The 72,089-nt window shown below is 43.4% G+C and overlaps 1 protein-coding gene across 2 annotated transcripts; it reads left to right on the plus strand.

The window, feature by feature from the left end:
• Window positions 1–25,537: 25,537 nt before the first annotated feature.
• On the plus strand, window positions 25,538–42,795 carry HS3ST1 (heparan sulfate-glucosamine 3-sulfotransferase 1). 2 transcript variants are annotated; one of them, XM_039539146.1, is made up of 2 exons: window positions 25,538–26,031; window positions 39,731–42,795. In XM_039539146.1, exon 2 carries the CDS (start codon window positions 39,859–39,861, stop codon window positions 40,804–40,806), a length of 948 nt encoding a protein of 315 aa, XP_039395080.1. In that variant the 5' UTR covers window positions 25,538–26,031; window positions 39,731–39,858; the 3' UTR covers window positions 40,807–42,795. The 2 variants fall into 2 exon arrangements, with proteins under 2 accessions (XP_039395080.1, XP_039395081.1); XM_039539147.1 differs by lacking the exon at window positions 25,538–26,031 and adding an exon at window positions 27,170–27,289.
• The last annotated feature ends 29,294 nt before the right edge of the window (window positions 42,796–72,089 follow it).

A 72,089-nucleotide genomic window follows, 5' to 3' on the forward strand; every position in this document is an offset into this window, starting at 1 on the left:
ATTTGCCACAGGACTCTTTGTTGCTTTTTAAGATCTACAAGGCCCTTAAAGATGCAGGACACCTAATGCAATTTTCAAAAGGGCCTAAGTAAGTAAATGGGGGTGAAGCACCTAACCTTATTAGGCACTTTTATAATCCCACTGCGCAAATATCTTCATCTTTAAGTGTCTAATTTTTTTTTTTTGTAAATTTGGCTCTAGTATGCAGTGTGTAATAAATTAAATGACTGAGGAGCTGTTGGCTTCATCTGATGGGGCAACCACATCTGCATGCAGTATTCAAGATGTGGGTGTACCATGGATTTATATAGAGGCAATATGATATTTTCTGTCTTATTATCTATCCCTTTCATAATGATTCCCAACATTCTGTTTGCTATATTCTTATTATTCAAACATGGAATTACTGTCCAAAGAGATTCTATAGTACAGTTTAGTTCATTTAAGATTTTTACTTCATTTGATTCTACGCTTTCTTTCACATATAGTGCCAATCCCCCACCAGCACAACCTGTTCTGTCTTTTGGATATATTTTGTACCCTGGTATTACTGTGCCCATTTACTATCCTCATTCCACCAAATTTCTGTGATGCCTATTATATCAATATCCTCATTTAATACAAGGAACTCTAGTTCACCCATCTTATTATTTAGATTTCTAGCATTGGTATATAAGCACTTTAAAAACTTGTCACTGTTTAGCTGCCTGCCATTACATGAGGTAATTGAATGGGACTTTTGTTCATTTGACTGTTTCTCATAAGATCCTACCTATATTTTATCATCTTCCATCCTCACCTCCTTATTAGGACATAGGGAATCTCCATTTATAGTTCCTCCCCTAAGGGATGTGTCTGTCCGAACCACGTGCTCCTCTGCACCTGTCGGCTTTCCCCCAGCCCTTAGTTTAAAAACTGCTCTACAATCTTTTTAATTTTAAGAGCCAGCAATCTGGTTCCATTTTGGTTTAGGTGGAGCCCCTCCTTCCTGTATAGGCTCCCTCCTTCCCAGAAGTTTCCCCAGTTCCTAATAAATCTAAACCCTCCTCCCTACACTATCATCTCATCCACACATTGAGACCCTGCAGTTCTGCCTGTCTAATTGGACCTGCACGTGGAACTGGAAGCATTTCAGAGAATGCTACCATGGAGGTCCTTGACTTCAATCTCTTACCTAGAAGCCTAAATTTGGCCTCCAGGACCTCTGTCCTATCCTTCCCTATGTCATTGGTACCTACATGTACAACCTTTTATATACTTGAAAACTCTTATCATGTCCCCTCAGTCTTCTCTTTTCCAGACTAAACAAACCCAATTTTTTTCAATCTTCCCTCATAGGTCATGTTTTCTAGACCTTTAATCATTTGTGTTGCTCTTCTCTCTTAATTAATTGCTCTGAACCATAAAAGTAGTTCCCCCTATCTGTGACAGATATATGAAGAATATTATAGTCTTCATTTTACTTAGTTGTTTTAGAGCACTCTTTTGGGGAAGTTTTATGGCCTGTGTTATGCAGGTGGTCAGACTAGATGATCACAATGGTCGTTTCTGGCCTTGGAATCCATGTATCAAAGTGTTGGAGAATAATGGAGAAAGGTTAAACAAAGCTCAGAGGATTTTGTAGTATTTTGTGGCACACTTCTCAGTGAAGTGAAAGGCATCTCCTATCCCAGCTTTCCACACACTAACATTTTTGCATGCCACTATCAAAGAGGCAGTGAGGCATGAACCTTTGGAACAAATTCACATTAATATGAAACACCAGCACATACTCATTCACCTACCGGCAGCACTTTCTACAGAAATAGCAGCAAGAATTTACACTGGATTGACCCCTGGAAAAAGGCATGTGGTCAAATAGCTGGGAGCAAGGCTTGGTGATCTGCAGGCCATTCAAGCTCATTCACTGACTTGTCTTCATTGCTAAAAAAAAGTGCATTTTTTACCTCAGGGTAACTAGCACATATGCACTATCCCATGGTAAAAACACAGGAACTTTAGTTTTACTACAGAGGTGAAAAGCCAAGGGTTCACCTCACAGTAAAAGCAGTGAAGACTAACAATATGAAAGTGCTAGAAAATGCTTTCAGGCAGCATACTGTTTGCTGAGAGGAACCGTTTTGGCAGGGACACTGCCTGGGGAACTGTCTGAGAAATAGATGCCGACTTTTAAATTTGCCAGGGGGTGCTCCCTCCGGCTCCGCCCCATAGCCCGCCTCACTCCACCCTTTCTCCCAAGGCCCCACCCCCACCCTACCTCTTCCCGCCCCCGCACCCCCCCGCCCCACCTCTTCCCGCTCCGTTCCACCCCCTTCCCCAAGTGCACTCCACCCTCATTCCTCCCCCGTCGCCTCCAGTGCCTCCTGCACACCATGGAACAGCTGATCTGCAGTGAATGGGAGGAAGGTGGTGGGAGGAAGGGGGAGGTGCTGATTGGTGGTGCCGCCGGTGGGCAGGAAGTGCTGAGGGGAGAGGGAGGTGCTGATAGGGGGACTGTGGGTGGGAAGCACCCATGGAGTCAGTGCCTATGGTCTCTGAGAAGACATGAAGCTGGAGAAGCCATGTTTAAGGAAAGGGACCAGGAAGGGTAGGGGCTAGTTGAGGAGCCCACCCTCTTTGCTGAATTGGTAGTGGAACACTAAAGAATCAGTTTTTGAGGCAGACAACAAAGGGGAACAGAACAAGGGGCTTTTTGTCCTTTTTACAATGAGATGGGAGTATTAAGGGGGTTGGATCAATCCGGGGTTTGGAGAATGGGGTAAAGGGGAGCGCTCGATCTGGTGGTGGGAGAGGAGGCTTTTAATAAAGCTTTTAACTTATTATTTGAATATTTGAGAGAGGCGAGTTTTGATTTTCTCCACCTACGATTTGCCTCTTCCCACCACTGAATGAAACAATTAACCTCTTCTTTAGCCAATTTAGTTTTAGGTTGGCCGAGTTTGTCCTTTAAGACGTCCACTCGGTCTTTGTTCCAAGATTTTAACAGTGGCCACTGAGTTTTGGGATCCCCCTGAGTTAGCCTAGACCATTTTTCCAGAAGTCCAGACCATTTTACAGGAGTCCGGACCCTTCTTACAGGAGTCTGGAACCATCCTAAATACATAAAATGAGCCGGCGTTCGTTTAGGGAACTGTCCCGACTTAGACGTCTGGTTACCCATACAGGAGGACTTCACACACCAATCGCACAAGAAGGAAATTCGGGTTCGTCAGAGCGATGCCCGGTGCAACACACAAAAGGAGCCCACAGGCTACTGCCTCAATCGCCCTTGCTTTCACACCAAGGGTTTTACCCAAAGTGTGGTGCGGCTGCGATTGTGCAGATTCCACTTACTCAGACCGCGGGGACAGAAACCCCTTGGTTGGCCGATCCCCGGACGGAGATGGCACCCAGACTCAAACATTCCACAGGAGGATGGATAGACACAGAGACAGGACAGTCCTCAGTCCAGACAAAACACAGAAATAATTACCTGACCAGATTCCTGATGTCAGATCCTGGGATCCCTACCAGAACAGAGTGGGAACCAACAGGTTCGATGGCGTAGACTTCACTGTGGTCGTGCGCCTTTCCGTTCTGGTGGAGGACCGCTCGGGCCAAATGCCCAGGTGCCAGCTGCCACGGTCGTCCTACAAAAACGGTCAGGAATCACACAGTCCCAGTGAAGACGGTTGCCATCTCGATGGAACCTCCAAATTGTCAAAGTTAGACTCAGGACTCACAGTTTGTCAGACCACTCTGTTTTATTAGCACAGCGCTCTGCTAATAACACCCAGATAATGTGAGCACCATGCAAGACACAAACTATTTTATTTATACAGATAAAAGGGCGAGAACTTAACAAGAGAACAAAGGAAGCAGAATCTGATAAGTTTACCTGGGCTAGGCATGCATATCTTATTTCCTTACTAACTATTACCGATCTTCTGTTAATGTTTTGCCATTAGCACCATTGTTTATGCCTAATGTTTCTTTTCCTGGCACCTGTATTTCAACATTTCTTATATCTGCTTAAAGGTACATACAACATTTCTTTAATCCATTCTTATTTTTACAATATAATTTATTCTACTTTCACACTTCCTCAGCCTTCTTTGTTTTGTGATTTTTTTTAACCCAACCTCCAGCAACCCTTGATTCTCAGAAGATTTTTTTCCCCCATTTTGTGCAACTCTTTTGAAAACAGGTCATTTGTCTAGAAAAATCAATCTTTAGTTTACCAACAGTAACCAGTGTGCATTATGTGTCTTATTAATGAGAGCTACACAATGTAACTGAACAATTCCTTTTTTAAAAAGACATCTTTCTGCTGCTCTTCTGATGAAAGTGAAAACAGACAATGATTTTAAAGTGACTTCCTTTAATCAGACTGCACCTCATTAATGGAGGTTACATTGCTATTTGCAATAGGTTTTTAAGTAAGATCATTTTAAAATACATTTTAATGAGCTTCAGCTCATTTTTGTTTACTCTTTTCCCCTTTTGCTCTTTATTTGATTTGGAGCAAAGAACGTGTATCATCATATCTAGCTGAAACTCATTAATAGGAGGAATTGTTTCACTGTAGTACCTTTGTGATAGATGGTCCCTTACACCAAAGATCACAGCAGTATTCAGGTTGCTCCGGGTTACTTACCCCAAGTCAATTGCACCTTACATCTCATACCAAAGACAATGCTTGTAGCCGGTCTTCTAATTAACTATATACAGATTTGGATATTAGGAAAAGGAAATGAAAATTATTTACAAGGTTAAAGCAGGGAAACATTTATATACACACAAATGAGTTCCAATCTTCAGTTTCAAAAAGTAATAGATGTTTCTATGATAAGCAAGCTCTATATGTTCTTTAGGGCTAACCCAGGCCAAATACTGGGGATCTTTTGCTTATGCTTAGTAATCCTTTCCCCTCAATGTCCAAACAGCATAAAAGATACAGTTCCTCTTTGTTAAGGCTTTTTATTCCTTCCCCACTTCTGCTTTGAGTTGCAAATTCAGATGTTTGAGAGGAATTCTCTTGCATATCTCCTCTTCATGAGGGCGGAGGAGAGGAATCAAAGTATTTTGTCCACTGATGTTCCACAATAGTTCTTGTAGTGCTGATGGGCCTCTTTTGTAGGCCAGGAGATAACAGCTTCTGTTGGAAATGAATGTTTCACACTCGCTAATGCTTCTCTGCTGGCTGGTGATGTACAGTTACAGCGCAAAAACTTAAATATCAGAGGGGTAGCCATGTTAGTCTGGATCTGTAAAAGTAGCAAAGAGTCTTGTGGCACCTTATAGACTAACAGACGTTTTGGAGCATGAGCTTTCGTGGGTGAATACCCACTTCGTCGGATTACATGCATCTGACACGCGTCTGTTAGTCTATAAGGTGCCACAAGACTCTTTGCTGCTTTAACAAAAACTTAAATGTTACCTTATAATATAGGATACAGATATTATAAGTGAGATTGATGCATGCAACAACTTACAATCATTTCATAAACACTAAACACATTCTTATAATTCTAATACCTATATTAACACACAGGTTGGTTCCAGCTATGTATTTGTCGGTGTTCAGTTTAGACCTAGAGGCTTTGGCATGAGTTGGCACCTGGTCTGCCAAAATCACAAGCGGAGCAAATCTTCATAGCTGACCAAAGCCCTCTATTCAGTAATATGTAGAGGGATGACCATCAGCAGAAACATCTCTCTAGCATAAATTGCTGGATCTCAACCACAGGACTGGAAAGCCACTTTTCTTCCATTCTGGTACCTTGAAAATTCCTATGTTCTCCAAATGTTGGCCAGCCTTTAAAGCAGGTCTAATTTTGGTTGTTGGGTTTAGTGTGTGGATGCCAGGTGGGGTTGGTGGCCTGTGATAGACAGGAGGCCAGACTAGATGATCTGGCAGTCCCGTCTGGCCTTAAACTCTATGATTCTAAGAAATTGCAAAGTGGTGACATAGCCCCCCTACAAGGAACTCCTCCCTCACATTGCCCTTCCCCTGAGACACTAGGAACATTTTGCATTTTTAAAAATATTAGTATGATTAGTGGCCTCTGCTCTTTCCTCATCGGCTGCAAAAGTTGTCTAAGAACCAAGGATTCACATTCCTGGAGTGTTGAAAAGTTGTGGCCTTCTACAAAATTGTGGCCTTCTACAGTAAAGGTTTGTTATGGAGGTTGGGGGCGGGATTTCTAAGCTTCTCCAAAGGAGAAAATATTATAAATAAAATGCTACTCTTGTCTCTGAATTGGCAGGACCTTTGCCATTCCACCAAGAAGGAAGGAGAAGCACCCAGAGATTGCAGAGGCAGATGAAGAAGGGCCGTGGAGGAAATGCTCATTGGCATACACAGGAGGTCTCAGGAGCAGTTTGAGTTGCTCAAGGCATGGAAAGAGTGAATCTTCCACCGAAAGAGACAATGATGAATCAGTCCTTGGAGCAAGAGGGACCCCCTAGGGAACAGGAGCATTCGCTAATGGAGAGGCTGATAGAATGGTGGCTGAATGAGTTTAGGGGCCGCCTGCTGCCGTGGGCACTTGGCACTGCACCTGTCTATGAACTGCCAGCTTCTCCTCCTCCAGCTGCCACGCAGGTTGTTGTTGAGGTGGAGGCTCCTCCCTAAGTGACTGGGAGGAGCCTCCAGGACTCCAGGACTCCTGGGATGACACCCTCTACTCGCACCTAAATCCCTCTGGGACTTCCCCTGAGTGTTCAGAACTGGAACAATGAGCCCTGAACTCTCCCAAGTGCCCCCCACTCTGGGCAGGAGCCATCCCTGTTTGTCTTCAAGACCAGTTTTCCCCTGTGGTTCCACACTTGTCAAGGGGAGGGCAAGGAGATAGGTGCAGAGACATTAACATTTAGCCACTGTTCATGGATTCAGTCCCATTATGTTTTGTTGATTTCCATCTTTTAAAAAAATATTTTACTTACATGTCCAATATAGTACTTTCATAACTGTTAAAGAGTCCTTGACTGGTGTGTGGACCCTCCTTCCTAAGTCTGATGAACATAAGATGTTTTCACCTTTGGGATTGGGCCCCTGATTCACAGTACATGAATTGGAATGGTGTAACTGTCTGGTGCCATCATACTGTACTTAGGGCCTGTCTACACTGGCAAGTTTTGTTGTCAAAAACTGCCTTTTGGCGACAAAACAGCAAGAGCGTCCACACTACAATAGGACTTTTGTCATGAAAAATGCCCAGTTTTGGCGAAAAAAAATTTCCACCCCTATGAGAGACACTTGTCTTTTCCCCTCCCTTTACCGTCGTCAAAGAGACAGTGTAGACAGTTCTGATTGTTTTGTCGACAGAACTGGCTTCCACCAGTATCCCACAATGCCCTGCCCTGATTGCTCTGCTCAGTGTTTTGATCTCTGGTGCCCTGCAGGCATGCACTCCTCAACTTTCAAAACTCTGGGAAGTATCTGTGTGCTGCTCCATTTGGGGAACAAACAAAGAGCAAATCATTGGAATGCTCCTGTTCTGCCCGGCACTAGGAACACAGCGGCAGGCAGACTGCTGCTGCAGGGGGAGGGGGACAGACTGCTGCGCTGCTTTGCCATTCCTCAGCAGGGAGAGCTCAGAGCTATTCATGGTGTTGGTCTCGGCAGCTGATGGGGCTGTGGGAGAACTCAGAGAGAATCCCAAGATGCACAGCGATCAGCTCTTCCTTTCCACAACACTGCAGTGTAGGATACATACTCATGGTGCATTGCTCACCCTGTCGATGATGGCGTCCCCAATGTGGACATGATCTGTCGACACAGGGAGCAAGTGTGAACACCCTTTAGCGATTTTTGTTTTGTCAACTTTTGGGTGTGGACATAAGATTTGTCAGCAAAACTTGGTAGTGTAGACAAGCCTTCAGAGAAAGCACTGCTAGTTGTAAATACAGCAGAATTCACAATGGGGTGAAAAACCTCTTTACAGCTTGGTTCACAATACAGCCATCCTCACTACCTAGTGATTAAATGGCCCCTCCTTCCCCCTTCAAACCTTGACCAGTTTCAACCTTAGTAGCAATTAGTGCTCCATACCAGCATCGAAGTGTAGTTAGTGTTGCTGACAATGAATGGTTAGAAAAGAAAACAAATGTAGGTAAGTTCGTTAAGAGAGACTGAGTGCTCCCGATAGTAAAGGTGAACAGTTAAGACAAAATCATTGCATGATAATTGTTTTACATTTACTCAGTTGCCACCCTTCACAGCACAAACCCAATCCTAAGGTGTTAACCCAGAGCAGGTGCCCTGTTAGAATTGTCTGTAATGTATGAATTGTCACAGGAACCAATGGATAAGAATCTTCAGCTACAGGGGAACACAACCTTCACAAAGCTATGGAGCCTCACAAGTATGTGTCAATGCTCCTTCCTGCGCTTTTCCAGGTTTTCCTCAGCACAGGCAGGTGTCATCCTCAGTCTCCCTGCTGTGTACACATTTCCCTGATGTGTGCACATATTTCCCTGATTTCCCTTGCCCATTGGGCCAGTGTGCCAGGGTGGGATCTGGCTGTCTGCATGTGGGTGGGATCCAGCTGTCTGTACAGTTGGTAAATCAGACTCGTCCTGAGACCATTCAGGATGGAAGCACTCCACTTCACCTTCGCAAACATGGAGTGTGAAAGACAATGATTGTACAAAAAGCATTTGCCATATTTGCATCCAGATGAGAACAGGCACTGCCAATGAGATTTCAGCCTACCAAATGTGTGCTCCGCCTCCATGACCACTGAGTCACTGAGTTTGGCTATGTCTACACTATGCTCCTTTTAGCGACACAGCTGTGCGTCTACAGCCATGCAGCTAAAAGGAGAGCAGTGTAGCCACTGTTTGTCAGCCGGAGAGAGCTCTGCAGCTGACAAAAAACTTCCACCCCAATAAGCAGTGGCATCTTTTTCAGCAGGAGACCTCTCCTGCCAACAAAATGCTGTTCACAACGGTGCTTTTTGTTGGCAAAAATTTTGTCGTTTGGGGGGGTGTTTTTTTCACACTCCCGAATGACAAAAGTTTTGTCTTTCAGGTTCCAGTGTAGACAAAGCCTCAATAACTGAATTTTCTTTCTCCGGGGTCACTGATGATGGGGTGTGGTTTCATGTGCCAAGTTAGGAATGGGTAAGTGGGGGTCTCACAAAGTAAGAGCTGGCACAGACACACCATGTAGTTTCTGGGGAATAACGTCCATTCTTCCCCCTTTAAGTATAACATTGATCTCCTCAGCACACTGGTGTGATGGATGTTATCAGAGCGTCCCATGCTGGAATAAATGAATTTGCCTCTGGGGTCCACTAAGCCTTGCAGAACAAGTGAATTTCACACACTCGCTCACCCCTTTTGGTGGGCAAAGTATTGGGATGTGATAGCCATTGATAGCCACTGCACAGTTCAGAAACCCCATCCTCTGAAATCCAGATATTATTTCTAGAACTTTCCTTATGGCAACCACCCATGGGTAGATAACAGTGTTAATTGCCTCACAAACCCACACAATCATAACCCCAAAGTGGTTTTCAACAGACCAATAGCTGTCTAATGTTGCCAGCTTCCACAGGGTAATAGCCACCTTCTTCTGCACAAGTATGGCTTCCCTGAATTGAGTGTTCTGGTGCTGGAGGTCTGTTTTCTCATTCATAAGTTCTGAAGCCACTGCTAGTCACCTCTAGTTTCCAAAATAATATGACCCCACCACATTGTGCTGGTCGTCCTGCACCAGAAGTGACAGATGGGCATACTGTGGCAATACCAGCATCCATCATATCTGTACCATGGGAGCTGAATGGATTGTCTATGACCCCTCAAATGTCAGCCATCTTTCAGGTGCCAGAATATTGGCCCAAATTCCATCCAGCATCTTGCCAATCACCTCCTCCCTGCATAAACATTTGTCCCATGATAAGGACAAGGAGGAGAACTGCATCATCATCCCATTTCTCCATGTCTTCCACTCAATTTGGCAGGGGGGAGATGTGGTCAGGAACCACCATCAGCAAATGTATGAAGACAGGGGACAGTACCAACAACACATGGCAAAGAAGCTCCTAGAGTGTCTCCCTGGGATACTGCCCCTGAAACACCACCCTGCTAACATCACATAACAGAAGCAGTGTGGACGCAGGTATACTACTGTACATAGCATTATACCATGTCCAACACAGCGTATGTGGACACTGGGTGTGGGTATAGGGAACATGTGCAAGCATGTACTTGGTCAAATAACCAAGCATGTGCACCATTGTAGACAGAGTCATAGAGGTTGTTAATATTTCAAAATTCCCTTCAAAAGGGAATAGAACTGTGGTTCCAGGGCTGTCTGCATGAATGGCTGTCCTAGAGTTGTGGACCTTGGAAGACCTCAGATCATCAGATGCATTAACCTTGGAAGCTGAGCCAGGAAGGCAAAGTAGCAGGAAATTAGGTAGATTTCTGATAAAACCTGGTAGTTTCAAAACCTGGGATCCATCGGAATGTAGGCAAAATTGGGCTTTCTCAGTGAAACATTCCAAACTGGAAAATTGGTTCATCAGAATTTTTCCTGTCAGCTTTACCTAGTACCCTCTGAATACGTCCCCTTTACCATCGCTGCAGAGCTAGTCACAATTTACCCCTCAAACTCTAAGCAACCTGATAGTTTTCATTTTCACACAAGTCAACCAGCCTGCATAGGAGAAGTAAATAGTCTCATTACAGCTGTATTTTCTAGTAAATAGATAAAAGATTTTCTTTTCATTCTTTGTAACGTGAAATAGGGAAATAAATGCTTTGCTCATGTAGCTAAGGAAATTTGAAACAAGTCCAAACAGCTTCTCTCTGTTGAATTTATACAACAAGAGCTCTGAGCTCATAAAAGTATATCACTGTGGAACTTACAAATATGGCTTCATATTTATTACTCTTGCAAAGATAATTTGCAGCTATAAATAATTTACACTCATCTTTTCTGTCTATCCAAAACATGGGTCATATAATCCCTTCGGATTTGCCTGAGTATTTATAACATGGGTTTCATAGTCCCTTTGCTCTGTGTGTGGAAATCCCAGTGATATCAATGAGATCTAATGTGCATGCAACAAAGAGAGTACATAGTCTATGCATATTGCTCTCATTAGTTATATTTAATTACATCCCAGATAGAGCACCCTTTTTATGTTGAGTAGTACCTTACTGCATGAGTAATTCAATTTATTTCATAGAATCATAGGACTGGAAGGGACTTCGAAAGGTCATCTAGTTCAGTCCCCTGGACTCATGCCCACTGACAGAAATTCTGGGCCCCAGGGCCAGGGCCAGCGCTGTCCCTTGGAGGGGGGGGGCAGGGCATGGGGCGGAAGTGACAAATCTGTCACTTCTGGGACTGCACATGCTGGCCTGTGGAGCCCCCCAAAACGCGGAGCCCGGAGCAGTCTCAAGTGCCTAGGCACCCTGCAGCCCGCTTGGGAGGCAGCGGCGGCAGCCTCCGGGCCCTTTTAAATTTCCCAGGCCCTGAACAATTTCCCCTTTTGCCCCCCCCCCCCATGTTGGCGGGCCTGCCTGCGCTCGTGGCAGGACTAAGTATTAGACCATCCCTGACAGGTGTTTGTCTAACCTGCTCCTAAAATCTCCAGTGATGGAGACACCACAACCTCCCTAGGCTATTTATTCCGGTGCTTAACCATCCTGACAGGTAGGAATTTTTGCCTAATGTACAACCTAAACCTCCCTTGCTGTAATTTAAGCCCATTGTTTTGTGTCCTATCTCCAGAGGTTAAGAAGGACAATTTTTCTCCCTCCTTGTAACAACCTTGCATGTACTTGAAAACTGTTATCATGTCCCCTCTCAGTCTTCTCTTGTCCAGACTAAACAAAGCCATTTTTTTCCCAATCTTCCCTCATAGGTCATGTTTTCTAGACCTTTAATCATTTTTGTTGCTCTTCTCTGGATTTTCTCCAATTTGTTCACATCTTTCCTGAAATGTGGTGCACAGAACTGGACACAATACTCCAGTTGAGGCCTAATCAATGTGGAGTACAGTGGAAGAATTACTTCTTGTGTCTTGCTTATAACACTCCTGATAATACATCCCAGAATGATGTTCATTGTTTTTTTTTAAAAGTGTTACATCGTTGACTCATATTTAGTTTGTGGTTCACTATGACCCCCAGATTCCTTTCCGCAGTACTCCTTCCTAGGCAGTCATTTCCCATTTTGTATGTGTGCAACTGATTGTTCCTTCCTGAGTGGAGTACTTTGCATTTGTCCTTATTGAATTTCATCCTATTTACTTCAGACCATTTCTCCAGTTTGTCCAGATCATTTTGAATGATAATACTATCCTCCAAAGCACTTGCAACCTCTCCCAGATTGGTATCATCTGCAACCTTTATAAGTGTACTCTCTATACCATTATGTAAATCATTGATGAAGCTATTGAACAGAACCGGACCCAGAACTGATCCCTGCGGGACCCCATTCATTAAAGTGTATCCAGTAAGGTCTTTTATGAAAGCTTGTAATGTTCTGAACTTGATGGTCATTATGAGATATATATACAGACTGGTTGTGAATCTATGTATTTTTTGTGTATATAGAAAACTGTGTTCTTCATCTGTTCTACAACTTCAACTGCACCTCACAGCAAGGGTTAACACTCAAGTAGCCAGGGGACACCTCTCTAGCCAGGTGTTTACACAACACTGGCTTCAAATAACTATCTATTGTCCAGCTCAGGAAAAGACAATGATGGACCACTAGAATTAATGGGAAGACATTGAGCTATCAAGTCAAGAGGGAATTTCCCTATGCCCAAAGAAAAAGCTTTTTAAATATAGGCTTGGGAGTGACTTTTTTATCCAAAATTGCAGGGACAGTCTGGTGTCTGGAGGCTGCCCTTGACCACTGGATCCTTCCCACAGGTAGAGGGAATGCTGAGAAACTGTCTTAAGTCATTAGGTGACTTGCATTAGTGAATGGATTTTGTCTAATATGAAAGAGTAAAACCTGAGGTTGCACATCTGTGTTTCTTTTCTGTGTAACTTGTATGTATTTGCTTTCCCATACTATTTCCCCTTTGAATCTGTGCTTTATCTATTAAATAAACTATTGTTTATTTTCAACCCAAGCAGGTCTCTGGTGTGCAAACTGTATGGAGTATGTGCGCTAAAATAAGCTGGCATTTGAGGGGCTGGTGTCACACTTTCAGGGGTGGTGAATCAGAGGAGAACAGTCTGAAGAGCACTTTCATCAGTAAAACTTATGTCATTCGGAATGTGAAAAAACCACACACCCCGAATGACAAAAGTTTTACTGACAAAAAGAGCTGGCGTGAACCTCTCATTGGGGGTGGATTAATTTTGTGGGCAGGAGAGAGCAGCTACACTGCACACCTTTTAACAGCATGTTGGAGTGGCACAGCTGTGTCGCTAAAATGTGTGTAGTGTAGATATAGCCTGAGTGTCTGGTAGTTCAGAACTCAAGGAGGACAGATTTGGGGAGACTCAGGCCTGGAAGGGCTGTAGGTGTCATCCAGCAAGAAGTAACTACTCTGGTGGGAGCCAAGGTGAGACCTTGTGCTTGTGGGCAGGCTACTGGTGTCAGAGAACTGAACCATAGTTTCACAGCACAGAGTTACAGGGCAGGTGATGAATAGCCCTCAAAATGTCATAGTACCAATCACACCAGGGGGGTTAATTAGGGAGCAGTCCTTGCACCCCTCTGGCTGCAGTACTCTCTGGCCTATACATGAACTGTACGAGGAGAGGCTTCCTACTCCTTGTCCCCCCACTCCCGCAGACACAGCTTGCTCATGTAAGGGCTACACAGTACGTACCCAATATCAATTTACCGAGGTGCTGGAAGAATCAAAGGTATGTTTATTGCTTTGTGCAGGTCTCCACTTGTGTGGCCATAATCTTCTATCAATTACACAGTACAAATCGAACTTAAAATGTATGTGTCACCTAAATAAGGAAGCCAATAATTTGACTATTTCAATTAGAATATGCAAATTGCTTCTCACCTGCCATTACTAAGTTATTCACAGATCATTCATGATGGGAATGTGATTCTATAAAAAGGAGTGAGGATAACAGAAAAGTGGATTAATAAATGAAAACTAGTAACTCACACATATTCTCCACCTGGGTGGGGGGGGGGGAAAGAATAAATGCAAAACATCACTCTCACCCACAATAATGCATAATATAAATTTCAGATGTAAGCATTCAAGATATTTAAATCCAAACAAAACCTTTCTTCTATGATGGTTTGTGGCAGGACATTTCCAACTTTCAGGTGCTGGATTGCTGAGCAAAGAATTAACTGATCCTGCTATGAAATTCGACTAGACTGGTGTGATCAGTGGGTATTTTAAAAAAACCACAATAGTTGGTTATTAAAGGAACCCAGCTGATAAAGATTCTATTTAAATAAAGCAGGAAGCCTATTGATTTTGGCAGGTCCATGAGTAACAGTTTAGAAACATGGATTTGCTAGAATTGGAAAGAGACCCCTAATAAATGATCAGCTCTATCCCCTTTCATCATCAGGATTTTTTTCAGGATTCTAGACTCACCTCTAATCTGTCTGCAGTAGGGCTCAAATCTGGAGACCATCATCACCTACCTTGAGTAGCCAAGCTGGGTGCTAGGCAGATACACCTATGTAAATGAAGCAATACTCCCGCAGACTGTGGAGCAATATAAGAGTCACCAAAGGAGACTACTATAGCCAATGGCTGAAGTAGCCTCTGCACCTCTCTAAATGCTTGCCCAGTTGGTGGGGGTTAGAACAGGAAGATCTGCAAAGAAGCAGATCTTCTGGGTCTACCCCTCTCCAAGCCCATCCCTGACTGGCCCCCACCTGCACTCCTCTCTTCTCCCACATAGTAGTGCTGCCATGCAGGGAGATTGTACTGTGCCAATTGTCACCCCATATCTAGCCCTTCCCCCTTATACAGCAATATCACATAAATTCCCCTGAAAAGGGGCACCTCTGCATCCACAGAAGAGGAGGTTCTGTTTGGCCTAGTTCCTTGACAAGCCATAGCATGAAGTTTTGATTGCATCACAACTTTGGGGAGCTGGATCCATTCCTTAGTCTATTTTACTGGGGTTTTTTTTCTGTTAAACTAAATATTCCTTAGGTCAAGTGAAAGCCATTCTCTCTAGTGTTGTATTGTTATAAGTTCAATTTCTGATTGCAATCAGCCCAGCAGCTAGGGAAAATAACAGACAAACCCTCAGATATTTATACTGAAATATTTGAACTCTCCTTTAACTTATACCAGTGCAAATTGATTTCAGCTGAGTTACTGCTGGAGTTACATAAGTGCAAAACTGGTGCAAGCCAGGAGAGAATTTTTCTGTGAGAAAATGCTGGTAGGCGACTTGCATGTACTGCACATGTTCCAAAGAGATCCCTTTAATAAGTATCTAGAAATTGTGCTAGGAGCTAGGGCTATGCGGAATCTCAAAACTCACCTCTTTTCTGTGTCTTTGTATAAGTTCAAAGTACCCTTACTATTACTGAATTACCCATCCTCTCTCTGCACTTTCATTGTGAGGATTTGTTGTTGTTTTTTCCCAGGCCTTCACAACCTCACTTAATAGACAATTTCTCATTTAGATTTTCCTCATTCCTTATATTCCTATATTAAACTTCTGTTACCTCAGGTGGTCGCTTTTCATCTGCTAAATTTTGCTTGCCTTGTCTGCATTTTATTATGTAATTTCATTCCTCCATCTGACAGTTTGGTTAGTTGTTTATACTGTGTTTGTATGTATATATTATTTCAAAGAGAATACGGACACTCAAGTTTGAAAATGTTGGAGCACATGACTTGTCACAGGCAGAGACAGAGTCCGTTAGTTAGGAGTAGACCTCAGGATGACTAGAGCTGGATGAAATGTTTTAGTCCAAACTTTTGTTTCAAAGAAAAAGGCAGATTTGATTACATCAAAATGTTTCCCGAATTCACGTTTGCTTTACTGAATTATCCATTTAGAAAACAAGAGACAGCCCCAAAGCCAAAATGTTTCATTTCAACATTTCAGAAGCCAAACACAGTGATTTTTTAAATTTGAAATTGATACTAGATCTGTTGCTTCACCTAAAGCCTGAGAGCCTCTATGTAATCTTATTCATCACCAGTGGTATGTGTCCAGAAAAGGTATTGCAGTCTAAAACTCTGGGTATACTATCAGGAATTTAATAGAAAAACCATACCAGACAGGCAACCCATCCCTCAAAACCAAGAGTTCTGAATGGATTAGGATGTAGATGTTGGTTCTCAGCCATAGATCAAGGGAAGGCCTACCATCAAGGTCTGATGGGTTAGACCTCTTGGGAAGCCACCTGATGTGCTGATATACCATTGAGTCTACCTGTTCTGCCAGCATGGGCCCCCTTTAACCTGTCTTGATGAGCTAGGCTCTTAAAACCTCCTCTAACACTCACACACAGGCAGGGCCACACCCAACTGCAGATCAGCTCTGGGAAGACTTAGCTTAAGGAACTTGCTCCAGCACTCAGATGTCCAACTCCCTTGGAGTGAAGACCCAAAGATATAATATGAAATTCACCTCCTTCCTCAATGTGAGGAGAGGTGTGCACACTTCTTGCCCTCCCAGTTACAAATTACAGAAACTGGGTTTAATAATAAACAAAACAAATTTGATTAACTATAAAAGGCAGATTTTAAGTAGTAAAATGGGAAATAAGCAGAACAAAGCACATTACTAAGCAAATGAAATCAAACACGCAAACTAAGCTAGTTTCACTAAAGAAATTGGTTACAAATAGTATTTCTCACCCTAGATACTGTTGCAGGCAGTTTGCAAAGTTTCTGTGGTTCGGAGTTCCAGTCATATTCCTTTTCAGATTGGACTTGTCTCAGTCTGGACTCCCCCATTGCCTTCCCTTTTGCAGTCTTTCTTCTTGGTCAGCCAGGCCATGGAGAGGAGGAGTCCTGTTTGCCTTCCTTCCCACCCTTAAATAGGATTTACATTAGGTGGGAATCCTTTGTTTCCCAAACTTGACACAAACACCCTCCTTCCCTTACAGTGTAAAGTTACAAGAAGTCCCAGGTAATGTTTTAGTATCAGGTGACAAGACCATCTGACTCTGTAGAATCACAGTGCCCATGAGTCAATGGGAGTATGGAGCATCCACAGGAAGGCCAAGCTTTTCAGTTCATTGTCCTTGCTGATGTATCATCTGCCCTGTCTGTCTTTTCCATTGTTGTACCTGAAGTGTTAGCAGTGGGCGTCACCCAAAGTAGCATAGTTGAAATACAGATACATAGTCAATATTCCTAACTTCAGATCCAGAAAATATACAGGCATACAAATTGGATAATTGCATTCAGTAAATCATAACCTTACCAATGATACCTCACATGAGCATAAAGTATATCTCAGTTATGTCATATTAATATCATACGCATATTTTCATAAAGAATATGGAATGACACATCACACAGGGTTTCATGGCTGAATAAAGCCATCACCTTATAGCCTTCATTATTCCATGGGGCCTGTGTGAATGGGTTAGAATTCCATTTGGTGTAAACACATGTACCTATTGCCTTCCAGTGGTGTGTGATACATAGATTCATAGATTGCAGTGCTAGAAGGGACAATTATGATCACCTAATTTGACCTTCTGTACAACACCTGCCATAGAATTTCCTCAAAATAATTTCTAGAGCACATCTTTTAGAAAAAACTTCCAGTCTTGATTTAAAAATGGTCAGTGATTTTCCCACCATGACCCTCAGTAAGTTGTTCCAGTGGTTAATTACCCTCACTGATAAATTTACACTTTATTTCCAGTCTGAATTTGTCTAGTTTCAACTTGGATTGTATATACTCCCCCAATTTTATGTCATCTGCAAACTGTATAAGTGATGATTTTATGTTTTCCTCCAGATCATTACTATGTTAATGAGAGTAGGGGCAAGAACTGATTCCTGTGGGACCCCATGAGAAACACACCCATTTGATGATGTATGGAAGAGTGTCTTGCGAAAATTAAGGATGAGGTGTGTTTTCCACATCTGGATGATATCCTTGCGTACAGTGGCACTTTTGAAGAGCATCTGAAGAATTTATGGAGAGTACAGTGACAATTAGAGATCCCTAGGTTAATTGGAAATGTTGGTGTCTGCTGAAAGTTATAAAATGGATCCTGCTAACCTCCTGGTGGTTCGTGCACTTGCAGAGAAACTATGAAGAACTACAGGGAAACTTCATACCCCTGTATGACTTGTTGACTGTTCCAATGGAATCTGACACACACCACCATCAAAAGTGGAGTCAGAAAAAGAAGGCAAAAGGCAAGGAAAGGGGTCTGGACAGATACCCTTCAAACAGCCAGTTACCTGGACTGAGTAACATCAAAGTGTCTTAAACCACCTGATTGACTGCCTGGTTATAGCCACCAATAATAATTTTGTCTTTTTCTTTTTCCTTCATGTAGATGCTTTCAATAAGGAATGAAATACAGCCTTGTACCTATGTCAGTAAGGTAAACTAAAAGTCATTGGTTATAGGTCAAGAACACTGTCTGAACTCAGAAGAATTATCACCTTCACTCAGGAAAGCTGGAGTTTCCAGCTTTGAAACGGGACATAACCAACAAATTTTGTGACTGTATTATGCAATTCTTTGTGGTTTGCAGTGAAAACAACCTGCTAACCTAACTCTTCACCTCTGTCAGGCTGAGGGCCACAGCAAACTGGTGGGTTGCAGAATTAGCTGACAAACTTCAAAGTTAGATATCATCCACGAAAATCTAATGTGGAGGCAGATGCTTTAGCCACCCTGCCCCTTTATATGGAAAAATATATGACAGAATTCACAGAAGAGACAAGTAAGATGTTGTTAGTGTTGTCTTACAGTCCTTGGATGTGCTTTGCCATTTCTTTGTACCTTGGTTAGCAGCTATTACTGCCAATTCTTTTGCAGTAGAACACTTCTCCCTGGGCATTAAATCCACTAAAGCCTATTCCACAAGAAGACCTTTTGGCAGCTCTGAAGGAAGAGCCAGCTATTGCTAAAATTCTTTGCTTTAAGTCCTTGGGGCACAAATTGAATAGCTGAGAAAAAACAGGAGGATGTGGTAAAATTGCTGCCTTGATGCATAAGTGGTATGTGTTGCATTTGGATACAACTGAAATATTTTTTATCAGAAAACCAAGTTACAAAATGAACTGATAGTACGTGAAAAAGACGAAAAGGCAGGTATGTCAATAACTACGTGAATAGAGAGGACATTTAGGAGCAGAGCAAGTAATCAGTCTTGCAAAGCATCAAACATTATGTCACTAGATTCTGTACATATGTCAAGTAAAAGAAACCTCACTTCTATCATTTTGATTGCATTCTAGATTTGAGTTAATAAAATTGTTGTTCCCTGAATTCAGAATAATGTTGAAATATATGAGTTTACAATCTTACACCTCTCATACTAAGGAATTCTCTAGGTTGAATTGATCACAAAACATATTTGCCACCACCTACGGGCCCCTCTCTCCCCCCATCTTTAACATTTCCACAGTCATAAAACAAGAAATCTGTGAGCTTGGATTGTCATGAATTGCTTAAGGGTTTACTATGTTACTGCAACCTGACAAATTCCAACTTTGTTATGTAACATAGTTTCAATGCAGCCCATACAAAGAAACCTTTTTAACGTTTTCACAATTATGTTACTTTCAGTTTTGTGCTTTAGCTATCTTCCACTTCTGCATTTTAGAAACAGATCAATCATGAGAAAAGGAGTACTGGGACAAAAGCAGAGGGAAGTTTTTAAATAACTCATTGTAAAATGAGTTCCACACTGCTACTGCACAATGAATCCAACACCCTACGCATAGTAAACTCAATAGAATAGTATGACATTAAGGAGTCATGCACTCCTATGGAGTCTTTTTTCAAGAAAGATCCTATTTAACTTACCAAACAGAGTGCATTCACACAACAAAGCTTCTCCCTTTAGAATGTCTGTAATACAGTAGTCATCCAGGATGTACTGGAACAGTGGCAACATCAGGCAATGTCTTTTCCATATCCTTCTTTTAAAATCCATGAAGGAAGTATGATTGAATACCTAAAATATTGCATAGGTGGTTCTGACATCCTTTCCCATTCTAGTTTTGGGAATTCTAGTTTCCTTTTCCTAATTCATTATTACTTCCTTGACAAAACTTAAATTTAGTAAATGTACAGTGATGGTAGCACTCTTCTCTCTCAACCTAATTTTCCCAGATTGAAAGAAAAACTATCACTGTCTTGTCAAACAAACCTGATTTCATTTTTTGAGGACCCCATAAAACAAAATGTGTTTTAATATAGTCAAATGCAAAGTTATACATCTAGGAAGAATGATTGCATCCAATACAGAACATTTAGCCTACATGTACACCTACATGTACATCTAGGAACATGTCAGACCTATAGAATGGGAAACTATACCCTGGAAAGTAGGTATTCTGAAAAGAATTTAGGGATTATAGCGGACAAGCAACTCAACATGAGCAATGCAGGTGATACTGTGGCTAAAAGAGCTAATGGGATCCTTGGATGCATACACCAGGGAGTAGTGAGTAGGAGTTAGGAGGTGATTTTACCTGTATATAGCATTGGTGAGAGTACTGAAATACTGCATCCAGTTCTGGTTTCCAGAGATTGAAAGGATGTTGAAAATGGAAGAGGGTGAAGAAAAGAGCCACAGCAATTATTTGAGGGCTGGAAAAAATGCCTTGGAGTGAGACTTAAAGAGCTCAATCTGTTTAGCCTATCAAAAAGAAGATTGAGAGGTGACTTGATTATAGTGTACAAGTACCTTCATGGGAGAAAATATTGGGTACTAAAGTGCTCTTTAATCTAGCTGAAAGAAGCATAACAAGGACCAACGGCTGGAAGATGAAGCCAGACAAACTTAAGTTAGAAATTACACATTAAAAAAAAAGTGAGGCATGACTAGTCATTGGAGGAAGCTATCAAGGGAAATGATGAATTCTCCAGATGGCTTCACAAGGGCTGGATGCCTTTAGGAACACATGCTTTAGTCAAACACAAATTATTGTGCTTAATGCAGAGGTAACTGGGTGAAATTTAACAGCCTGTGATATACAGGAGGTCAGACTAGATTACTGAATGGTCTCTTTTGGTTTTGAACTCTATGAATCTATGAAGGTTGGTATCTTCAGCCTCTGAGCTACCTTCTTCTTATATATTTGCAGACGATATCATGCTATAAACAGCAAGATAAAGAATGTTGATAAGAAAAGAAAGTAACTCCATGTCATGCTTCCAGGGTTACTATAAACAGTGAGAGGGAGATATAAACAAATCAACCAAGTAAAAGGACACTATCACTGTAATATTCTTTCTTTTGTTTCACTACATATATTTATAGAATGTTATTTCATTTTTTCTTAAAAGTCAGAAGTACAATTGTGGCATCAATACTATGGATAAAGGAATTACTATACTTAAATGCTTTTATACATACAAAGACAAATACTGGATGCAGAGGTGTTCCTTTGGTAGAGCAAATTGGGGTGACCGCTCTGGGCCCCGTGCTTTGGGCAGCCCTGCGGGCCAGTGTGAGTGGCTGGCACCCAGCAGAGCCCCGAGCACGTGGGCCGGCAGCCGGGACCCCGGGCACAGGGACCCCAACTGAGACCCGGGAGGCAGGGCTGGCATCTGGGAGCCCAAGGGTACTGCAGCACCCCCCACACCCCTAATTCCCACACCAATGGGGGGGCTGATTTATCCCAGGCCCCGCACCCCTCTAGGGACGGCCCTGACTGGATGTTAAATACTACAGACTAACAATAAAACAAAAGCAAAGGAATTCACAGTTAAACTATCCTGTCTTTTCTTAAAGTGTTGCATTTGCGTCATAGCAAACTTTGAAAAATGTTCTGTTAGCAATGATGCTCTTTATAGACTGCAAATTATGTAATTTTCTTCTTCAACTTTAGTATTCTATATTTATTTTATTAATTGATGTATATGTACAAAAAATATGTCTGGTCTATGCTCTATGCACACAAAGAGTTGCAAACAAAAATGTGCAAATAATTACAGACAATGCCCAAAAAATCATTCCCAACCCACCCAGCCCATCCATAATAACTCCCTCCATACACACCCCTTAATCTATTTGAAATTAGTAACAAACGCTCCTTGTTCCTCATCCCTCAACTGAAGTCATAATTATCTGCTTGTGATATTATAATTAGTTGCTATGACTATGATTTTGATGTCAGTACAAGACATATACTCTCCTTTTGCAGAAAAAAAGGGGAGAAGGAAATGTACATATATATACACATGTCAGGATCCCAACAAAGGCAGTTAGGACCAAGGGTCAGAGAAGGGGCAAATCTGAGGCTGGGAGGAGTGGAGAAATTAGGGTTGCCAACTTTCTGACAGCAGAAAACAGAACTCCTTTGCCCCACCCCTGACCCGAGGCCCCACCCCCACTCACTCCACCCCACCTCCCTCTGTGGCTCTCTTTCCCCCACCCTCACTCACTCATTTTCACCAGGCTGGGGCTCAGGGTTGGAGTGGAGGGGGTGAGGGTGAGGACTTGAGGTGCAGAGGGCTGGGGCGTTCAGAGTGGGGCTCAGGGCTGGAGCAGGGGTTTGGAGTGTGGGAGTGGGCAGGCTTTGGAAGGGAGTTAGAGTGCAGGAGGGGGCTCAGGGCTGGGGGAGGGGTGCGGGCTCTGGTGGGGAGTTTAGGTGTGGGAGAGGGTGCAGGCTCCCAGAATTGGCCAGCATGTCCCTCTGGCTCCTAGGTGCAGGGGAGGCCAGGGGGTTCTACGCATTGCCCCCGTCTGCAGGCGCCGCTCACGCAGCACCCACTGGCCGCCCCCTGCGCCTAGGAGTTGGAGGGACATGCTGGCCACTTCTGGGAGCCGTGTGGAGCCAGCCGCTGAAGCCAACCAGACTTTTAGCAGCCCAGTCAGCAGTTGTCACAGGAGCCAATGGGGTCCCCTTTTGACCAGGCATTCCAGTCAAAAATCAGACACCTGGCAACCCTAGGAGGAGTTCATACTTGGGTTCCAGAACAGCATCAAAACCAAAGGTCAGACTCTGAGTCAGTTTTCAGGGTCTGAGGCAGGAGGTGAAGACACAAATCAAGCTGAGGTCAAAGCCAAGAGCTGGAATAGTCATAGCAGCTACAGGAGACCCACATTGTTGCCTGAATTTTTCCTGGAATGACCCTTGGGTTTATATAGAACAGAGAGCCAATCAGGAGCTATGAGGCTGTTGCCTATGTCAGACCCCTTGAGTGAGATATCCCATGATCTATGTCTACAGCAGGTCATTGGTAGTGGAGTGCAAGCTAGTTACAGCAGCTGCTGGGTAAAAGCATGAAGATTCCAGCGACCTGGCAGCTCTGCATAGATCATGGGTCCTTGCATATATGCACCACTGGATATTCCTAGATGTCATCTCTGTTTCAGTGCACCTAGCTGTTTGCTGGAGCAGGCAGTGAGTATGACCTGAAATTCACACACAGACCAAAGGTCCAAGGGTGAAGGCCTCACAAACCTGCCTAATGCTCACAACACCCTGCCCCCTACCCTCCAGTACTGGCAGCACAGTTTACCTAATTGAAATTAGCTCATCCCCTGTGACTATCCAAACCATCTCTAGTTAGAGGTATAGGGGGTAAATTAGAGACTTCCCGGATCTCTTCTTCTTTAGAGGGACCACTCTTGGATACTTAGCCCAATGGCATCATCTCCCAACCTCCACACAGAAAACATCAGCAGCAGTAGGTGGAGCTTGCATGGAAAAAGTAGATTTAAAATGCCTCAGTGTCTGTATATTTTTACTGTGGACTCAGTCCTGAAATATTTATCTAAATAGCCCCACAGACATGGATGGGACTGCACACTTGTGTAAGGGGTTGCAGAATCAAGTTCTAAATCAGCATAGGAAAATGCCTTATTAACATTTGTTTTCAGAACAAGTTACTGGCAATGTAAATCAGCTAATTTTCAAAACAAAATACTGTACCAGAATGTTTTGATTTTTTCATCTCATCTGTAAAAGTAAAGCATGACTGATAAGCTTGGTTTTGGGAACAAAGATGCCTATGTGGAAGTGAAAAAACATGAAAATAAAGGTTTATGCTGGAATTTTAAAACCCTTCACTATAGAGCTGTTATTTGGTCCCCTGTAACATAGCTTGGGAAGTTCCTCCTGATAAATCGATTATTGTAACTAGTGATTAATTATCTTTCCAGGCAAATATATATTAGTAGAAACAGTGCAAATACAGACTTCCCCAATCTTGCTCTTCATAGCAGACTCCTGCTTTCATATTTTGGACCAGTTTGGACACTGGTGTAAATTAGCATAGCTCCATAGACTGCAGTAATGCTCTGCTCATTGACCCCAACTGACTGACTCCAAATTATTTTTGTGTTGAATGGGTCTGCTTTTCTCCTTTTGAAATCAGTGAAAGTCTGACCATTATTTCAGTGGGAGGAGGAGGATGTCCTATGTTTGTGCTATTTCTAACACATTTTGCCTTGAAGAACCATGTATCACTTTTGGCAAATGCAGATCACTTTCGATAAACATTGACAGAACTTCTTAAAATGAATCCCCGTACAGCCTCCTTCCCCATCTCTTTTTAGTACATCATGCTGTAAAATCAAGCAAACAAACATGAAATGAAACAAGTAATGCCGAAAGGGTTGTTAAAAGGTAACACTATACGCTGATTTGCCAAGTCTCACTCATTAGCTTCCCTCATGTAAAATTATTTTAGACAGGGTAGGAAGAGTCTTTGTGTTATTTCAATTGTTCTACTTTAAAGTATATATTGAGATTATTTCTTCCCATTAGTTTTTTTTTACTCATCACATTTATACACGCCTCAGCTACCTGTATTTTTCATCTTTGCAGCATAAGTGAAAAACTTTTATTAACAAAAGTGATGTTATTATACTAATTATTATTTACATTGCACTGATACCTATTATTACTATTATAGATCCCGATCACAACAGAGGCCCCATTGTGCTAGTAGTCACTGTGCAAACCCATAGGAAGAGAGAGCCCCTGCTGCAAGCAGTTTTACAAGCTCGGAACCCCAACCCTGCACACGCTTTGGGGAGTAATTTTACAGCTCAGTAGTTGCAATGCCCAGGTGTTGCCAGGATCAGGGCTTACGGCACTTGCAGGAGTCCACTCCGGAAAGGTGGTTTTGGGGATTTTGAGGGGCGGGGATCTGAGACCTAACCGGATCCGGACTCCAATTTCATGGTTGGGCTCTCTGTAAAATAGGTCAAGAGAGGGGGCAGATCAGCTGGAGCTGCAGATTGAGTTTCTACTGCTAGGGCCGCGGCCCTGTTCCCGGAGACTTTACACCTCACTCCTCCCAGGGCCCGATCCAGTTCTCAGTTAAATCAGTACCAGCCTTTCAACCAGCTTGCCCGGCGGTTGGATCCGGCCCCAGCGAGCGCCCCGCAGCTTTCTGGCGCCGAACAGGCGTGGGGTGAAACCGAGTTAGCGCCAGCCCCCGAGTCCCGTGCCGGGGCATGGGGAGGAGCGTGCAGCTGTCCAGGTGTCACGCCCCAGAGCTGAGCTCGCCCCGAGCTCCGCCCTCCCGGTGGCTTTGCCGTCTGCACAGGGCAGGGCAGGGCGGCCGGTAGGGGCTCCCCGTCCCCTCCCACTGTGCTGAGCCGCAGAGACCGGCCCCGCCTCCCCTTCCCGCAGGGCTCGGACTTGGCGCTCGGAGCCGGCGGCGGGGAGCCGAGTTCTAGGTTTGCACCTGAGCCAGGCTGGCAGCAGCGGGCGCTCGCTCCCAGGCTTCCCTCCTCCGCGGGGATCGGCGCAGCCTCTCGCCTGCTCTGCCTGTCACGCTGGGGCTGCAGCGGCGGCAGCCAGCGCGCCCAGTCCCTCGCTCCGCTCTGCAGCCAGCCGGGCGCCTCCTGCCCGCGCAGCTGCTTCCTACCCCGGCGTCTCTGTTCATGGCACAGCGGGGCGGCCCCAGCTGCAGGAGCCCGGCCGACGGCTCGGCGACAGGCGGGTGAGCGAGGGGCTCCTCTGCGGGGCGGATCGGGGCTTGTTGCTTGGGTGGTGCACGGGGAGTGAGGTTGGGGGGCAGGCGGGGTGTATTGGGTTGGTTTGGGGTGGCAGGTGGGAGTGAGGATGGGGGACACGCGGGATGTATTGGGGTGTGTTTGGGGCGGCAGGTGGGAGTGAGGATGGGGGACACGCGAGATGTATTGGGGTGTGTTTGGGGCGGTACACGGGGATGAGGTTGGGGACAGGCGGGGTGTATTATGTTGGTTTGGGGTGGCAGGTGGGAGTTAGGTTGGGGGGCAGGCGGGGTGTATTGGGGTTTGGGGTAGCAGGCGAGAGAGAGGTTGGGGCACGCAGGGTGTATTGGGGTTTGTTTGGGGTAGCAGGCGAGAGTGAGGTTGGGGGCACGCGGGGTGTATTGGGGTTGGTTTGGGGCGGCAGGTGGGAGTTAGGATGGGGGACACGCAGGGTGAATTGAGGTTGGTTTGGGGCGGTACACGGGGAGTGAGGCTGGGGAACACGCGGGGTGTATTGGGGTTGGTTTGGGGCGGCAGGTGGGAGTTAGGATGGGGGACACGCAGGGTGAATTGAGGTTGGTGTGGGGCGGTACACGGGGAGTGAGGCTGGGGGGCACGCAGGGTGAATTGAGGTTGGTTTGGGGCGGTACACGGGGAGTGAGGCTGGGGGGCTCGCTTGCAGGAGGAGGTTTAGGAGCACGTTGGTGGCTATAGTGGGAATTGCTATTTGGGGAGTGAAGTTGGGGGGTCGCTGGAGAGGGCGGGTGGGGCACATGGGTGCGTAGGGGGTGAAGTCTGGGTGGTGAGTTGAAGCTGGGGTTCGGTGGGCTGATAGTGTGGGGCAGGGCATGAAGGATGCACTAGAGGTTCGTGGTTGAGTTGGAAACGGGGGTGCGGGGAGAGGGGGTGACGGTTGAGGAGTGCGCGGCGAGGCGCCTTAGCGCGGAGGTTTTGGGGTAACGTGGGCGGGGTTGAGGCGCAGGGGCCGCGCACTGGGCGGCAGGGGTCCGATGTCGGCTCTGACTCAGGCAGACTTTGCCCAGGTGAGCGAGTGCGATCAGGCTCTGCAGCGCTCCCGGGGGGCGGCCGGGACCGGGCACGGGGCGGGGACTCGCCCTTTGGTAGGTGTCTGAGCGGCGGGATTTCAGTCCCGCACCTGGCACCAGCAGGTTCGCTGAGCGCAGCTCCCCCGCCACGCAGGACGCCCTGGGGGCGAGCCCGGCCCTGCACGGAGACTGGATCCAGGTATGCGCTGCGCTGGGCAGGGGAGGGGGTGAGCACCGGAGCGGCGGCTGGTTTTTATCTGGGTCTCCTCCGGCCATGCGGGTCCCTTCGGGAGGCTCCAGGCTCTCCCACCCCAGCTGGCCACGCTGCGCCCGTCCTCTTTCCCAGCGGGGAACGGGGAAGAAAGGAGGAAGCGCTTGGCCGGCTGGGGTTTGCAAGTCACGCTAGGTTTTGGCCGGGGCTGTTTGTGGGAAGGCGGCAGGTGTTTTCCCTTGTGGCCAGCTTAGTGACACCGGGGTACAAAGCCGGACCCTCGCCATCGGGCGCCGGGGAGCTACACGGGTGGAGAAAGCAGAATAACTGAGCGCGGCGTTGTAGTGAGCAGCAGAATAGTTTCCTGTTCCTCCTCGCATCGACTCACCTGCTGAGCGTCATATAACCGAAATGGATCCACGTAGTACAGAGCAAGCTACAGATCTGATCGCCCAGGATTGGATGAGAGTTTGCGGGGATTGAAGGGGCAGCTAATTATTATTAAATCTGGCCTTGGCTTTTTGGGAAGGAGGTGAATTGTTGCCTTCTAGTATATAGGGGACAGAATTAAGCTGCCACAAAATGCCTGGATGCAACTTCAAAATTGAGGGACTATAAAGGTCTTAGGGAGAGATACTGCACAAAACAATCACTCAGAGGAAGATGCTTTTATAAGCCTTCTCTAAAGGTGTGCTGCACACACCCCTTACCACTCACCCAGACAAGAAATCCACTCCTGAGCAGGGTGCAACTTGGCAAATCTTTGTGCCATTAGAAACAGTAGTAGACACTTAGCTGAGAAATATAACCAAGCTGATCTCTCTCTCTCTCTCTTTTTTTTTTTACTTACACACTCTCTCTCCCCCTGCTCTCCCTGTAGTGGAATAGTTTGAGGTTATCTTTATCCAAACCTTGTGCCCCTTTCTTTTTAGGAAACACAGGGAGAGAGAACTATGAAGTCCTATTAATTTAATCCTCCCAGACTTTGTATATACCAGCTTTGAAGCATTTGAGATCGCTGCAGTGGTCAGCAGGAATCCAGCTGTGCTCCTCATTATTCCTACGTAAAGACAGCAGAAATTGCTCAGTTCATTGCACAAATCCAGTGAGATCGCTTGCAGTGTATGCTCCCCAGTTATTTCACAGCGTAGCCTAATGGAAAGGAAATGTGCCATTTGGGGGTAATGTTTAATGCAGTGCATATAAATAAATTGCGCTAGTGCTTTTACCAGCGTTAGGAGCTCCTAAGCTTAGTGGAATAAGATCTACTTTTCTTGAATAGATCTTATTCCTGCTTTTCTTAAACTTTTAAAACAAGAATGTGTTCTACTTCCCTTGAAATTATACAGCATTTTGGGTAAATGCAGTTAGTATTCCTGACTTCAGATTCAATGTTGCACCCCCTGTATTTAGAACACTGTTGTATCTGTTCTTTTGACATTAATATGCCTGCAGCTGTAGAATTAATTTTTCTTTTCAGGTAGGTCAGTGCCAAACAACGGTGTGTTACACAAATGTAAATTTGGAGTAATTCCATTGACTGCAGTGGATTTGCACCAACTTAACATAGCAATATTTGTCTCTAAAGTTGCCATGATTCAGATACTGGAAAAAAGCTCCTTATAGTTTACCCAACTATCTATACAAAGAGGGCATCTCACTGGTTGTACTCTTACCCCCTGCATTAGTCATACTTCCAGAGAGTGAGAGATGGAAGATACCTGCTGGCTCATCTTGTCTTCTTTCAAGAGCCAATGCAGGATTGTTCCTTCCAGAAGCCAGTGCCTAGTGTACTGACTGGTTTAGCCAAGTATGGCAGATCATTCTGCTCTGATCTTGAAGCAAAGCCCTTAGTTACCACAGGGCCAGGCATGAAGGAGTAGAAGTCAGCTTGGAAGATGAATTGAAAGAAGGTTGGATTTTTCTATATAATAGACTATTAGCAGAAACAGGGCCTGCAATTACAAATCAAGGTGAGAAACTACATGATGGGAGGGAATGCAAAAAAGGATAGTTTTATTTAAAGTTTATTTCAAAATACAAAATGAGGGTGGGATTTTGGAACAGGGAAGGCTTGTAACTGTCTTGCAGTTGTTTCTGATGCAATAGCAAGTAATGGACAGTTAAAGCTCTGACATTTGTGAGCCTGTTTTGTGTTTTTCTCCTCTTTTTTGTTTCTGCATTAGAAAACCAACTATTTTACTTAAGGGGAAAAATCATGTTGTCTTGTACACTCTGAGATAGACGTTTGTGTGTTTTTGAAGGCTAGATGATGCAGTGGATTAACTCTTCCTCTTTAGGAAAAAAATTAAATGTTGGCTTGAGACACAATATAGATTATTTTGGGATGCGTGGGATATTTAATCTTAGCACATAATGTAAAAAAGCTCCATCTCCAGTGTCCTATTTTCCTTCAAGCCACATGAAGTGTTTGCCATCTCTTTACCACTGTAAAGATTTGGCTTATTCCTTTGCATGAAAGATCAGACTGATCTCTTCTGGCCTTAAAGGGAAGAAGGGGGAAGGAAATCTACAAAAGGATGTTATATCACTAATCTATTTTAACTTCTCCTACTTCATTGCTCACACTGAAACTAAGCCATTCTTTAGAAAAGTATAGACTAATGTTCATCATGATCAAACTAATTTGTACAAATTGTATTTAGCATTGTGAGTGCAGAAATATAGTAAAACTTCAGCCAAACACCAAGTCAGGATTCCTTAACATGCAAATTTACATACATGTTTAGAGATTTCTGTAATTGTGAAGTCAAATATATATTTAAATTAAGCTCATAACTCTCAAGGCTTTCTGACAAAAGGCATTTTCCTGCTCAACTTTATTCCATTCCAACCATACTGAAAACTAGACTAGACTAGACTTCCCATTGTATCACATTAGCTATAGGAGTTAGAGACTCTTTTTTGTTCTAATACAAAAGTAGTGCCATTAGTGGTGCAGTAGTTTTCAAAAAATCATAGATTTTGGCAAGTACCCAATATAGTAGAGGATTAAGAGAATTTATTTTGCTCCAAGTTTTCCCCTCTCCTACTGAGACACAGATGGGCATTTGTCTTGTATTACAAGAGGTAATCAATAGTTTATGCCCCAGAGATTTCTCAGTAGCTCAAGCAGTGTACAGTACTGTTTCTTTTAATATACTCTCATCTTTGTACAATTTATTGCAAACACAGACACTTCCAGGTAATTACAGTAGAAAACTAGAATTTGAATGTTTTATTGCCATGTATTACTTAAAAGCTATATTACATTGTTTTTCAAGTAAAAAAATTCAGAGAAAATATTCTTATGGATTTAGAACCAGCAAAGAGAGAAGGCATGGGATGAATCTCTTCCTGAGGAGGGCATGGAAAAAGTTTTCCTGTAGCGGGAACTATTACAGGAAAAGTGTTTCCTATGAAGAAACAAAAATGTTTTATAAGACAGCTATTAGCCAACTTAAAATATTTGCTTCTTTGCACTTTAAGAGCTCCCATTTCAGTACTCATGGCAGTTTCTGCTAGAAGTCCTGCAGATATATTGGGGAGTTTTCTTATAACTAGTCCCAAAATGCTAGCTAAAGTGTTTTGAATCCAGCATATAACAAACAAAATAGAGAGAACATATAAAGTCAGACATTCATTTTCTTTGTAGAAGAGATGTGTTCATACTGTAGAGAACTTATCCTTGAAATTCTTCAAAAATACTCAGACAAGTCTAGCTCATTTTTAACCAGAACTATCTTACACAATCTGTTTGTAAAGGCTACTTTTAATTGGTTTAAAAAAATTGCTTGTGTTCCAGAGAACTAGTACTGCAAAGTTTACATTGGTTCAGCTGGACATAGTCTCAGTACAAATAAGCCAGTCTATTACATTTAAGGATTGTGCAGCCTGGATAGTTTCAAACCTTTTTAAATGACAATGCCAGGTGATATACTCCACAGTAGAGTTCAAGAGCACAATTCATTACAAGAAGTCTGGCATCCAGGGTGCGTTGAAGTCTAAGTTCTGGTCAGCTTACTGTGTGCAAATATCCAGCTGCTTTGGAAAGCCTGAGACTCTCCTGGGGGGTGCCAGCTCTGGTCTCCTTCTGGAGGTAAGGAATTTGCATTAGAGATGAGCCTAACCTCTAGAAGAAGCATTCAAATCTGGCATTTTCATTCAGGCCCATCTCTTGCACCAGATTGTGCCCCTTTAGTTGGCTGCACTGAGAGGTCCCTCAGGTGCAACTCTCCCTACAAGGAAGAATGTGGGGGAGAATAGGAGACTCAGATGCCTTTGCAGCATCATATATTCTTCACTGCAGGACCTAGAGCTGTGTGTGTTTGTGGGTTAAGGATGGGAGAGGCAGGTGAGTCACAGAAGGAATTCATCTCTCTGGCCACATGAAAGATATGTGAAGGAGTTAATATAGCAGTTCCCCCTTCCTATCAGCATCTTTGCAGCAGCCATAGTTGGTCAGGTGGCTCCAATGGAGCTCTTCATGGAGATTTCCTCACAAAAATGTCTTGCCCCACTCCTTTGGATTTTCATACAAGAGAAGACCATCTGGGACCTAGGTTGTACAAGTGTAATAAAGGGCAGAATGTAATTAAGAGACTGATCTTATATGGTGCTGAGAACATCTCAGGCTGGGGAACTGAAGATACTGAGCACCCTGAGGGGTAAGGCCCAGATACCTTGTCTGCACTAGTCTTTTTTTTCCCTTTGTTTCCTTCCAACCACCTAGCACAGGCAATGTTCTGGCAGCTGTTGGCCTTTTAGCCACAGCATCATCTAGACCTGTTCAGAGCAGCGTTGGGATAAACTGTTGTTTAAATATCAGAGGCTGGCCTACAGAAAGGCTGCCGCTGGCATAGATGCAGAAGCGGGATATGTCAGGGGAAAAAGTCTAGTATAGACAGAACCACAGGGAGTTCATAATTTTTGCACCACTACAAATTATGTCATCTGTATAAGACTACTATGGTGCAACAATGAGTCTTTCTCTTGCAGTTTCTATTGGTGAGGTCTGAGAAGCATTTTTGGATTCACATAATTATTAAAATCTTATTATATTTAGAATTGTGTATGTGCCTAGTTTAAGAATGGTCTTCTATGTTCTTAAGGGGGCATGGTTCTAAGTACAGATACTGAATCGTTGGTGTGTTTTGTTTTGTTTTATTAAAAGAATTGCATAGAACTGGGAGTCAGGAGACCTGACTTCTGTTTCAAGCTCTGCTACTGACTTACAAGTCACTGTGGTAGGATTTTCAAGAGTTAAACTGCTGACTCATTGAATTTAAATTGAGCTGGACACCTAAATTTCTTAGGCTTCTTTCAAAGTCCCAGCCTATATCTTCTCAGTTTCTCATTTTCCCACATGAGAAGTGAAGTGACTGATACTGACCAAAATTTTGTCTTAAACAGTATTTAATATCTACATTAAAATGAAGTTAGTTCAAATCAGGTCTTGTTAAAATTGCCCCTTGAGTTATTAAAGATTGTGAAGCACTCAGATACTCTGGTAATGAGACCATATAAGTACCATAGATAGAGACAGATGTGCTTTAAAAAAAACCTCAATGCAATTCAGTGATTATGACAGCTCTCACTTCTTTCCTAGTTACATTTACAATGAAAAAAAGTTGTCCATTTATTTCTGAGCTAAAATCTTTTTCAAAGTTAATGATAACTGTGAAGACTGATTTGATTGTTCCACAATGAATCTTATTGAATAAATAATGTGACCACTGTTTTGCTAATTAATCTGAGAAAATTGCAGAAGAGATTAAGAAAAAGCAATTCAAAATTTAAAACATCTAGGTATAATCCTCAGAGCACCATTTAACAGTAACTGTATTTCTCGCACCAACTCACTGATTTACATGGAGCAGATACAATACTAATGATACTGTCAGTTAAATTTTTGTATTAATCTGGAATGCATAGTCATTCTGTGAAGTCATGTGTGCTCTAAATGACTTGTGGAAACAGTGAAAGAAATTCTTGAAGCAGGAAAGTAATTTGGCAGAGTAGCTGTTAAGCTTACCTTCAAGAGCTTATTCTTGCCAAAACATTTCTCAGGTTTGCAAATTGCAAAGCTATATAGTGTATGTTAACATCCTTATTTTTATATAAACTGCTGCAATCCTAATATACACATTAGTAATTTGGCTGATATCCACCTGAGGAGGGCATAAGAGAAGAAAGCTGAAGTAACAAACAAATGTATATGCAGTTTTTTTTATGGATATCACTTTGCCCATACAACAAAGGTGCATAATATTCCATCTAAATTTAATAAAACAAGTGCTACTGTCCATCATTGATATAAGATTCCAAGATTGACACTGAAGCTTGGAATGTCTGTAGAGCTAGTGTGAAGTGATGGAAACAGTTACAAGAATGGCTGAGAGCTCTTTTTGTTTAGAATATCAGCAGGTTCAATCATCACTGGGATTCCTGGTTTGTTACTGTCCAATTTTTAAATTCTCAGCAATTTTCAGCTTTTTTTTTTTTACACTTTACGAATTACACCCATATGACAGCATGAACTTTCACCTAATATTGTGGTGTTACTGCAGCACAACAAAAATAAGTGACCCAATAACGGTCAAATCATAAAGTATTAACATAATGAGTGCATTTAAAAAACAGAAACACAAATTACACCTCTACCCTGATATAACGCAGTCCTTGGGAGACAAAAAAATCTCACCACGTTATAGGTGAGACCACGTTATATCAAACTTGCTTTGCCCCCCCCCCCTCGTTCCCTGACCTCCCCCTCCAGAGACCCCCATCCCTAATCACCCCCAGGACACCACCCTCTACCCAAACCCCCGTCCCCTAACTGCTGCGAAGCCTATCCACCCCCGCCCCCCGACAGGCACTCACCGGCAGTGGCAGGAAGCGGAGCAGCCCGGCCCCAGCCCGCTCCACTCTGCCAGCTCCCAGCTGTGGTGCTCCGCTTCCCACTGTCGATAAGTGCGGGGAGGTTGGGGAAAGGATGCCCCTGCGGAGGGAAGTGGAGCGACGCGGCCCCAGCCCGCTCCGCTTTCCTTGCCCTGGCCCCAGCCGTGTCGCTGGGGAGCGGCTGGGGAAAGGTCCTGCACTCACCTGCGGCGGGAAGCGGAGCACCATGGCTGGGAGCTGGCTGGGGCTGGGCTGCTCCGCTTCCCGCCGCCAGTGAGTGCGGGGAGGTTGGGGAAAGGACGCCCTCCGCACTCACTGGCAGTGGGAAGCAGAGCGACGCGGACCTAGTCCACTCCACTCTGCCACCTCCCAGCCACGGTGCTCCGCTTCCCACGACAGGTGAGTGCAGGGAGCTTGGGGAAAGGATGCCCCCCGTACTCACCTGCGGCGGAAAGCGGAGTGCTGCGGAAAGCGGGAGCTGGTGGAATGGAGCGGGCTGGGGCCGGGCTGCTCTGCTTCCGCCGCTGCTGGTGAGTGCGGGGGGGGGGGGAGGGGGGATCCTTTACCCCAAGCCCCCTTCCCTGAGCAACACGGCTGGGGCCGGGATGAGGGAAGCAGAGCGGGCTGCTTCTGACCCCCCCGCTAATCCCCCGGGCCACTCTGGGACTGCAGGCCCCCCAGACCCAAGGGGGGAGTCCCTGACCGCCCCCGAGACCCTCTGCCCCTTATCGAACCCCTCAGCCCCTGCCTGGCCTGGCACCCTTAACACACTGCTCAGAGCAGCATGTCAGAGCTTTACCGTGTTGTATGCGAACCCGCCTTATATCGGGTCACGTTATATCGGGGTAGAGGTGTATTCAGTAATCAAAAAGGAATATATTTTGAACTGCACAGCTGAGGACATTGTTAATTGAACATGTGCAAAGAGGAGAAATACTACAAATAGTTTTTTTTAAAAAAGCAATGCAAGAATCAGATGGATTGACATTATGGGAAAATTCCTATGAGGTCTCATGATACAATTCTGTTTAATATCTGAAACAAGTGTTTCAAGTAAAGAAAAGAAGAGACAAGAGAAGTCACTGGAGCTCCTCAGAGGCTCAAGGGTCCACCTGGTCAGCTTGCCAGAATAATACCGCACATTTAATTCTGCATGGGCCTAATGCTACATTACGTTACTCCAAGAATGTAGCAGCATAGGGTCTCTTCGCTGTATGCTCCATTCCCCCAAAACCATTCCTATGACATACCCTTCCTAGGTAAAAGGACTTGGGTAAAAAAAAAAAATGGCATGACTGGCATGAAACAATCCTTTCAGCCAGTTGATGGTTCTGTTTTTATTCACTATTTACAGTTATCCGATATGTTGTGTGGATTGGGGGTGCTGGTTACTCAAAAAATTAAGTTAACTAAGAGTTATACTTACTGATGGAATACCAATTTTCCAAGAATTTAGAATACAATACAGTGAATGAGGTATAAAATAGTATACAGGTACTCACCAATCCAGTAGTAGCACTGCACAGCAGGGTGGCTGGTTTCTTGAAGCACTTAGGTGTATACCCATAACCTACTGTATAGAAAACTTTATCTTATGAAACTACATATCACTGTGGGCAGCGCGTGGTGTACACCTAGATCACTAATAATATACTTAACACAAACTATCATTCATTCATTCATGCCCGTCACCCCAACCGGGGTATGGGCCGCCAACCACAGATCTCCAGAGTCTTCTATCCTGGGCCATTCGCTCTAGCTGGTTCCAGGTATAGCCCATTTTTGCTATCAACCTGAGTGCCTGTCTGGTGATGTTGGTTGGCTGAGCCCCACCTTCTCCTTCTAATTTCTTCCTCTGCTGGCTCCAAGAGGTGGATGTTACTGATGGTGTCTGGCCAGCGGATCTGGAGAATCCTTCTGAGGCAGCTATTAATGAAGGTCTGGATCTTCCTGGTGGTTGTTTTGGTTGTCCTCCAGGTTTCAGCTCCATACAGTAGGACTGATTTCACGTTGGAGTTGAACAGTCGAATCTTTATTGCCAAAGACAGCTCTCTGGAGCTCCAGATGTTCTTGAGCTGTAAGAAGGCTGTTACTTTGATGTCTGTGCCACCCTGCTGGTCGATGATGCTACCTAGGTAGGTGAAGGACTGTACTTCTTCCAGGGGCGTCCATTCAGTGGATGGAATTGATCCTAAGGATCTTGGTCTTGTCCTTGTGGATGTTGAGGCCAACCTGTGATGACGTGGCTGCTACTACGTTGGTCTTCTCTTGCATCTGCTGTTTACTGTGTGAAAGGAGTGCAAGGTCGTCGGCAAAGTCCAGGTCATCAAGCTGGGTCCACAACAAACTATACTGAACATAATTGAATTTTTGATTCAGAAGGCACATCAGGATCTTGCAGTGCCTTAGGGTCATCATTATCAACATCAATTATCATTGTAGATGTAGAAGGTGTAGGAGATTGGTCTGAATCTGTAATGACCCTATGACACACCCTGGAAGCTGCTTTTTTGAATAAATCCCTGATATCAGCTTGCTTACATATCTTCTGCTTCTTTTGCATAAAATTAGAGTACAGAATGCAATTGCATAATCTTCTGGGCAGTATACTAGTCCCGGCTACTAGACTGAAGATTTGTATTTGGAGATATAAAAAATGCTGGTTAATAGAGCTTTCTGGTTGAAAACGTGCCGGATAACACAGCTTTTACTGGGTAGGCATAGTTCATAAGAAAATAAAGTCAGTTTGTTTCATTAAAGTTTGCTAATAATAGTTCAAGTGATAATTATTGGTTTACTGGTAACCTAGTTTACTTTCATGTGACTACACATGAGTATGGGCTTGCTCAATCAGCCTCTTTAATGTTAGCATAACTTACTGGAAAATAATAGGCGTTCAGCAGGAAAAAAGGGTGAGCTACTGTTTGAGGGGGTCAACAGGAAAACTCAGGCTTACTATTTATGGAGCTTGCTCGCTTAAAACATACTACCGTGGAATAAGTGGCTGTTCCCTTAATTACCTCAATCAATCAAGATTTGATATTTTGTTGTTTTAATATTCTGACCAGCAGCCTCCCACCTAGGCAGGTTGTTGCTGCAATGTTTGCTCACATTGCAACTAAATGTGGAGTTAACTGCATGCTAGACATCCTGAATGAATTATGCTATCTATAGCGGAATCCCTATGGTATACCCCCATCAATGGGTGCCATATTTTTTGTATTATTTCTTAGCTGGTTTATATTTATTGATATAGTTTTGTGAGTTAATAAGAGGGTTACAGGTATGGCAAGAACTGCGTGTGTGTGTGGGCAGGGAGGAGAATAAAAGAAAGATTAAGGACACAAAGCCACATTGCTGCCTGATAAAACCTATGATCGGGCAAAGAGGGAAAGAAAGCTTACAGTTTCCCTATATCATATTTTTGAGTGATACATCACAAGAAAGACTGTGGTTCCCCCTCCTCCATAGGACAGGTCATGACTCTGCTCTCAACCTGCAAGAGGAATGGTTTCCATGCTTCTATACCAGTTCTGGGTCCCTGCACCCCCTCCCGCAACTTCCTAGCAGTATGTATAGCTTAATTGTAACCATTGTTGAAGCCACCAAGAGGAGATGTAAAGCTCAGGTAACCATTAGCAACAACTGAAGAAAGCAAACCTCCCCCATTTGGGGTGCAGTCAAGCCCTTTGTAAATACAAGGAAAGCACTTTGAAAAGCCCTTTATTAACCAGAAACTATCACTCGTTCTTGTTTCAGAGAATTGACTTATTGTGAAGTCGTCACTGGAATGTCTTTTCAGGCTTTGAAGCATTTCCAGTGCCTAGCCCCAATCTTTCAGGCAGGTGACGTTTAGCTCAGAGCTCTAGCTTTTTCGGCTGTTCAGTCTGGGCTGTCCCATGCTTAACCTTAGCATTTCGCTACCCTAGCAAGTCACAGCAATCAGATGCTTTCTCCTTGTGGCTTTAAACTCTGACTAGGGATAGACAACACTGGTAGCTCTCTGGAGCCTTGTCTATACTAGCCCATTCTGTTTAGAACGGTGGGAAATTTCAGTAGACCATCCTGGTATAGACACCACCTGTGGCTAGCTCAAAAGATAATTAACTGGCATAACTGGCATTTTCACACTAAATCTGACATGACAGAACAGGCCAACCAGTGTCTAAAATGAATCACAATGGGCACCAAAAGATAGGATCATATTTTCTTAAATTAAAATGCAACTTAATAACAGCTTGTAAACAACCCATCCTGATTCTTAAGAGTATTAATTCTTAACTGGAGTATTTAAAATCTTCTTATAGAATCAGTACATCTTGCTGAAAATTAACTTGATATACCATAATGTGTCTGTGGGCTTTGCTAATCACCTCATGAAGTGACAGTAATATCCATGAGGTGTGTTCCAGCATTTAACTGGGACTAATTATCATCACCAATACTTGTTCAACATTTTGCAGAAACATTCAGAGTTAATGTAACATGCGCAATCACAAGAAGATAAGCTCCAAAACTCAAAAGCATAGTGTGCTATAATCTATAATACATTTGTAATAGTCATCTTACCTCGTTCTAGGATGAGGTTGCATCTGTTTTCCAGATTTACTTCAGTTTCTCCTCTGCCTGGTCAGAAGAGTTAGTGTGTTTATCATCTAGCCCTCAGGGAAAATCAAATGCCTCCCATTCTAGAGCATAGAAGAGCTTCAAACAATCCATACATAACTCTTAGTTTTTTAACTCAGGGCACATCTTCCTCTTCCCCATCATTGCAGGGGTTTGCCACCTTCTGTTGATAGCACCATAAGGGAGCCCACTCTATTCCAGCCTCCAGCCCAGGGAACCTATGTGCACTGGATGTCAACTTCACTTAAATCCCACTACTTCCCTTTTTCCCCAAGTGATTTCCCACTCAGGTCTTGTCCCAGTCCATTCTCAGGCGTCCCCATAGTAAGATACCATACTCCCTCTAACTCTCCTGCTATTATAGGCAGCTTTTTTTTTTTTTTTAAATAGCCTGACTTCCCCCCAGCAGGCTCTGCTGCCAGGCTACAGTCACCTGACCGCTCAAGGGACTACAATTCCCAGAATTCACATCTTTAAAGGGCCAAAAACTGGAGCAGGGATGTTCCGGCCCAGGCCTATTCTTTATCTTCCTGGGTTTGGTTTCAAGGTATTTCTCACACTTGTAGTTAATCATATTAAATTTTCATGTTATACCAGTCAAACCCATTGAAGTCATGTACATAAATGAGAAATTATCTCACTTTAAAGGCATCTTAGATATTAGAGTAAAGAGAAAACTTTATAATGTTTCTGTCTCCAAATGGCAGGAAGACTTTTTCTCATGCAGTTCTTATATTTACTTGTCTTTGAAAGTTTAATATCATCCTGTGATGTTGGAGTCTACCCTTGGGAGAAATAGAAAGTTTGATACATTGCAGAAACCAAGATGATATTTAATATAACAATGTAGCTTTTAGCAGTGATATATGAGTATATATTAACATGTTTCTCTTTTCTCCCTAGTGACTGCTCTACTTGAAAAATACGTGCTTAGTCAGCAAAAGGAACACAACTTTTCAAGACTGTTCTATGTGGAAATCAATCCATGCCCCGTTACCTGGTTGAGTGAAACCAGATTAAGAACTTCTGCCATGGCAGCTCTTCTACTAGGAGCTTTGCTGCTTATTGTTCAACCTCATATAGTGCCTTCCAGACCAGCTGTAATTTCTAAGGCTGAGGCCACTTCTCAATCTGTTCAGAAAGAGCTTTTAAAGAAAACAGTTCTCAAAAATGACTTCAAAGGAAACATTCATTTTAACGGATCTTGCCAGCAGCTACCACAAACTATCATTATTGGAGTAAGAAAAGGTGGAACAAGAGCCTTATTAGAGATGTTGAGTCTCCATCCAGATATTGCAGCAGCAGAAAGTGAAGTCCATTTCTTTGACTGGGAGGATCATTATGGAAATGGATTGCAGTGGTATATGAATCAAATGCCATTTTCTTATCCCCATCAGATCACAGTGGAAAAAACCCCAGCCTATTTCACTTCGTCCAAAGTGCCTGAAAGAGTTTATAACATGAACCAGTCAATGAGACTACTCCTGATTTTGAGAGACCCCAGTGAGAGAGTACTATCTGATTACACCCAAGTGTTCTATAATCATGTACAAAAGCACAAGCCGTATCCATCCATTGAAGAATTCCTGATTAAAGATGGTGAACTCAACGTGGACTACAAGGCAATAAACAGAAGCTTATATTTCTTTCACATGCAAAACTGGTTGAAGTATTTTCCTCTTGATCGCATTCACATTGTAGATGGGGATAAACTAATCAAAGATCCTTTCCCAGAAATAGAGAAGGTAGAGAGGTTTCTAAGGCTGTCACCTCAAATAAATGCTTCAAACTTTTACTTCAATAAAACTAAAGGCTTCTATTGCCTAAGGGATAGTGGTAGGGAACGTTGTTTACATGAGTCAAAAGGAAGAGCACACCCTCATGTAGATTCTCATTTACTTGATAAACTGTATGAATATTTTCATGAACCTAATAGGAAATTCTTTGAGCTTGTTGGCAGAACATTTGACTGGCACTAATTTGTGTTAAGTTATTGATAAGCTTCAGAGCCTAAGTTTCAGTGTACGCTTAGAAATTATATTAAAAAAGGGCATTTAAGCTATAATTTATTTGTAAAATCCATAAATACTTCTGTACAGTATTAGTTTCACAATTGCCATATAAACTAGTTATATTTTTCTACTTGTTAAATTTGAAGACATTTTGTATTGTTTTTCATGGTTGTTACATTGTGTATTATGTCTCTATATGAAGGAACTAAAATATTTCACTGCAGAAGATGCTTTTCTTGAGATTGTGTCATCTGTTTAATATATAAGATTCATTTAAACAATCCTTCAGAATTATCTGAATCTTTGAAATATAGTATCTGGACTTTCTCTCTTTATTGTGAATGACCACATGAACTTTACACTTTTTGTTGTTTTTTACTAGCGGCTTTAAATTTAAAATGTCACTGGGCAGCAAAGTTCTCTAAACTGCTTTATACAATTAATTCTTACTAAAGTGATACCTCACATACTTATTAGGACATGACATGTCAGGTACAATGGAATATTCTGTAAACAGACATACCAACTACCGTACTTACCTTCATATTTCATTTCTTAACCGGTGCCCCTGAAATTCTTTGGCAGTACAACGCCAGTTTCATGGTAGATTTTAAAAGATTCTGTGGATACATGCTCATAAAAACCGCTGTTGGATGCAGAAATACAGTCAACCTAGGAACTTCCTTTATTTTCTGTATGTTTATGTATATGTTCTTTATACTGAAAAATGGGAGTGAAGGATTTAAGCAATATTGGTAAATTTTAAAGGTTGCTCATGATTGTTTCTTAATTCTATAGCATCTATTTCTGCTTCAGAATCACTGAAAACCAACACCCACTCACGAGCCATTAGTTGGATTAACCTCTAGAAATTAATGGCCTTCTCATTTATGTTAAGACCTCCCGAACACTGCTCTGGCTATATAAAGGTTCCAAAAGTAAATGTAAATTACATTTGCACCCATATTAAAGGCCCTTTTTGCTGCCAGAGTGGTGCTTTTTGCTTTCCACTCTACACTAAGAAATTAGATCTACACTAGGAAAAAGTCCACAGCTCTGAGCGATGCAGTAAAACTGACCAAATCCCCACTATATACTGTGCTGTGTCGACAGGAAAGCTTCTCCTGTCAACATAGCCTCTCAGGGAGATGGAGTACCTATGCTGACAGGAGAAGCCCTCCTGTTGGCATAAGTATCTGAAGCGCAGCTGCAGCATTTTAAGTGTAGATCTGCCCTTATTGCAAATGAGAATCAGACCCACAGATTTCTCTTTCTTCCTCTCCTCTCCCTTTCAAGAACATCGAGGTCACATAGCTTCCATTCATGATTTACAAGGCTACCCTTCTAAGGCCTTTTGTACATTGGGATTAGCCCCTACTTCAGCAATTCTTATGCCCCCCCCCCCCTGGAAACCGAGAGTCCAGTGCAAATAATGGCTTTCCTTGCCTACAGGAAGAATTTTCATGTATTATTGACCATCAGTTATTGAAATCAGAACAAATCCTGCATATAGACAAGGTCCAAAATAGTACTTAAGATGTAAGCTCTTCAATTGTAATGGAGGGATCTGGCCCAAGATCTATAATATGCAGATCAAGTGACACAATGAAACCAAATTTTCATTGAATTTTGGACAGATAATTAAATACTTTATATGACTTAAATTTGTGTACATTAACCTTTGATGGTGAGATGGAGGGTGGTTCAGGACCAGGCTGTGTTAGGCAGGTATGGCTGCTTGTGTACCATCTTCTGGATGCAAACATCACATACAATGTTGCTTGCATGAAGATTTGTAGCTGCTTTTTTTCTCTCCCCATTCTTTGTGTACTTGCCCAAGCTGGATTCAACCTCAGAGAGGCTTTTTTAATTTATTGATTTAATTATTTTAAGTAAAAATTTGGAAAAAAATACTTAATGAGACAATATTGTACTGAATAAAAGATATTTTCTTTATTCCACCAGTCTTTTATTTTACAATGTCAGCATTAGAAGACCAACATTTAGAATTTGGCACCTGATTACATAACACTTAAGAATTTGTCAGTTGCTCAGCGCATTTAGATTGAATGGATTTTTTAGTATCACCAGCCTGATTGAACTGCCAGTCACCGATCTGAGGGCTACGGGGTTTGGGGCTTGTTTTATTTGGAAGTTGCTTGTTCAGGCTTTTTTGTAATAGGCACCCTTCCCTTAGTTTTGTGCTGCTGCTGGCGGCAGCACTGCCTTAAGAGCTGGGTGCCTGGCCAGCAGTTGCTGCTCTCCAGTCACCAAGTTCCGAAGGCAGCACCACGGCTGGCAGCACCGCAGAAGTAAGGGTGGCAATGTGCCATACCATGCGAGGCTAGGAAGGTGGTGGCAGGAACCTGTCTTTTGTCCCCTGGGATCCCTTTCTCTGGGGATGGGGTGGTGGGTAGGGTCCTCCCCCCCTTCCCATTGCAGCCCCTAGGGGAACCCCCTGAATAGGGAATGTCAGGATGACCCCGGGGACAGTGCAGGATTCTGTCCTGGCCAGACACCCTCTTCCCTGGGGGCTCTACTGCCTGCAGCTGTCAGGCTGGCTTCCCCAGCTAGGCTTGTGGGCATGGAGGTTGGCTGTATTTCTGGGGAGGAGGGGTGCCGTGAGGGGACAGGGGTGGTGCTGGGAGGGCATGATAGGCCCTGAGACCTGTGGCAGAGCAGCGGATCTAGCCAGAAAGTGGGATGGGGGGGGGCCTGGCCAGCCCCTGCCCCTCCGGGTGCTGCAAGGGGAGTAGAGCGGCCAGCATGGAGTGCTCCCGGCCTGTTACACAGGGGCCCAGCTAGCCACCTTTGGGTCCATGAGCCTGCTGCCCTTCAGAGCCACAACCACCAACTGGAACACATGCCGCTGCTCCAGCCTCTTCCATTCCCCTGCGCTGCAGGAGGTGAGTCCCACTGGCGGGGGGCAGTCACCCAGCAAATGGTTCCTGCCACCACCTCCCTGTCCCCAGCCTCACTCCCTGCTTTGTCCTAGTGCCATCCCCTGCCCTTCGCTCACTGCCTGGCTGTCCCTTCACGTGCTAGAGGAGCTTACTGCTCACCCCGCTCATCCTCACCTAAGCTTTGCAGTGTGAAGGGTGAGGAAGGCCTGGCAAAGTTGGTGTGGGCTGTTGACTTTGGAAAGACAGAGATGTGTGGGTCATTTCCCGCTCCCCCCCCCCCCCTTTGCCCTGGTTAAACTCTGTTGCAAACATTTGAGCTTTTTTCCTTTCCAAACCTGAGGAAGAAAATCTCTCACTGTTCTTGCCCCTTTTGGTGTGTGCAGTGCTTAATTTGTTCCAGAGCACCTCTTTCATTACAAAGCAAGCCCTGAAAGGGGTTGGGCTTGTTTTGAGAGGCAGTGCCACTTTTTTTTTCTCCCTTGTGAGACTTGGCAACATTCATCCCTACACCTTACCTCTCTCTCTCTCACTGTGGGACCTCATGGAGGGTTCTCCATGGAGAACAGGATCCACCACTGCTGCAGCTGTTAAGAACAATGGTCAGGAAAGAGTATATTTTATCTGGACAGTAATATGTATTTCACATTGAGGTGTAACAGTTTTGAAAGAATCAGTTGTTAAATTCTGGCAGCATGTCACCCCCTGCGTTATCTACCACTGGATACAGACTGCAGGTCAAATGTTACTGTTCTCACCCATTTTGAAGCACAACACTTGGGGATTCTGGTGTGAATAGTCACATTTACAAAATCATCATTCACTTTCCAAAAATATATTGCTGCAAAAATTTCTACTGGCAAACAGATTTGCAAAAAATGAACAAAAGAGCTGCACACAGACTTGACTGAAGCAAATTCAAACTTATAGTTAAGTGACTAGCCATGGCAAGGTTTTGAGTTATTTGGCTTGCTCTATTAAGTGGAAGGATTTCCTATGAACACCTTTCAAATGTTGAGCAATACAGCTACTTCCTTTTCTGAAAATTCTGCAGTTGTAGCTGTAAAGTACAGTCACTCTGGTATTTTTCTAGAGAACTGATTTCTTCAGGGGTTCTCAGCCAAGTATGTGCTCATTCCTTGGAAAGTACAAAATAAAATACAGCACCTTAAAATAATCTAATATATTAGCCTTACCACTCCCTGTGACTGAAAGTAGAAATGATAATTATCCAATCAAGTCATTAGTCACAGTGGTGTTGAAAGGTTAATCTCTGCCTTTTGATTCACAGTGCTTGCTGGTATATATCTTAGAAAATCAACTACTGTACTTGCACATATAGCACATAATGAATAAGAGAAGATGACTGAGCTTAAATATAATGATGATCCCTTAAAGTCAGGAAGATGGAACAAGATGATTAGGGTACATAAGACTCTGACTAGGGTAGGAAGGGGAATTCTCTTAGCAACAGCCCGAGATTTTTATTATTACTTTTACTATAGCTTTGTTATAGGTATAGTTGGTATCACACAATTGTTCTAAATGTCTCTTCGCATTTACTTGTTGTCCAGAAACAACATTGCTTTGGAAAGCTTCATAAAAAAATGTGTAGGCATTTTCTGACTTGACTGAATTTGAGATTGGAGGAAGCCCTATTATACCTGCTAAGCTAACCTATTAATGAGGCACTTCAGATCTGTCAACTCAAGCACACCTTTAGCTAGAACCTTCACATGCGAGGCTCAATTTTGGTCACCTTTATAGAACTCAGCTGGAAAATAGAGGGAGCTGGATGCATTTCCCCTTCTCTGTGCCATGAGTCTCAGGGAAGCACAGGTACTGCTCCCTGCTAGCACCCAAATGGACTCTAGCTACCCAAAAAGAGGCAGGGTGAGGTTAGGACCACTGACATGTGCCTTCCTTGCAAATCAGACAGCTGGCTAGGCATTTAAAGGAGCACACATTGCATCCACTAAAAGAGTGATGATGGAACTACAGCTGAAGCTTGTACTTCTCAGATGGAGTTCTGGCAGAGAGATCCTTTCCTGCTGTGATCCATGGTTTGAGAGACAGAATCTGGTCCTGGTTTTGTATGAAGTCCTGAATGACAGGGGGCTCCGCGGCGCAGCCCCGCCCAGTCAGGCGCCAGCGGGGCCGCGGGGAGCGAGCAGCGGGGAGCAGCGCGGACTGCAGGCGCGACTGCAGGCGGCAGAGCACAGAGCACGGCTGGGCTGGGCTGGGCCTCTCCGCGGAGGCGGAGCGGTCGCGTCGGCGGCGGCCGCGGCCGCTGCGTCAGTCATGCCCTGCGGGAGGCCCAGCCGGAGCAGCGCGCGCCCCCTCCGCGGTCGGTGCGTCCTCAGGTCGGTCCTCCGGACCTCCGGTGGCCTCCGCGCAGGGCGGCGGCAGCGCTGCCAGCAGCGCGCCCCCACCCACCGCAGGAGGCGCTACATTTTTTTGCCGCCCTAGGCACCAGCTTGTTTTGCTGGTGCCTAGAGCCGCCCCTGCTGAATGACTCTTAGCATCTACCCCACACTTGGGGGGAACATATAACCGTGAAACAAGTTTAAATAATGTTTAAATTAAGTGTACTCAACTTGCTGTTACATACATGCTAGCTAACCAATTCATGAAACACTGCCTCAAATTTTGTAAGCAAAATATTTATCATTTTAACCACACTCCTGCTCACTTGACTTTCTCACTCACTACATGTTCCCAATTAAATTGGAAGGTATGTATGGATATATTAAGTATCAATGCAAACATATAGGAAAGACCAGTCACGTGAAAAAATCTGAAAACATTCTATTAGATGTAAAGGGCATCATATTAATATCTTGCTTGCCAAAAGAAAGTGGAGACAATCTCTACATTGTGTGGAACATTAGCTGAGGAAAAGCAATACTCTTTTCCTGCAACAATAACCCACCCACCTTAAAATTTTCAACTTCCCACCCATGCAATAGTTGATACAGTTTTAAAGTTAGTGCAATAAACTCGAACATTGAGGATGCAGATTTAAATAGATTCTGGTATAAATAAAATATGCAAGGCAGGGTAGGGAGAAACAGCTGGATGCATAAAAGTAGCTGGCCTTGTTGGCCTAAAAAGACCTAATCTTGTTTAATTATAAAGGCTAAGAAAGTTTTGGCTTGGTTAATACTTGGATACCACCTAGTGTTGTCTATGATAGCGGTGGCTACTATGAACTATGTTATCATTTTTTAAATACAGTTTAGTCATTTATTCTAGACCCAGTGCTCTGCCAAAACACAATCTAAGGCCCTGAGCCTGCCAGTTCTGCGTGGACTGACTTGTACACCTGGGAGGAGCTCTTTTCAAGATCAGGACTGAACTCAGCAAGCAATACAATTCAGACACATATGCCATGTGGTGAAGAGGCAATGGGTAAAATCCTGGCCCCACTGAAATCAATGGCAACATTATCATTGACTTCAGTGGGGCTAGGATTTCACCCAATGAATTTAGAGTTAAGCAGTGGAGTAGCCTGTCATAGGGTTATGCTAACCAAGTTGGTGTCTTGCCTCCTTTTCTAAGGTCTTAATAATAAGTACATCAACAATAACATCATTAATCTGTACTCAGGCTGTGTTGAACTGAACTGGTCAGCTCACAAAAGCTAACCAAGGTTAAGATTCAGCTACACCTCCAAAAAAAAGAAGAGTCCTTGCAACATACATCTTTTGTTAAATCCATTGCTATCATTACCTTGTGTTATGGAGCTACTCTTGCTGGTTTGGTTGTACTTTTCTTTCCCCTCCCACCCTTTTAGTCTGTCATTTTTCTGTAATTAAAAAGAACAAAGAAAAGGCATTTTCTGCAAAAGTTGCAAGCCAAAGGCCTCTCTTACACCTATGGACTATAGTGACATCAATGGGGATGTATACTTGTTACTAAGAGCAGAATATTGTTGTGTTAATGTGTTATGTAGGAGGTTGTAATTGGACAAAATTCAAATTTATGGACCTGTCATCTTGCATTTACAGTAAGGACTATCAACATTTGCTTATGTAACCCACACACCTTCTGGGTGTGGTGTTCTGTCCCATCTAGTGGCCCTGGTACCACTTACAAGAGAGAAAGTAATGAGTTTGCTCTACAGCCTTGGCTAAAAGGCAGTTGGCTTTTAGCTCAAGCAGTAGAGGCTCATGCACTAAGCTTCAGAGGTCCCCGGTTCGACCTTGTCTGCTGACGACTGGGGTTTGTTGGTGTTACACTTACACAGCAATGGGTAATAAGAATATAAGAACAGACATGCTGGGTTAGACCAATTGTCCATCTAGCCCCCTGTCCTGTCTTCCGACAACAGCCAGTGCCAGATGCTTCAGAGGGAATGACCAGAACAGGGCAATTTCAAGTGATCCAGCCTCCATTGTCCAATTTCAGCAACCCCAGAGTGTGGGGTTGTATCCCTGATCATCTTGGCTAATAGCCATTGATGGTCTTCACCTTCATTAACTTATCTAATTATTTTCTGAACCCAGTTATACTCTTGGCCTACAGAACATCCCCTGGCAACAATTTTCACAGGTTGACTGCACATTGTGTGAAGTACTTTCTTTTGCTTGTTTTAAACCTGCTGCTTATTAATTTCATTGGCGACCCCTGGTTCCTTTGTTATATGAAGGGGTAAATAACCACTTCCTTATTCACTTTCTCCAACCATTCATGATTTTATAGACTTCTATCATATCCCCCTTTAGTCGTTCTTTGCCAAACTGAACAGGTTCTGTCTTTTTAATCTCTTTTCACATAGAAGCTGTTCCAGCCACCTAATCATTTTTGTTGACCTTCTCTAACTTTTTCAATTCTAATATATCTTTTGTGAGATGGGGCAATGAGAACTGCACACAGTATTCAAGATGCGGCTGTACCATCAATTTATATAGGGGAATTATGATATATTTGGCAAATAAAACAATATAATACAAAGGAACTGAATTTTTCCTATAGGCATAGATGCACATATGTTACATGTACTATTTTACTACATATGACCTTAAATTAATGTTAATATTAGTCCTTCAGAATCACTGTAAATAAGCTGGATCATGTACCATTTATAGCTGAACTTCCCTTTTCCAAGGTTAGCTACACATACAAGTAGGCATTATTAATAGCATTAATGTACCTATGTTGTGTGGTCTTGCACTGACAGGCCCTAATGGAATGTACATACAAAAAAGGTCCTCTCCTTGGACTGTCACCTTGTTGTGGTAGAGAAGTTTGTGTCCCAATGGACCTCAAAACTATGTCATCCAGAGTCTTGGATTCCTGGTAGGACTACCCTTAGTGAACAGTTCTGAGGTGAGGTTCCAGACAAAGCGTGGTCCAAACTTCTCAAGAGCCCAGTGGTGGAAGAGGTGTATTTGAGGACCTGTCAGTTTTCTGCTGCTGTGAAGGCAGATTAGGGCTGCAGCAGGACAGAGACTTCCAGATGTCTCAGACTTCTCTGCCCTGAGTCCAGGGCTCCTTTCTGTGAAGTTTCATGAGGTTGCCACCTGCGCACTAGCTCCCCCACCATTAAAAGATTTCACACATTGGCCTATGCCAAGGGTGTTAACATCTCTCACTAATAAAGTCCTGTGGTGATGGATGAGGAGTGGTGGTGGGCACAGAAACAATGATTGCTGGGAGTCCCTAGTCACAAATCTGCATGCAAGTGGTGGTTGTGTTTTGGTCATCCTGCAGTTGGACTTGTGAGACAGAAGCATCAACTGGCAGCTGCGGCCATGACTGAGTAGTCCTTTTTAGGGTTCCCTCTGCTCACTGTGAATGGGGAAAAGGCTAGAAAAGGTGCCCTAAACATAGGCTGTCTCAACTACCTCCTCCACAGCTGGATGGCCATGTTTAGCAAGATCACTCTACCTATGGTCAGAACATACGAAGCAAAATAATGAATGTAACCACTTGGTTCGCACTCTCATGGATTCCTCAAGCAGTGACTGTCCTGAAAGAAAAAGTGCCACGATAGCTAGAGAACTTGCAAGATAGGACATCAATATTGCTGCCCTAAATGGGCAGATGAAGGTCAACTGAAAGAAGATGGAGATGGCTATACATCCTTTTAGAAAGGAAAGTCATCTGAAGAGAGGCATATTTATGGGGTTTTGTCATCAAGAACAAGATTGTTAACCAGTTTTAGAACTCCCTATCTGTATTAATGAATGTCTCATGACTCTTCATCTTAAGCTTAGTAACAACCAGTATGCCACAGTCATTAGTGCATATGCTCCCATCCTTGACAACGATGAAGACAACAAAGAGATTGCGCTCTTGGTGCAGTCTTGATTGCCACACTCAAGGAAGATACGCTTATCCTGATGGGTGACTTCAATGCAAGAGTTGGGTGACACCCTGAACTCTGCAGAGCCACTATTGGGAAAGAAGGGGTGGGGAAAGTCATTTCTAATGGCATTCTCCTCCTCAGCAAATGGGTGGAGCATGATTTGCTTTATCATAAATACCATCTTTAGATAGAGGGACAAATATAAGATTACTTGGAAACACCCACATTCCAAACACTGGCATCTTCTTGACTATGTCATTGTCAGATCCCGTGATTACACTGATGTAACATATTACACGAGCCCCAAGAGGTATGGATGACTGCTGGACAGACAGTTGTTTAGTCAGATCAATCATGAACATGCAGCGGCACTACAACATTGTAAACAATGAAAATGAATGTGAAAGAGATTTAACATTAGGGCACTTCAAAATCATGCTAGTTGCAAGACTCTTCAGCAGCGCCTCATTGAGAGGCTCTCTGACCTACATGACAACATCAATGATATCCACACACATTGGGAGGAGTTCAAGACCATTATTCACAAGGCATGTTCTGAATTGATTGACTACCACCATTAGGATTGATTTGATGAGAACAAGGAGGAAATCCTAGCACTTATTCATCAGAAGAGAAGCACATTTTGCACTTGGCAAAAAGAACTCTCATTTTTGCTGGTTAGAGGGTTCAATCAGCTTAAAGCTGTAGTTCAAAGGAGGTTGTGTGACATCAAGAACCAATGGTGGCAAGAAAAGGCCATGGAGATCCAGAGCTTTGCTGATCAGCATGATGTGAAAAGCTTTTTTTCTAAGCAACAAAAGCCATCGATGGGCCAAGTTCAAGTGGCACAACCCCTCTGCAATCTGAGGACAGCACCACCCTTCTTAAAAACAATGTACTCCTTAAGCAGCGTTGGAAGGAGCACTTTGAGATTCTATTGAACCACGAATCTGAAGTCTCAGCTGCCACCATTGAGTTTGTTCCTCAGCATCTGGTAATAGAACCTCTTGCCTATCCCCCCATCTTTGGAGGAAGTTTGGCAAGCCATCACTCAGACTAGAAACAACAAGGTGCCAGGCCCAGATGGCATCCTCATGGAGGTCTTCAAAACTGGTGGAATTGCACTAGTGAAAATACTTCATCAACTTCTTGTTAGGATTAATGAGGAAATTCCACCCGACCCAAGGAATGCCAATATTGTGACCATTTTTAAAAAAGGGGACAAGTCAATGTGTGGGAATTACCAAGGCATTTCCTTGCTCTCCATTGTCAGGAAGATCCTTGCTCATATCCTTTTGAACAGTCTCCTCCCTCTTGCCAAAGACATCCTTCTGGAATCCCATTGTAGTTTCAGACCATGTCGGGCACCACTGATATGATTTTTGTTGCAAGACAGATCCAAGGGAAGTGTAGAGAACAACACCAGCCATAGTTTATGGCCTTTATTTGACCTAAATAAGGCATTTGATTCCATCATTCATGAAGCATTATGGAAGGTGCTGTCTAGATTCAGTTGTCCATTGAAGTTCATTCGCTTTCTCAGGCTACTTCATGATGGGATGACCACCACCATCCTCTGTAATGTATCGGAGACGGACTTGTTCACCATCCATACTGGTGTTAAACATGGCTGAGTTATCGTCCCAACCCTTCCACCCCCCATCTATCTTGCCATGATCTTGAACCTTATTTGTGACCACCGTTCTTCTGGAATTGGGACTGAGTATCACATGGGTGGCCAGCTCTTCAACCTTTGGTGTCTTCATTCTAAAATTAAGGTCACTAGGGCTGGTATTACCAACCTGTAGTATGCTTACAACTGTGCTATCCTCGTACACACCGAGGCTAACTTGCAGTCCACCCTAGATCTTTTCTCTGGCGCCTATCATAGCCTGGGACTTTTCCTCAACTTTGGGAAGATTAAGGTGCTCCACCAGCCTACCCCAGCACAAGTTCCTCCCCATTCTCTCACAAATTGTCACTGGTGGTGAATTTCTGGAAAACGTTCAGTATTTCCCTTACCTTTAATAGCCACCTCTCCCAGAGAAGCCAATCTTGATGTGGAGATCGAACATAGGATCCATAGGATCCATTAGTGCATCCTTTGGAAAGTTGATTCATTGTGTCTTTATTGACAGAGATCTGCAGATGAAAACTAAAGATCCTGGTCTACAATGCAGTAGTCATCCACATCTATGAGACACATGGGTGACATACCGAAGCCATCTTAAGCATCTGGCGTGGTACCAACAGCGCTGCCTTAGGAAGATTCTCCATATCAGATGGGAAGATTGTCACACCAATGCCAGCATTTTGTCTGCAGCTAACATCACCAATGTTGAGGTGAAGATTATGAAACATCAACTTTGCTGGGCTGGCCATTGTGTGCAGGCTGGTACTCATCTTCTGAAGCAAATCCTCTTTTGTCAACTTAGTCAGAGTCAGAGGACTTGCAGCAGACAGAGGAAACACTACAAGGGCACCTTGAAAGTATATCTTAAGAATGGAGACATTGGCCTCACAAATTGAGAAGAGCTGGCTGGCAATTGACTTCAATGGCATTGCATCATACATCAAGCCTCAGCCAGTTTTGAAGAGAATTGCCTTTCTTAAGAGGCTAAGAAATGGCAGTGGAGGAAGGAAAGGGTACAGCATCCCGGCCAGCAGTTGTGTTCTCTCCAAGCAACTACCTGTCTTCGATGTGGAAAAAACAGTAGAGCACAGATTGGACTCCTCAGCCATCTTAAATCTCATCATTGACTCCCCTGCCCACCCCCACAGACATCATCCTCCTATCTAGGGATAGCTGCCACTGATGACACAGAAGATAACATCCTGGGGTTTTAAATTTTGGTTTTGTGCCTCTTTAGGATTGCAAGTCTTAATTTATGACTTTATATGATTAATATTTCAACTGTACTGTTGCACAAGTGTGTGTGCGTGCAAACAGGTTGCTTAAGGAAGGAACACAGGAACCACAACCCTGGGTCAGACCAGTAGTTCATCTAGTCCAGTGTTTCTTAAACTTTACTGCAGCCTGAACCCCTTCCGTTCTCAAAATATGTTCTCGCACTCCTTATCAAGAATCAAAATATGTTCTCGCACCCCTTATAAAAAAATCATTGAAGTAGGTCAGTTCTTTAAACCTAGATATATTTTTTTGTTTTTATATTACAGTAATTGTTAAAAATGTATAATGTTAATACACACATAGGTTTGATTAAATTAAGTAGTTGTACTTACTTGCCTGTGCTTAACTTGTGTTTTCGATGATTTACCTTGTAAAAAAATCTGGCATGTCTCGCACCCTCAGAAAGGGCATCTTGCTCCCCTAGGGGGTGCATGCATCCCAGGTTAAGAACCACTGATCTAGTCTATATAATGCTGTCTGTTACTGTGGCCAGTGCCAGATGTTTCAGGAGAAGATGAAAAGAACCGAGTCTGAAGTGAACAGTCACAGTATCCTTCCCATAGGGCCATAGGAGAAGTTTCTTCCTAGCCTCTATCACCTTGGGCTAGTTTCTGTTGCCATTACTCACGTTGAATTAGTACTTTTAGTAAATGGGGCTTCAGGTTGCTACTGAACATTAATAAGGACATCAGAATTTGTCCCTTGCATTTGCTATAATGTGAGAGTTTTCATCTCTTAAAAAAAAAGTCTGTATAACATAATTGGATGTTCTAATTCTCCATATAAATGTCTAATCCTTGTTTTTATATATTTAAATTTGTACCCAGTTCTCCATCTGCTATGAATAAAAGATTTTGGTGAAAAAAATGGTTTGCAACCTGAAGGAGGAAGAGAGTTCATTTTAAATACTTTGCAGACAGGAGACTTAAAAAAAAATCTTTTATAACATAAAAAAGAACATCTGTGGACCAGTTGGTTTCTTGCTGAATCAGCCAACTCGATGTGATACTGCTTTTGGCAGTTTCACCAGTCCTGTGTAGTCTTCCATTCTGTCACTTCCATGAGATATTTATTATTGAACATGGATGTAGGTTGGTTTGTCATATACATCATGTTTTAGCACTCTGACAGTTTGCTAATTTAATAATTAAAGTGATGGTTAACAAAAGTGGTGCAGTTTTTGAATATTTAATAAACTAGGATCAGCTTATGTTCAGATATATTCACCACTTGAAAAAAGTTAAACAATGTGAAAGTCTGACAATGTCAATGCTTCTTTTCTGTGACTCATGGTAGAATTTCTTCTACATCCTTTAAGCAGGAAATGTAAATCTGAACTATACAAAAATAAAGGAAATAATTATTTGAAAATAGGTCAATATCAGAAATATATTTTAATAGGGGGATTATTTGGTCATGAAAGATGTTCCATTGATACCACAGAAGTGTCTTTTCTATTCACAGAACAAATGCAATGTGGAGAACAATGCAAATTTCCCCATGATGTCCTAAGAATCTTTCAACTCTCATTTGGAGGCATCACTTCTAGAGATAAGATGAGTTGAGACTACATGCCCATCCAATCCTGAGCTTCTCTGCTAACAAGGCTCCAGTTGGTGGTATGTGTGACAGTCACTTTTTGTATAATGTAGACACCTCTCCATTAAGAACCATACTAGTACCACTAACCAGTTTCACATGGGCCACTCAGTGTGAATTTTAGTCGTAACTAGATTTGAATCAATGCTATAGAAGCCAAAGTCTGTACAGCCTATTACCAATGCACTGAACCAATAACCCCTATGGCAGTTCTTAATAGTTTATAGGTTTGACATAATAATTCTAAAATCGTGGGGCCTGATTCTGCTTTTCTACTCTCAGATACCGAGGTGTAAATCTGTAGTTATTCCACTGAAGTCAACAGAATTATTCAGAACTTATACTAGTGTACCCGAGAGCAGAATCTGGCCCTTGCAACACAGAATGGGCTCTACTATATAATTAAGTTAATTCAAAGTCCAACAAAATATTCCGCATCTAATAGCTTATGGCCCTGCATCTATTCAGCTGAGTAAAGAGAAGAAAATGTAATGGTCCAAAAACAAACTTGTAGTACACACACATTTTTGTAGGTACTGGAAGAATCACATTTTCCCCTTGGTTGGGAGCATGTAGTGCCCACTCAGTTTAATGGCAGTCCTGAACACATATCTGGGAAAATAATTTGATCCTTAATATTTAAAATAATATTAAGAACTCAAATGTGTTCTGTGTCCTTTTTATCCCTGAAATTTATTTTTGATTGTCTCACATCTTAACTATGTAAACGGTAATAAGTCACCAGGACCAGCTGCTATTCACTCAAGAATTCTGAAGGAATTCAAATATGAAATTGCAGAACTACTAACCGTGGTATGTAATTTATCACTTAAATCAGTTTTTGTACCAGATGACCATGGGTGTCAAGTATTGAAGGCCAGGGGAGGCTAAACCTCTCCAAACAGCCAGGTTTGGCCTTGCCCACTCTCTGCCCTGAGGCCCCCTCCTACCTTCCACTCTTCCCCCATAGCCCCAGCCCAGGCTGCTCCTCTTTCCCAAAGCAGGAAGGGGATGGGGCTCAGTTTGGGGCTAGGGCAGGCCAGCAGCAGCCTGAGTCTGTTGGGATTGGTACTTCCTTTAAAAAAGTGGAAGTCAAATCCCAGTGAGGCAAATAGAAAGGAGCACAAACACTGCCAACTTAAGTGCAAGAGTGTAATAAGAAAAGCCAAAGAGGAGTTTGAAGATCGGCTAGCCAAAAACTCCAAAGGTAATAACAAAATGTTTTTTAAGTACATCAGAAGCAGGAAGCCTGCTAAACAACCAGTGGGGCCCCTTGACGATGAAAATACAAAAGGAGCGCTTAAAGATGATAAAGTCATTGCGGAGAAACTAAATGGATTCTTTGCTTCAGTCTTCACGGCTGAGGATGTTAGGGAGATTCCCAAACCTGAGCTGGCTTTTGTAGGTGACAAATCTGAGGAACTGTCACAGATTGAAGTGTCACTAGAGGAGGTTTTGGAATTAATTGATAAACTCAACATTAACAAGTCACCAGGACCAGATGGCATTCACCCAAGAGTTCTGAAAGAACTCAAATGTGAAGTTGCGGAACTATTAACCAAGGTTTGTAACCTGTCCTTTAAATCGGCTTCGGTACCCAATGACTGGAAGTTAGCTAATGTAATGCCAATATTTAAAAAGGGCTCTAGGGGTGATCCTGGCAATTACAGACCAGTAAGTCTAACGTCGGTACCGGGCAAATTAGTTGAAACAATAGTAAAGAATAAAATTGTCAGACACATAGAAAAACATAAACTCTTGAGCAATAGTCAACATGGTTTCTGTAAAGGGAACTCCTGTCTTACTACTCTCTGAGAGGGTTGTGAAGGGGTCCACAAACATGTGGACAAGGGGATCCGTAGACATAGTGTACTTAGATTTCCAGAAAGCCTTTGACAAGGTCCCTCACCAAAGGCTCTTATGTAAATTAAGCTGTCATGGGATAAAAGGGAAGGTCCTTTCATGGATTGAGAACTGGTTAAAGGACAGGGAACAAAGGGTAGGAATTAATGGTAAATTCTCAGAATGGAGAGGGTAACTAGTGGTGTTCCCAAGGGTCAGTCCTAGGACCAATCCTATTCAATTTATTCATAAATGATCTGGAGAAAGGGGTAAACAGTGAGGTGGCAAAGTTTGCAGATGACACTAAACTACTCAAGATAGTTAAGACCAAAGCAGATTGTGAAGAACTTCAAAAAGATCTCACAAAACTAAGTGATTGGGCAACAAAATGGCAAATGAAATTTAATGTGGATAAATGTAAAGTAATGCACATTGGAAAAAATAACCCCAACTATACATACAACATGATGGGGGCTAATTTAGCTACAACGAGTCAGGGATCTTGGAGTTATCGTGGATAGTTCTCTGAAGATGTCCACGCAGTGTGCAGAGGCGGTCAAAAAAGCAAACAGGATGTTAGGAATAATTAAAAAGGGGATAGAGAATAAGACTGAGAATATATTATTGCCCTTATATAAATCCATGGTACGCCCACATCTCGAATACTGTGTACAGATGTGGTCTCCTCACCTCAAAAAAGATATTCTAGCACTAGAAAAGGTTCAGAAAAGAGCAACTAAAATGATTAGGGGTTTAGAGAGGGTCCCATATGAGGAAAGATTAAAGAGGCTAGGACTCTTCAGTTTGGAAAAGAGGAGAATAAGGGGGGACATGATAGAGGTATATAAAATCATGAGTGATGTTGAGAAAGTGGATAAGGAAAAGTTATTTACTTATTCCCATAATACAAGAACTAGGGGTCACCAAATGAAATTAATAGGCAGCAGGTTTAAAACAAATAAAAGGAAGTTCTTCTTCACGCAGCGCACAGTCAACTTGTGGAACTCCTTACCTGAGGAGGTTGTGAAGGCTAGGACTATAACAATGTTTAAAAGGGGACTGGATAAATTCATGGTGGCTAAGTCCATAAATGGCTATTAGCCAGGATGGGTAAGAATGGTGTCCCTAGCCTCTGTTCGTCAGAGGATGGAGATGGATGGCAGGAGAGAGATCACTTGATCATTGCCTGTTAGGTTCACTCCCTCAGGGGCACCTGGCATTGGCCACTGTCGGTAGACAGATACTGGGCTAGATGGACCTTTGGTCTGACCCGGTACGGCCTTTCTTATGTTCTTATGTACTCAAGCCAGCTGGCACTAGGATGAGCCGGTGCTCCAGTGCTGGGGCCACTCAAAGCTCTGGAGATGGGCTACTCTGGACATGGTGGGGGGCTCAGGACTCCAGCAGGGGCAAGGGGCAAGGGAGGGGCTGGGCTTCGGGCAGAAGGGGCAGGGCTGGAGGCTAGCCTCCCAGAATGGACTGTTCACGTGCTGCCCATATGACTGGAGAATAGCTAATGCGATGCCAATTTTTTAAAAAAGGCTCAATTACAAGCCAGTAACTCAACCAGGCAAATTAGTTGAAACTATAGTGAAGAACAGAATTATGAGACACATAGATGAACATGATTTGTAGAGGAAGAGTCAACATGGCTTTTGTAAAGGGAAATCATGCCTCACCAATCTATTAGAATTCTTTTGGGGGCTAGGGTTCAACAAACATATGGACAAGGGTAATCCAGTTGATATAGTGTACTTGGACTTTTGGAAAGCGTTTGACAAGGTCCCTCAACAAAGGCTTTTAAGCAAAGTAAGCAGTCATGAGATAAGGAGGAACGTTCTCTCATGGATCTGTAACTGGTTAAAGGACAGGAAAAAAGGGGTAGGAAGAAATGGTTAGTTTTCAGAATGAAGACTGTTAAATAGTGGTGTCTCCCACAGATCTATACTGGGACTACTGCTGTTCAACATATTCATAACCTGGAAAAAGGGGTAAACAGGGAGGAGGCAAAATTTGCAAACGATACAAAATTACTCAAGATAGTTAAGTCCAAAGCAGAGTGTGAGGAATTACAAAGGGATCTCACAAAACTGGGTGACTGGGAAACAAAATGGCAGATGAAATTCATTGTTGATAAATGCAAAGTAATGAACATTGGAAGACATACTTCCAACTGTACATAGAAAATGATGGGGACAAAATTAGCTGTTACCACTCCAGAAAGAGATCTTGGAGTCATTGTGGCTAGTTTTCTGAAAACATCTGCTCAACGTGCAATGGCAGTCAAAAAAGAGAACAGAATGTTAGGAATCATTCAGAAAGGGATAGATAAAGACAGAAGATATCATAATGCTACTAAATAAATCCTTGATATGCCCACACCTTGAATACTACATGCAGCTCTGGTTGCCCCATCTCAAAAAAATATACTGAATTGGCAAAGGTACAGAGAATGGCAACATAAATGATCAGCGGTATAGAACAGCTTCCATATGAGGAGAGATTAAAAAGACAGGGCCTGTTCAGTTTAGAAAAGAAATGACCAAGGGGGAATATGACAGAGATCTATAAAATCATAACTGGTGTGGAGAAAGTTAATTTGAACATGTTGTTTACCTCTTCCCGTTACACAAGAACTAGTGGTCACCCAATGAAATTAATAGCATGTTTAAAACAAATAAAGGAAGTACTACTTCAAACAATGCACAGTCAGCCTGTGTAACTCATTGCCTGAGGATATTGTGAAAGTATAACTGGGTTCAGAAAAATAATTAGATGAGTTCATGGAAGATAGGCCCATCACTGGCTATTAGCCAAGATTATCAGTTTTGCAACCCCATGCACTGGATGTCCTAAGCTTCTAACTTCCAGAAGCTAGGAGTGAATGACAGAGGATGGATCACTCGATAATTGCCCTGTTCTGGTCATTCCCTCTGAAGCATCTAACATTGGCCACTGTCAGACAGGATTCTGGGCTAGATGGCCATTCTTATGTTCTTAAATTATATGTGCTATTGCGTGTACATTTCTGGTTTCCATAAAACACAATGTGATGTTTCTATGCTCAAGTATGTTGCAAATATTTGGTAAAAAATGTGGGCACAATGCTCTGCATAAGACTTGCAGGGTGAAATCCTGGCCCTATTGAAGTGAATGGCAAACTCCCAATTACTTCAGTACGGCAAGATTTCACACCCAAAGTGCAAAGCCAGTTCCTCCAGGGCCCTTCACCTTACATAACTCAAACTAGTGTTTTAGTGAGTCAGTTCTGGTTCTACGCAATATTCACTTTTTGGCTATGCTCAGTGTGTTTTGATTTTTTGAAGACATCAATTTCCAGTAGTCTGTTATAGCCAAATATACCTTACCATAGATGGAACCGTCAGAGTAACAGTGTCCTAATCACTAATGTATATATTTTTTCAGTTCAGTATAATATTTTATATTTCTATAGTACCTTCCTTTTCAAAGTACTTTGCAGCCAAATGCATGCAGCACCACTGAAATGCAGCCACCTCTCGAGTGGAAGAAAAAAGCCAAATTATGCATAAAACATCATAGAACAGTGCAGGTGAAGAGTGAACATTCTATTCAGCAACACCAAGATAAATCTCTGCTCTTAATGAGTATCGTGAAACCTTTAATATCTGTGTGAAACAAATAGGATCTGTGGGTTAGAGTCTCAGCTACCAGATCCTCACACAGTAAATTGCAAAATATTCAATTAATCTCCCTAAGAAGGTACAAATGCTGAGATGTAAAACTGTGGTTCAAAAATAATCTGGGTGTTTCAAATCCGTGACCTTCAATATTTCAGAGAATGAAATAGACAAGCTTCAGATTTGCTAACATAGAATCATAGAATTCGAGATCAGAAGGGACCATTATGATCATCTAGTCTGACCTCCTGCAAGATGCAGGCCACATAAGCCGATCCACCCACTCCTTAAGCAAGCAACCCTTGCCCCATGCTTCGGAGGAAGGCGAAAAACCTCCAGGGCCACTGCCAATCTACCCTGGAGGAAAATTCCTTCCCGACCCCAAATATGGCGGTCAGCTGAACCCCGAGCATGCGGGCAAGACTCTCCAGCCATACCCTCTGGAAAAAGGCTAACAATATCCTATCATTGACCCATTGTACTAATTACCAGTGTGGCACTTAATTGACCTATTGACTAAGCCCGTTATCCTATCATACCATCTCCTCCATAAACTTATCTAGCTTAATCTTAAAGTCATGGAGGTCCTTCGCCCCCACTGTTTCCTTTGGTAGGCTGTTCCAGAATTGCACTCCTCTGATGGTTAGAAACCTTCGTCTAATTTCAAGCCTAAAATTTCCTGACTGACAATTTATATTTACATATACATATATGGCTAGTGAGGGGCTAATGGAATTCAGGTGCCTGGGTGCTTTTGCAAATCTCACTAGGCACCTATCTGCATTTTTAGGTACCTAAATACCTTGGTAAATCTGGCCTTGAGTGTCCTCTGGGGGCTTCGTGAATGTTTTTTGGGAGTTATGTGACATGCCAACAGAAATTATTTTAAAGCTCAAAATACACAATTTCATGCAATTGAAATTTTAAGTTTTATGTATCTAGAAACTTAAGAGTGATGAAAATAAAATCACCTAATCCTTAAAGCAGCCTAAACATTCAAGCAAGATCATTTCAGTTTACACGGAGCCATTTTTTTCTCAATACCATCACAAGTGATAAGCGTTTAAGCAAACAGTGTCTGAAAACTGTTGCTGCATCATTTTTCCTTAGGCAAAAGTAAAAACAAACTAAGAAAAGAAACACTATCTGAACTTTTTTCTTTTCCTGGATCCATTTCAAATTCATACTACAGGAATTTAGCGTTAAGGTAAGTGAAGTGATGGAAGAGAATAAATGAATTAAACAAAATATCAGTGAGAAATACACAGCCTTTTCAAAATAATGGGCCAGATTCTCAACTACTTTAAATCAGCATAGCTCCATTTAAGCCAATGGATCTGTTTTTCATTTACCTTGATGCTCCTTTTCTCTTTTCTGTCATTTTAAAAGGGACTTGAAGGGGAAGTAAATGATAATCATAGCTAGTTTAGCGTCTCTTTGAATTGCTAGAGTGGTGTAAAGAGGCCTTAGTGTAAATGAAAATCAGACCTTAATATATGTAGGCATGTTCTGAGGTGACTTATCCACCTTAGCTGACTTACCTCTAAATTGTATCAACAGATTATATGTAGAACTGGGAGAAATTATTTGGTCAAATGACAAATCTGCTAAAAAATGCAGTTTTAGCGAAATAAAAAATTAGAAAAATTAGGAGGAAAAATGGAAAAAGTCAAACCCAATTTCCAATTGACATTTTGTTTCAGTTTGTCATTTCAGCAAGAAAAAAAATGAAGAAAATCAGGTGGTGTGAAACTAACTAACTGTATTTTTTCAGATATTTTCTTTACAAGTTAGCTTCTTTACAAGTTAGCTTGACTCCAAGTGTCCATAAAAACTGCTTCTCATCTCATGAAATCCTACAAAAATATGATTTTTCTTTGAAATCATTGCCTGTCAATTACATGCTTGCTATTTAAACCTGACTTGCAAAATTTTACTTGGCCACTGTTTTGGAAGGCTAATTTAAATCCATGCCTACTGTGTAAATATTGCAGCACTGGAATCAATATGAAAACTGACTTGTTGCTTTATGGCTTAACACAAAGGAATACAGTGACGTTAAATGCATCATTAAAATGCAGACAATACCCTGCAGTTATAGCTCATTGAGCATGTGCTGTAGATCAAGTGAAGATTCATAGTAGACCTGGTTATTTTTCTTTTTTCAGTCCCAGTAAAAATGTACTAAATTACTCATATTTGGACACCTGTAGCTTAAAATTGGACAACCTTCTTCTCTGTCGCTAAGAAGGCTGGTGGCAGGGAGAAGACTATAAGCTCAAAATACATATGTTTATATTTTCTATTAAGTCGAGATCATATCTTGTGACAGGGAGTGTGGATCTCTGTAGTCCATTGGGGGAGTGGCTCCTCCCCCTCTGGATCTGTGGGTGACCAATCCTCCCCACTATGTCTCCAGGGAGTAGCCTGACATGCCGAGTCAGCGGGGCAATGGGAGATGTGGGCTCAGGCCTGTGATCAGGGCTGAACAAACACACACACAGTTATGGAGACCCAGCCCCTGGTCAGGGTGGGGCAGCAAAGAGTCTCTGGCCTGTACTCAGGCTGGGCAGCAAACAGTCAGTGAGCCCAGGCCTTTGAGCAGGGCAGGGCAGTAGATAGTCTAAGGACTCAGGCTGAGCAATAAACAGTCAGGACTCCTAGCTCTGCCGGAGGAGGGCTGACAAGTGCAGGCTTCTTGCCTAAGAAAGGGAGAGACTGTGACCCATGGATTGGGATGGCAGGTGGGGATGCAGGCCCACCCACTCCACTGCATCCCGGCCAAGGCACCTAGCAGTGGCAGAGCAATCTGGGTCGGCGGGGATCCTGACCACAACACGCTGACTCGCTTACTATCAGCATTGCAGCCAGACGGGTCAGCTACCCCTGGGCCACTTCCCAACTCCCCCTCAGGGTGTACCTGGCTCTGTAGAGGATTGCCCTGGTGGTCCGGGAAGAAGGCCTCTGTCAGTGCTTGCAGCTCCTCTGTGCTCGGGTCCGTAAATGGCCCTGGCCAGTCCTTGGCTCCCTCGGGGTCTGCAGCGGCCTACCAGCTTGGGAGCTCACAGGAGGTGTCTGGCTCCTCCAGCAGCTGCTTCCCAACTGAGTTCCCCGGCATGCCTTTTACACGTTCGGTCCCACCCACTGACTTCTGGCGGGAGGGTTGAGCGTGGCATGGCTCTGCCCACTAGGGTTCAATGAGTGGCTCCTCCCCGTCCGGGTCTGTGGGCGGTCAATCTGCCCCACTACAATCTCCATCTTCTAATTCGGAGTTCATAACAACATCAAATGAGTGTGGGATAGAGGACTGGTATTGAGGAAAATTTGCCTGTTTGAAAGGACAACATAGAAAAAGGCTGAAGCAGAGATTTGCACTCTGGTCTATGAAATGTGCTAGCCTTTGAAAAGCAGCTATTAATAGTCATTAAGAGTCTTTACATCCTTCATCAGCTATCTCTTAGAGAAAGCAGTGAGTCCAAACCCTATTGTATATGTAGATAACTGGACCGTACTGGTCTGAAAGGCAGAAGGCATATCTGGATAAGCAAGCTGATCCAGTTGCAGGGACTGGAGATTTCTGAACACATCAGGGAGATGGTGACAGACTGATCAGAGATAGGCGATAACAGTCATGAGGTACAAGATATTTATATTTCTGTTTTCTTTGTAATTACACTGAGAGGCCACAGTTGCTTTAACTTATGGGAAGCAAAAATCTAGAGATACTAAGCAATTTCTTTTTAATTCCATTTTCTCTCTGTTTTCATATATTTTGTTTTTATTAAGTTATTGTTGTCTGGGTAATTTCATGCAGACATCGCTGGAGAAAAAAAACACTATAACCTCTAAGGAGATGTGCTGAAGGGTAAAGAATTTGTGGAACCTACACCCCATTACCTCCTCATTCCGTCTTGGCCTCTGCAGAAAGATCCACTCCCAACAAGTGTGTTACCATCAGGATGTGGCAAGTGGACACAGGAAAAGAAGCTGAAGGACAAGGCAGAACGTTGAGAGCTAGTGTAACTCCTGTCATTGGGATCAAACTGGGGACCTCTGGAGCTTAGTGCATGAGCCTCTACCTCATGTGCTAAAAGCCACATGGTTGTTAGCTAAGACTGTAGAGTGGACTCATTAATTTCTCTAAGTGCCACTAGATGAGACAGAACACCATATCCAGAAGGTGTATATGCTAGCAATGGCATTGGTCACACCTTACCATAAGAGTTTTGTCCTACTGGTAACATTATAATTAAATTGCTCTGGCTAGATGGCTTAACCTGGTACATTAATGAAATACAGGTTTTTATACAAGACTCAGCACTGTCTTGCCTAACACTGATGCCATTGTTACTAATTGTTCAGAGGTCTTATAAGGCCCGTTGTATGGAATACCAGTAGAAATTGAGGCAGACAGAACAGGATGTAGTTTTAGATGAGGGGGTGTCACATACTGTCTTAGTAGAGCACCTTCTGCTGGGAACTCACCAGACTGCTGTGTTTGGGCCTCACACACTGGGCCCATGTTCTTTTAAGTTCCCTTGGTCTGAACACACTTTGCATTGTGTCTTTCCTTGGTGTCTCTGGTACATTTTCTAGGCACAGGCTCTCTGTCTGTTGCCCCTTCACAGAAATGGCTCTCCCAGGCCCAGCTACCCTAGGCCTCCCTGGACCAGCGCTGACAACCCAGACTCTCCAACGTCTTAAGCACACCCTTTCCCAGAGCTCCAGCCCTTTGGACACTCTGGTTTACAGTTCAGGCTCTGTAAGGGTTCCAAATACCAGTTACTCTTTACTCTAGCACAAGAAATACACAGATCTAGAAAAACAAAACACACACATATATATATTTCCCTGGCTTGGTTTTCTCACCATCTTGAGCATTCCTTGGTTTTAGATCAGAGTGCTCTGATGAGTCCAGGATCTTCCCTCCTGCACATGATTTCTCTACTGAATCATGGAGTCTCTTCTGCATCCAGTTTTTTTTCTTCCTCAGCTGGTCACAGTTGAAAAGGACCACTCTGCTATGAAAACATGCCAAGCTTACCATGTCTGAGAGATCCTCTGAGTTGAACCCTGAGTGTGTTAGGCTCTGTGTCTCTTAAGAATCACTATTTACACCTGACTTCTTTGTTCTCCTCTTTGGGGATTTTCCATTCTCCAAATCCCAGAACCTTCAGACAAACATGGTTGGACTGGTTTCCCTAGTCTTCAGGCATCCAATTGTCCCAAGTCACTTCCACTTGACTGGGAGTCAATGTTAACAACTTTCCATTGTCAGGCCTGATTCACCACACTTTAGAATTTTAGTCCAACACAGAAGTAAAAAGATAGCAGAGAAAGCAACAAGCCCCACCTTCAGAATAGAATCTGCAGTCTAATAGACACACATTGTACTCCAATCTCTCTTGTACCCCCTTAGGTGATTTGGGGAATCTGTATGTATGGCGTATGAATTCTATTTGGTGTTGGAGACTGACACCTTCGAACAGGGTTTCTCAATCTTCATTGCACTGCAACCCCCTTCTGACAACCAACATTACTACACAACCCCGGACAGGGGGACAGAAGGCCAAGCCTCACCACCCCGGGCCTGGGGGGCCAAAGCCAAAGCCTCGCTGCCCTGGGGGCACCAAAGCTTGAGGGCTTCAGCCCTGGACATACTTTGGCTTCAGCCCTGAGCCCCAGCAAGTCTTCCAGCCCAGGTGACCCCAGTTTGAGAACCACTCCTCTAGAGGGACAAAGGAGTTTGCCAGCCAACTTTCTGCTAGCAGATATCAGAGAGGAGCCAAGGAGAGCAGGTAGAGGGAAGAAAGTGCTATGGCAATGCAGTCAAGGGCAGGAGCTACTAGCCATGGATATTTATTAAAAATCTTCATGCATATACCTCAGTAGAGCTAGTGTCAGCTAGTTTACAGTGAAACCCTCTTTGAAAGATAGTGCTATGCTCTTTCCTAATGGAACCGACAAAGCAAATAAACACATGCATAAATATAATATTCAACAGTAGTAAACACTCACAGTAAAATAAATATCTGTTGAAAGGAGCAAGCCCTTGAATAGATTTGAAGTGCTTATGTTGATATTTCATTTGCAGAAAGTACTGAAGATCCTTTTAAATCACTGCCAAGCTGATGGTTAAAGGTTTGTTCTTCTAAAGATTAAATGCACTAAAGGTAAGTAGACATCCCATAGTTACAGCACCAACCTGACTGTTGAAGGGATGTTGTTCTAAAGAGTAAATACCCTAAAGATAAGTAGACATTCCATAGTTACAGCTCTGTGAAATAAACAATATTATTCAGTTTGACTTGTGTGAATGAATATCAGAGATGAAAGTAAATTTGGCCTTTAAGTAATCTGGTGTCAAATCATTTAAAGGTTTATAAATTGTGGTGGCAAGATGTTGCTCATGCCCTCCTGCAAAAAGTAACCAATGTAACCTGCCATACCTTTTACAATACTATTAGTGAAAGTTATTTTCCAATGCTGTTCTTGCTGTTTGGCTGTAAAGACCATATTAAGGATTTAAAGGACTCTATGAAAGTCCTTGACAAAATTATATCTTTTGTCCACATGACGTAGAACAAAAAACTTTACAGCTTTACTTGGAATACCAGTCACACAATAGTGAATTCTTCGTAAGACAATTTCTAGTAAGTGTAATTTAGGTCATGCATGTATTAATGTTGTCAGGCGAGATTCTGAGTTAGACGTAACATAGTCTGGGTTAAAACCAGCAACAAAAATTTAGAGGAAGTAAAATCGAGGATGTGGGGGGGGAATGGAATTCCCCTAGGTTGTGTATAAAGTGATTATTAGTGGCAGCTCACCATATCCCTTCCTCCAGAAAGGTTTGGTTAAGAAGACCCTGCCAATTATACTCCTTAAGTAGTTATCATTCCATCATGCCTATGGTTCCCTAAACTCCCCGCAGGGCCTTTTAAATAATTCAGTTCTGTCTGGGATGTATCATACCCTAGAGAGCGTACGCTGGAGTTAATGAGACTTAATAAGGAGGTGCCTGGATGAGAAATAAGTAGGACTCTCCAATTGAGAGAAGTCCCAAGATTTTGGTTTATGTGATCTGAACCTCCAAATAGTTTATAGCTCGCAGGTTCACATTTATAGCATGTGGAAGTTCAAAGAAAAGGATATAATTTCAAAGGACAAAGGGGCAGCAGTATAAGCAAAGCAATTGTTGGCTTAGCAGGGCAACAGCCTTAATAATTTTGAGTTTACTTCCTTCTGGATCAAACAATCTGATATAACATTTATTTCTCCCTTGCTTGCTAGCTCTACTAAATTCTGTTTTCAGATGGATGTGGCTCCCATTGAGGTACAGTCAAGGGCAAGATTGGTCTCACTTAGCTTCTGAATGAAGCTGTTTGAATAATGGATTTCTCAGTTTGCTGGCAGGTAAAAAGAAGATTAAAATAGTTTAGTTCAAATTAAATTTGTTTCCAAGCATTTTTAAAGAGCTACATTCACAAAAGAGTTGGAGATACCTTGTAACCTTTTTAGCCCAGGGGTTGGGGCATTCACCTGGGATGGGGGAGACCCAGGCTCAAATTGCTGCTCTGGAACAGGTATTTGAACCCTGCTCTCCCTGGGTGAGCGCCCTAACCACCAGGATATAGAGCAGGGTGGGCAAACTATGGCCCACGGGCCACATCTGGCCTGTGAGACCGTCCTGCCTGGGCCCCAAGCTCCTGGCCCCTCCCCCGCTGTTCCCCCTCACCCGCAGCCTCAGCTCGCTCGCTCTTCCATAGGCACAATGCTCTGGGCGGCGGGGCTGTGAGCTCCTGGGGCAGCACAGCTGCAGAGCCTGGCCTGACCCAGTGCTCTGTGCTGTGTAGTGGCAGCAGCGGCGGCAGCAGCATGGCCTGGCTCCAGCCGGGTGGTGTGGCTGTAATGCCGCCAGCCACCGGTGCTCCAGGCAGCGCGGTAAGGGGGCAGGGAGCGGGGGGATTGGATAGAGGGCAGGGGAGTTCAGGGTCATGGTCAGGGGCCGGGGGTGTGGATGGTGGTTGGGGGGGGGGAAAACAGGGGTTGAATGGGGGCAGAGGTCCCAGGAGAGCAGTCAGGAAGGAGGAGGGGTTAGATGGGGCAGCAGGGGGCAGTCAGGGGTTCTGGGGGCAGTCAGGGGACAGGGAGAATGGATGGGGTAGGAGTCCTGGGGAGCCGTCAGGAATGAGAGGAGGGGTTGGATGGGGCGGTGAGGGTCCAGGGGCAGTCAGGGGACAGGGAGCTGGGGTGTGTAAATGGGGCAGGGGTCCCAGAGGGGCCGTCAGGGAACAGGGGGGGTTGGATGGGGCAGGAGTCCTGGGGGGGGCAGATAGGAGGTGGGGGCTGGGCCACAACCCACTCCCCTAACCGGCCCTCCATACAATTTATGAAACCCAATGAGGCCCTCAGGCCAAAAAGTTTGCCTGCGCCTGATATAGAGTATGCAGCGGTGGTGGGAGGGTCTCTCAATTTCTCCTGTTGAAGCTGTTCCACTTTGGCCCAATGACTATTCAAGTATTTGAGAAAGAGAATAACTTAATTGCCTGGCAGTTAGGGCACTCAGCTGGGAGACCCACATCCCAGTTCCCCATTCCACTGAATGTTTGATTATTTATACAAGCTTCAAGAGGAGAGACTGAGAGCAACCTGTACCAGAATACCCCATAGCTCAGTAGTTAGAACACTCAGCTGAATTGGGGGAGATCTATGTCCAAATCTGTATTTGTTGGCAAATAAATTGTCCAAAAAAATTGCCCCATTTGACTTCTGATATCCACCCTCGGTAGATGTAAAAAGAGTGCCAATAGCTAACTGTAACCCAAGTACAAGAGTGCAGACTGATCTTTGAGGCATCTATGCAGGAAGAGGGTCGAAGTAACAACTTAGTAAGAAGACCTTTTTATTTATTATTATTAGGTAACAACTAGTGAAGTAGGAAAAGAATGAATTGTGAAAAGGAAACATTTATGTATTGTATTGTATGAATAGCCTTTAAGACAGTGCACCATATCAAACCCTTTTAAAAAAAGAATAAAGATTATACCCATTCTACTGGCCCAGTGCAACCAAGGGTGCAGTTCATAAGGGGGACTTAGATGCCTAACTGCCATACTAGGAGCCTCAATCCAGGTGCCACTGGCATTCACGAAACCCCTGCTCAGCTGCCACCTAACTCTTTAGGTGCCTAAAGTCCCTAGCAGCCTAAATTTCCTCCATTTAAGTCCCCAAGGCACTTACATTTCAATGGCTGAGCATGCACACAGCTGCCTGAGTCCTTACACTACCCAACAGATCAGCACCTAACTTTTTTGTAAGCCCCAGTGGGTTCACAAACCAGGTATTTTCCCACCTCTCATGCCTTTGAGGCCTGATTGGGTAACCATGCATTGAACATTTCTTATCCCCCACAAAACAGTAGAAAGAGATGATAGTGCCTTTATAACCTTTAGCCCCCACAGGGGTAGAGTGCTCATGCAGAAAATCCAGGTTCAAATTCCTTCCTGCTTGATATGGAGCGGGGATTTGAACACACATATCAAGAGAATGCTCTAACCACTGTGCTATGTGCTACTCTGAAGCAGGTCTCTCCACTTGATGCCATTTTGCTTTGTAAAACTAATTTAATATTCAGTGGAACAGAGCGACTGAAACCTGAGTTGCCCCCCTCCCACTTGACTTCCAGGTTATAGAGTTCTTAACCACCAGGTTATAGAGTCATTCTCACTGTACTCTGTATAAAATATCTGAATAGTCAGTGGGCCAAAGTGGGTCAGTTTCAAAAGGAAAGATTGAGAGAACCCTACCCTATATATCCCATAGACCAATGTTTAGGTCACTCACCTGATAGGAGGGAGACCCACATTCAAATCCCTGCTCCATGTCAGGCAGAGAGGGGACTTGAACCTTAGTCCCACACATTCTGGGTGAATGCTCTAACCACTGGGCTAAAGATAAGAAATCCTCCTCTCTCTTGAAGAAAGGCTGTGCTGGTTTAGACACCAAACTCCAGGAGAGGGTTCATGGCTGTGAATCCAAAGTGGAGCTAGGTGACCCAATGCCTTTGAGGAACAGGGTTAAGCCACACCCTTTTCCTTATCACTTCTTATTGGCTATTTTAGGCAGTTCCCCATGATGGCTTTTGTGGATCCCACTCTTAGGCACCTAATTCTCCTCATACGTTGTATAAGGAGCCTGTATGTCTTATTCAGGGTTGTGCATTCCACTTAATGGTGGTAGGATGCCAAAAAGTTAGGCACTGCAATACCTTATGAATCCTATCTCATATGAAACATGCCCATTTTGGAGTTGTGTTAAAAGAATAAAACTCAGATCAGTTTCCTCGATAGATTCATTAAGGTTCAGAGACATCTCAAGCACATTTGGGTCATGTATTGAGCAAACGTATTGGATTTATGGTCTTCGCTTCAAAATCATAAGATATTTGCCATTTCACATACGTTCAACATGGCAGCAGATTAACTAAGTGCTTAACCTCTTGTTTTCACATAGAGATTTGACCTGACACTCAAAGCAAAAATTAGGGGAGGTGGCTGCAAATGCACATGGATTGGAACCAAAGGAAACCATCATGAGAAAATATTCACACACAGAACCCTATGCAACCCTATGTTTATCCGGGAACCATTAATTAGGCTGAGCCCAAGACAACATTTGGTAGATTTCCCCCCTCCCCCATTTATTTTTGGCTGAAAATTAAAAAAAAAAAAAGCTCTATTGCCTGTGTTTGTAAACCACAAATAAGCCACTCGCTATAAAACAAATGAGAATGGAGAGAATTTTACTGCTGCTAAACAAACAAGAAACCCCCTTGGTTATTAACATCTCAATGAGATTACAGAATCCAAGTTTAAAAATTAGACTGGGTGATAAAATGCTCTTTCTTCATAAATATTTAACCTTCTTCAGTATGACAGTAATTATAGTGTGGAACTCAGTAGCTGCATATTGCATTTAAAGGTCTGTCATGCCACCCATTCTAAATGCTTTCTTTCAAAGATTTAGAATGCTAGGATAAAAAGAAAGAAAATCCCCCCAGGGTGGAGACTTGGAATAAAGTCTCAGACTCTAAAAAGGATATTTTGGTGACGGTGACACTCTCTCTCTCTCGGGGTTATGGGAGCTTCTGAGAGTAAGGCTGTCTTTGATATGTCCTGTGTGCACTAGCTGAGTTTCTGTTAGTCTCTGTTTATTTTGTTATTTGCTGTTTCTTTATTTAGGGATGATGTTGGTTCCCCTCCTTTCTCATTGGGGGTCCCTCCAGGGGGTCTACTTCAGATGGGTTTAGCAGTTTGACCCACAAGTGTGGGGTTCAGTGTATGCCTGCTATCTCCTGCACTGTGGAGAATGTGTTGGTGAATGTAGGTCAGGTGGCTGTGCTAATATAAAATCTGCCTCCCACATGAGCAAATCTATAATGATTTTCCTGGCCTAAGAGTAGTTTGTGAACTGTTTGGTACAGGAGGGATTCTGGATTAAGGAGTCTTTTGTTCAAGTATATCCCTTGTTTACTCCTGCTACTAACATAGTTTTTTCCCCAATGTCTCTGTTTCCTTCACAAGAGATGCTAGTGTCTGATCTCTCCCTTTATGAGAAGGTAATTTCTTCTGTTAGGATGATTCCGCCAAGCTGCAAGAACCCAGATGTTTGGCATGTTATGTTGTTCTGCTGCCAGGTTTATGTGGTTCTAAATAACCCTGAACAGCCCTAAACTCTGGTTTTAAAGTACCACAAAGATAGGGCTGATTATACAGTGTTTGTTTGTTACCTCTGAAAACATGAAATGTTTCCTGTGTGGTGACCTTAGTAATTTGAGGTGCTCCTGCCCATGCACTGCCAGTTCAGGGGTCCTTGGTAAGAATGTGGGACCCCAGGATAGTGGGGAGGAGGCTGGAACATCAAAGGACTAACAGGATCTGACAGTGCAGATGCAGGCTCTCTCTCCCTCCTTCACTGTAGGTGGTCGCCATTGTCTGGGGAGAAGACCCCCAGAGGTATCCTCT

This window comes from Mauremys reevesii, linkage group 5 (genome assembly GCF_016161935.1).
Source record: "Mauremys reevesii isolate NIE-2019 linkage group 5, ASM1616193v1, whole genome shotgun sequence".
Lineage (NCBI taxonomy): Eukaryota > Metazoa > Chordata > Testudines > Geoemydidae > Mauremys > Mauremys reevesii.

Excerpts from the sequence above, each read along its gene's own strand:
- HS3ST1 (XM_039539146.1), top strand. The coding sequence starts at position 39,859 with ATGGCAGCTCTTCTACTAGGAGCTTTGCTGCTTATTGTTCAACCTCAT.